The 64,736-nt window shown below is 48.5% G+C and overlaps 1 protein-coding gene across 1 annotated transcript; it reads right to left on the reverse strand.

Moving 5' to 3' along the window:
* Window positions 1–15,989: 15,989 nt before the first annotated feature.
* Window positions 15,990–53,346, reverse strand: Cd6 (CD6 molecule). The gene is given in 11 exon segments (XM_032891634.1): window positions 15,990–16,118; window positions 16,121–16,402; window positions 16,613–16,684; window positions 19,517–19,612; window positions 19,920–20,060; window positions 21,720–21,782; window positions 23,063–23,365; window positions 23,643–23,954; window positions 24,507–24,854; window positions 25,701–25,769; window positions 53,181–53,346. Coding segments are annotated over 11 exon segments (1,791 nt in total). The 5' UTR covers window positions 53,230–53,346; the 3' UTR covers window positions 15,990–16,062.
* Window positions 53,347–64,736: the final 11,390 nt, after the last annotated feature.

Consider the following 64,736-nt stretch of genomic DNA (forward strand, 5'->3'; position numbering starts at 1 on the left):
AGACACACTCACACAGACACACACACAGACAGACACAGAGAGAGAGAGGCAGACAGACAGACAGATGACTGACTGACTGACAGACTATGGATATGATAAATGTTGAGAAATGTGAGTTTTAAAACCTCCAGTCACTCCAGTAAAGACTCAGAGACCAGAGAGGAGGTGCGGGGTGAATGAAGATACCCAGAGAGCTTGTAGCACTGATGGTGCATTTGACTATTCTTAAAGTTAACCAAAGGCTATATGGCAAACTTAACCAACATTGTTCTTTTCTTGAGTTGGTATTCCTATGTAACCGAAGACAGCCTTAAACCCAGCACCCTGAGTCTTGGAATTACAGACATGCATCCCCCTGAACGGCTCTAAGATACTCTTAAACAACAGGAGTGCTGGAAAGGAATTTCCACTCCAGGCTACAGGGCTGGGGCTGAGGTGCAGGCAGTGGCTGGGAGCTTGTCTGGCACGCATGAGGCTCTGGACTCCATCGTCAGGACTGTGGTAGTCTAGGAGATGTTTGATTTAAGGATAAATCGCGAGGCAAGCTCCAAAGGAGAAATAGAACTAGATCTGTCAATTCTGTAAGCCACAAAGCAGTGTGAGCAGAAGCGTAAGGTGTCTGATAAGAAAGATCAATGGGAAAAGGGCCGGCATCTCGAATTCGCTTTAGTCCTCTTAACCTTTGCTGAGTGGTGATGGGCACCGCTATCCGTGCTGAGGACTCAAAACCATGCAAATACTTAAAAGATGAGAGCTCAGGGGCAGATAAAACATAAGCATTTTTCTAAAAGATTAAAAATAAGGGGTTGGGGATTTAGCTCAGTGGTAGAGCGCTTGCCTAGCAAGTGCAAGGCCCTGGGTTCGGTCCCCAGCTCCGAAAAAAAAGAAAAAAAAATAAGCACACATATCTATGCTTACTGGACATTTTTAATACATATATATATATACACACACACAATAACCAAAAATTTACTCACTGATAAAAATTATTTTTCCCTCTAAAATTACTTCACTTTTTTTTTAGAACGACAAGCAGTGTAGCACATTTTTAAAATTCCTTTAGTTAGTACCTCTAATATTTAATTTAAAGCCCTTGGGAAGCAGAGGCAGGACTCACACTGGAGGGGGGCAGAGAAGCTTCACAAGTCATCATCTGACCTCTCTTAGGTGCACCACGACCCATGCACGCTTACTACATCCATAAAATAAATAGCTAATAAATATAAAAATGACTTTCAATTTTTTCAGGATCGCATGTGTCTAAAGCTCTCGGTGCTCATGTTGTAGCATGCATAATTTTGAAGGGCTGAACACATTTGAGGGATTTTCGAGCAGGTGAGTTGTGGGTTATTGGCTTTGGGGAGGAACCTCTTATTTCTGTCCTTACAAATCTCTAATTTTTTTTTTTTTAGACAAGGTCTCAAGAACGCTGTTCTCAGAGTTGCCACACAACTAAGGATGGCTCACGCTCCACCCTCCTGCCTCCAGCAGCAGGGGGCTGGATTTAACAGGAACATCCCCCAGCATGGTCCATGAGGTGCTGGGAGGGCGCCAGGGCTTCAGGCATGCATGGCAGCATTCTACCTACTGAGCCTTACCCCTGCCCACTTACGTTTGCACTTAATTTTTAAATTTTACCATGACAGGTTCTGCGCCCGAAAATAAGGAGGGTGTTTTAGGAACTGATTGTATCACTTTAAAAAGCGCATTACATCTCATTAAATGCACAGATGCCTGGCAAACGACGCAGGGGAAAGTCGCACCGCGATGATTAAGACCCAGAGCCCTCATTTCATTCTTTTCAGTCTTAATTTTTTTTATGTAACAAGTAATAGTAGCTTGTATGTATGAGAGGTAAAAATTACTGTTATAGCCAGGTGTACTGGCACACGCTTTTAAACAGAGCACTCAGGAGGAAGAGACAAGCAGATCTCTGTGAGTTTGAAGCAAGCCTGGTCTACACAGCAAGTTTCAGGCCAGCCAGGACTACACAGTGAGACTCTGTCTTTAAAGATAAACATAAAACCTATGGAAGGTCATTGTATCCCCGAGGCCTGGTGTATCTTCCTTGAACCTCTACACACTTTCTCAGGTGAAGTGTCTCTAAATTATAAGCAATGATTCAAGTGTTCATTTGGGGGCCGGATTGCAACAAATGGTCACTGTTTAAGCTCTTGTTTCTAGACTTTGGATATTCTGCTGCAAACAAAAATAGAGCAAACAAAGAAACCATGTGGAACAAGTGGCTGACCTTGTAAGGTGGCTCCCACCCTGGGAAAGCTTTGGTAATTTGCTTTCTTTTTTGTACTTTAATCACACAAAATAGTACATATTTAAATATACATTGTAACCGAACAAAATCTGTTTACCTTTGATACAGAGAAATATAGACACAAAACTGAGTTTGTCATGTAATTATTTTTCCTTATGCTTTTTTTGTCTTTTGACTTTTTAAATTGTTTCTAAAAATAGAATATATTTTATTTTGACAACGTCATCTATGCAATACAGCAGGATATCTTGAGCTCATCCGTCCTCAGATCCCCCAGAGCCCCTCAGCATGTCACCCACACCCTCCCCTGTTCACATCCTGTTGGATGCTGCCTCATTTTCCTGGCTCGGTCTTAAGCAGATATCAGTAGCTGCGGGGAGCTCATGCATGCAACGGCCGCATCACGTCCAGAAGACATTGAGTCATAGCACATTGTCGTCTTCCTTCTCCGGCCTTACATCCTTTCCATCCTGGTTTGGCGATGGTCCCTGAATCTCCAGAGAGGGATTTGCTGCATGTCCCGCTTAGGGCTGAACTCCCAATACTGACTTAATCTCCACACTTTGACTCTTAGGAGTCTCTGCCTTGGCCGCTGCCCACTGCAGAGAGAAGTTTCTTGGGCCAGGGTTGAGGGCAGCACTAATCTATGCATGGAAACATTTAAGTGATCAAAAGGCAGGTTGACAGGGTGTCCATTTAGCAAGACAACGGTAGTAGGCTCTCCCTAGGATTGGCAGTTTCTAACAGTGAAGACACATCTACATACAGTTCCAACAAATGAAGGAGTTTGCCCAACAGAAATGAAGTCTCATATCCTACAGGCTAGAAGAGGGGGGTTGGGCCCTTTGAAGCTAGAGCTGCATGTGGCTTGTGAGTCTTCCAGAGTGATGGCTGGGAGTGCCACACAGATCCTCTGGAAGAACAGAAGGTGCTCAGAACCACCGAACAATCTCCCCTGGCCCTAACTGTCACTTAAGGTGGGCGCATTTTATTGCAGGGATTTTGTAATTTTTTTTAAGGTTTTCCCATGTGGGGGCCAACTACGTAATTAAGATGGTTCTAGAGCATGAAATGCAGCCGGGGAGTGGGGAGGGGCGGAGTGAAGCAGTCCACACAGGTTCTGTGCCCATGTTGGCCCGGGTGCTGTGTGTATGTGTGTGTGTGTGTGTGTGTGTGTGTGTGGAGAGAGAGAGAGAGAGAGAGAGAGAGAGAGAGAGAGAGAGAGAGAGAGAGAGCACAGATAGTGTGTGTGTGTGTGTGTGGAGAGAGAGAGAGAGAGAGAGAGAGAGAGAGAGAGAGAGAGAGAGAGAGTGTGTAGGGGGAGAGAGAGAGAGAAGTGAGAGAGAGAGAGAGAGAGAGAGAGAGAGAGAGAAGTGGTGTGTGTGTGTGTAGGGGGGGAGAGAGAGAGAGAGAGAGAGAGAGAGAGAGAGAGATAGATAGATATCGGTGGACACAATGCAATTTTCCTATTCATGCGTAGCCTACCTCAGTTTTAGCTTGACAGTGTGCTGGGTCTTCTCCAAGACATAGAATCTGGCCCCGTCTTTCACTCCTGACAGAACGTTTCATGGAGGCTGTGCCACCCCATTCAACCCATCTCGCCACCAAACTTTAGGATGTTTTCTGTTTTGTACCATTATCAGCACCTCCCCTCCCTAGCACCTGCCTCTCACAAACCTAAAAAGAAAGAAAGATAAAAAGGCTCAGTCAGGAGTGGATTAAGAGTTCCGGGGGACAGGGACTGAGGTGGTGGGACAGGGGCAGGTATCAGAGTTCTGTCCCCCTGCGTTTATTTTAAAAGGATGACGTAAGTTTTCTGTGTATCAGAATTCTATCCCACTGAGTTTATTTTGAGAGAATGATGTAAGTTTTATTTTAACATTTCAGTCTTGGAAATATGACATTGGACACGCGGTATGAGTCACATCCTGCTTCAGCAAGCCTTGGCGAGACCTTGCAGAAAACAGCTTTACAATGTGAGGGCCTGTGTACAACTTGCTGTCAGTCATTGCTGGAGATCAGGGACATGAGGCCCCCAGAAGCACCTCCTACCTTCCACATAGACAGAAAAAGAAAGACTGATGAACAGGTTCCAGTGATTCAAAATTCATTTTTTTAAGAATCCTAGATAAATTGGGTAGGGATAAGTGTTATTGCATGGGACTCGGGTACGGATTTTTATGGTACAACGGCAGAATTGATTTCTACCGGTGTCTGTGTAGCCATCAAATCCCACGGTATTGACTGGTCTTGTTGCCTGACTAATAGCTAAACCGGCAAAAGGGCATTGTTTGGACAACATATCCTCTGGGCTGTGTTTCAGCTCTCAGAACTCTAAGAAAGCAGTTTGTGCTCAGGTGTGCATGACCAGTGTCTCCCAGGAGAAGCCATCTTTTAAAATGACTCTAGAGAAGACAGGCCTCTTACTGAAGAAAGACCAGGGACTAATGGCTCCTCAGCGGGCAGTGGAGTTGGCTGTGGACATTTTGGAAAGGAGCTCTTCCCAGAACCTTCAGTGTGAGTGTTTGTGGCGGACAGATGAAAGTTGGTAGAAGTCCGTCTGCTCACTTACAACCACGATGCAGTGCCCCTGGATGCCTTTCATGGCCCCTTCCCAGGTTACAAACTTCCTGGACCTGTAGCAGCCTCAGGGAAGCCAGACACAGCAAACTAGAAGGGTGCTTACCCATGCCAGCACCACCCTGGTACAAGGACTGGCACATATATCTGTCACCCACTCCATGGTCAACTCAGGCAACTTAGTGAACGTCTGTCTCCAAAAACATAAAATTTAAAAACTTGAGGAAAGGCTGAACTTAGAGCTCAGTGACGGGGCATGTGTGGGGGCATGGGTTCACTCTCAGCATTGCAAGACAAATGGTCATCTATAGATTCATTGGCCTCTGGATTGCCAGTTTGAGGCCTTACAGAGGGAAAAGGCTATACTGTGGACTCATGTCTCAGCTATGGCCTGTGAGACTCTCTCAGCATCGGTGACTTTGTCTCCAAGGTTTGGCAAAGTCCTGGAATTGGCCAGCAACCCTTGGGCCTCAGCCACTCCTCTAGAGAGAGAGGAGAGGGTTATGTGTCCTTAGGTCAGTCCTTAGGACACTGCGTCTCTCCTGGTTGGGCATCTTGGTAATGGTTTCTGTTGATGCTGGGATCAAGTTGGGTCTAGTAGATCTGAAGCCCCTATGGCAGCTCCATCCCTCAGTCACTCCTGGAAGTGAGGGCTGGGCCACTGGGGTTGTGTACCAATGAGCACTCTCCTCATGAGTGCTTAAGATGTTCTCAAAGGTCCCTGTGTAGGTCCCCATCCCCCAAGGAAGCCTCTCAGACCTGAGTTACACTGCACCTACATACAGATCCAGATCCTGGGGAGGGGGGAGGTTGCTGAGATGGTGACGATAAAATTGTTGCAGACACATAAAGCTTTGCTCTTTGGTTTTTGCGTGGGTGCTGTCCTGGTGGAGGAACATCAGATGTCCTTGAATGGGTGTATTAGAGGGGTCCATTGTCTTGCCCCACCCTGGCGCCTGAGCGGGAAGAGAGGCTGACAGTAGTAAGAGAGGAAGTCTTAGACTCAGTCTGGGCTGGGTTTGAGTCTTCCTGGGGCTAAAAACTATGACTGCCACTGAGGGTTGTTCCATGAGCACATGAGGGATTGGAAGAATGGGGAGCCCTTGAACATGTGCAGGTGACATATTTGCAAAACTGTGAAGAATGTGGCAGCAGGGGCTGGAGAGATGGCTCAGCGGTTAAGAGCTCCGACTGTTCTGCCAGAGGTCCTGAGTTCAATTCCCAGCACCCACATGGTGGCTCACAACCATCTGTAATGAGATCTGGTGTGTCTGAAGACAGCTACAGTGCACTCCTATACATTAAATAAATAAATAAATCTTTAAAAAAAAAAAAAGAATGTGGCAGCAGAGGAGTGGCTCTCGTTCTGTATGAATGTGGTACAAAAACCATTTCTCAGTTGGCCATTTTCTCACTTTGTAGGCTGAGACAGGAAGGCCATGCGTTAGAGTTAGCCTGGCCCACATAGTGAGCGCTATCCTCCCCCACCTCCCCGTCTCTCTCTGCCTTTGCGACAGTAGCTTATGAGTCTCACTCTGCTCCTTTGAAGCCTCACTTCTAATTACTTTTAATTAGTTCATCTTGCTTGATTAAAAACGATGAACTTGGGGACCTTCCCGTTCAGATGTATTACTCACAGCTCTGGTGGGCCTGAGTGCCTATAGCCTGGAGAAGGACACCCAGGGGTGATGTCAGGGAACTTCAAATTAAGAAGGAGGCAGGAGGGGGACGGGGCGGGGGAGATGGTGACACTGGGTTCTTGTTTTAAATTGGGGCAGGAATGAAGGAAGGCAGTGACACTCATCTGTGACATTTGAAAAAGCTTTGTGGGACACAGATGTTCAGGTAGAAGGGTAGCCTATTTATAGAAACCCATGTCAAAGGAAGAAACAAGCCTGCTTCTTAAACAAAGAGAGACAATTAACCTAAGACCTTCCCTGGCTGCGCATACAGTGGGAGAGATACCTTGGAGGTCACTCGGGCCAGATGATGCTGGGCAGCCCCACGTGGAGGCTAGTCTAGTTCTCTCTCCCATCCCTTCCTTGTGGGTGATGAGGGTGCCTCGGGGCTGTGCGTGGACATTTTTCTGAGCAGTCCGTGGAGTAAGCTGGCTATTGGCTCACGCTCAGCTGTCACTGAGTTTGGTCATCAGTGTGCTTCTCTGCTCCGACGACCAGAATTAGCACCTTTGTGTCTCTGTTGGTCCTTGAAGAGCAGTGTCCTTACAGTGCAGTTAGGAAGGTGGTTGGCAGGCTGAAGGCCTTTCACCTGCACATGTGGGTGATCGGGCACAGCTACTGTGGAGCAGACCCTCAGCCTGCCTCACCTTCCCAGAGATTCTGCTGTGATGGGGGGAAATCTCCTAAGTCCAGACCGTGCACTAGTGATTCATAAAGATCTCTTTTCTTTCATTGATTAGTTAATTTATTTACTTTACCTACTGACCAAAGCTTACCTTCCCCTCTCATTTCCCAGTCCAACCCTCCACTCCCACCCATCCAAAAAAAGAAAACAATACGCCTTCGCAAAGCCACTCAGGGTGTTCAGACTGAGCAGAGACTGTCCCCACTACTGCTGCAAAGAGGCTTTGTTTGTTTGTGTTTGTGTTTGTTTTTGTTTTTAAAGATCTCTTGGTCTTGGGGGCAGCTGAGGACTTAGCACCCCATCTCATCTATCCAAAATAAGCAGAAAAAAAGAGACATAGTAGACATTCATAGAGCAATAGATTATTTTGTAAAAGACATTCCAACAGATGCTGGGGACAGGAACAGAAAGAAAACAAAGCCACCACGAAAACTCAGGCACTGCTTCTCGAAAGTCTATTGATCTTTTCTTCTTTTGAGACAGGGTCTCACAATGTAGCTCAGGCAGGCCTCCAACTCATGGTCTTCCTGCCTCAGCCTCCTGAGGGCTGGGGTTGTAGGTATGCACCACCACCACGCCCAGCAACAAGTCAGAACCAGAATGAAGAAAGTATCAAAATGTAATACATAGGATGGAAGGATTGGGTGAATGGAGGGCAGAGGGCAGGAGTCAGGCTTCTCACTCTTGGCATGAGGGAGGGATACAAACAGAAGGCCAGAATGACACATACCCACACTGTGCTGGATTATCATGGGGCATCAGTGCGCACCGATGATTGCCTTTATGGAGATACAGATGGAGACATGTGGGAGTGTTCGTGGATTTGTGCACACACCTAGCTGGTGGATGCACATGGATGTATATCAGTTGACATGGCTTAGGCAACTCCACCCCAGGAACTGTGGTGCCCCCAGCACCCAGACCTTGTTTTCTGTTCTTTGCTAGCAAAAGAAATCAGGCCTCCCTGGAGAAATGGTCAGTTCTAAAGCTGGAACATCTTTCGGTTGTTCTGTCATAGTAAAATACATGTAACATAAAACTTGCCATCCAATAGACAGGGCTTCATGCTGCAGCCCAGGCCTGCTGGGAGCACGGTATGAAGGTGTTTGCACCCATCGATCTCCAGAGAAACCAGGAATGTCAAGCACACAGGAAAGACCTGCTCTTCATTCAGAAAGCTGGGAATTGGAAGTGATCAATAGCCTGGTGACCTTTGCTATCTGTTGGGCCAGGCCATATCAAGCTTTCCCAACCAGGACCAGAGGTGGCTAATATCTCACAGGACCCCTACCCTGTCTGCATGGCTGAGACCAGGCCAGACCCTTAGGCTCCTAAGCTAGCACAGACAGGCTATCTCTAGGACCCATCTTCTTGGAAGAAATGGCGTTACCCTGAGTCGAGTTTCAGTGAAATTAGGCTTTCTTGTATCACACCAGGAAACATTTTTTCCAAATTATACTGGGCTTAAATATACTGGGAATAGATGCCTGATACCAGGCTATTTAGAAGTCTTGACCGAGGATGATGAGGTCAACCTGACTGAGTTTTCATTCTCAGCTCTTCAAGGTCTGCATCTCTGCCTGACATCTGTAGAGACCACTCACAGGCTGGCCTCAGACTTCTGTTTATCCTCCTGCCTCAGCTTCCCAAGTGCTGGCAGTACAACCAAATACAACAAGCCTGGTCAAAATTTAGCTTCTTAAAATATAAACTTTTTAAACACTTACTTATTTTGTGTTGGGGGCAGGCTTGTGTTGTGGTGCGTGTGTGGAGGTCAGAGAAAGTTAGAGCCACCATGAAGGCTCTGAAGATCCAATTCAGGTGGTCAGGCTTGGCAGCAAGCCCCTTTGCTCTCTGAGCCATCTTACCACCCAAGTGGTAAACCTTGCTAAGTGTGTCGCTCAGTGATACTAAATTTGCTGGCAATCACCTGCCGCCATCACCACCACTCATTTTCACAACTGCAGAACTGAAACCATAGTGTTAATCAGCTTCCCCCACCCATAGCTGCCCCTGGACCCTCTCTCTCTCTCTCTCTCTGTTGGTTATCTTAAGGTTCCCTAAGGCACTTACTCTTCCCTGTCTCATCCATTTCTCCTACAATGATGTCTTCCAGGTTCACGTAATTGTAGTATGTATTTGAATCCCCTTCCCTTTGAAAGCCAGAAGCATTTTGTAGGGCCTGAGCATCAAGCATTCACAAAACTGTCTGGAACACGTGTCGGGAATAACCCGAGTCTTTGTGCAGAAGCTCTGCTCGTGGAATAGAATCTCCACTGTGGGCTGTGAACAACAGCTGCTTCCTTCCAGAATATTTCAAGCAAGCAGGACTGGTAACCTTCAGCTTCACCGTGGAGAAAGCTGACAGAGCAGCTTCGGACAGGCACACAAGGTCAACAACTGTCATGGTGACTGACTGTGTGTGTCAGTCTAGGTTTTGGACCCAGACTCTTGGTGAAGGGGTTGGAGAAGAGATCAGACTGATTGCTATTGGCTTCTCCATTCTCAAGTGCTGGGTTACAGGCTTGTTCTGCCGTGCCTGGCTGCTACTCTTTTAACTGTGATAAATTCATGTTGCTTGTTGTAAGTAGTTCATAACAGGAAAGCGAGCCCAGGGTGTAGGGAAATTTTCCGTGCCATCTATGAACGTCTTAAAATAATTTTTTAAAAAAAGTTGTTTTAAAAGGAGATATGGCCTGAGGCAGATGGAGAGAAGGCTGCGCTGGCGGGCAGAAGGGAGCAGAGCTAGCTGGAGCCAGGACTCAGGGCAAACTTTGGAAGCTCCGTTTTCTTGGTTATGGTGTGTGTGGGAGGAAGATGGGGGCTGCCCCTTGTCTCCTGGAGCTGATGATTTTCCCCGCTTCCTCCCAGCTCCGCATCTAGTCCTGGGATATGTGCTAGCCCTGAGATGCACACCCTGAACTTCCAGGACCCCAGGAATGTGGGACTCAGAGGCCAGTTCTGCTGGAGTCAGGGCCACACCAAGGATGCTTAGAGGATGACTTTCCCAAGGACACCATTGCTGTCGTCTAGGTGCCTGGACTTCACATGGAACTGGTGCTAACAGCACATGCTGAGTGCTCCTGGGTTCTAGAACCCACAGCCATTGGACAGGACTCTAGTGGCAAAGCAATGCCCTCCGTGTTTGCTTGTCTATTTTCGAGGCAGGGTTTTCTGCCAACCAGGCTGGCCTTGAGCTCATTATATAGTTAAGTATGACCCTGAACCTGTCATCCTCCTGCCTCAGCCTCCTGAGTGTTGGGATAACTGGTGTGTTTCCTAAAAGCTAGAATATTTCTTTACAGACTCCAGCATGGATTCAGGGCGTAAAACTTGGCCCTGCTTGCATCCTGTTACTTGACCTGTAGAGATCACCTTTTTGTGCCTGTCTATGTCTTCCTAGCAAAGGAAACCACTAGTTGCATGGCTGCCTCTCTCAGGCTCCTCCGATAGGAAGCTGCCTTTCAGTCTTCGTATTTTGTCTTTCAAGAAACACATGTCATATGCTTTGTAAAACGTCAAAGATCCCATTGAAAATAAATTTATTTTTATGTTATTTTCTACAAAATGAGTTTAAGGAAAATCTAGTAAGAGGGCCAGAGGAACAAGCAGTTCACAGATAAAATCTTGAAGACGCTTGGGGAAAATGGGCCAAGGAAGTTCTTTGAATCAATGGTGTTCTGCCTTGTGTCCTTACCTCACTAGAGTGGTTGACAAAGGAACAAAGAGCTGACACTAAGAATGTCCTATACTGTGAGCAGGGAGGCCATCTCCGGGAGGGAAGCCGGGTGTGAGGCTCTCTCCCAGTTGCCCTAGGTGGCAGGGATGTGCTCTGAGGGGGGTGTGAGGCTAAACATGAACTTCAACTGTGGGTGTTAAAGGAGCCAGCTGTAACATCAGGCTTGGGGTCAGACAAGCAGAGAACGCTGAGCAGGGACAGGCAGTTCTCAGAAGCCCCCAGCAAAGTCACCCAGGGTCTTCACAGGGCAGGGCCTGGAGCCAGTGTCACTGCTATTATCCTTCCCAGAGAGTGCCCTCCTGCCAGAGCCTTTGCAGTTCCCACTAACAGGGCAACCTGGCTGCTATGGCTCTGCACTGACTGTAACCATGGTGGGTGCGTGTGGGTGCCCATGCAGGTGTGCCTGTGTGTGTGTGTGTGTGTGTGTGTGTGTGTGTGTGTGTGTGTGTACGTGTGTCTATGGCTGGCCCTAGGCCACAAGAAAGTTGGCTTGCTCTTGATCTTCATGCAGGGGACAGGCCTCTTTGTTGGAGGTCTATGTGTCTATAACTGATCCCTCCCTCCTACTGCTTCAAGCTGCAGAGAGCTGAGGAGGAATGAGGAACAAAGCAGGGAGCATAGCTTAGGAGTCAGGATTCTAGCCAGAGGTGGAACCACAGCTATGGGAGAGCAAAAGGTCATGTCCCAAAGGGGGTCATTGTGTTGTGACCAAGGATTAAGGATTAAGGGGCACTATGGTATGGGTATTTTAGGGTCTTGTTCTCAGAGGCACAGTGGGTATCATACTTGGAGGGCAGAGGAAGACCAAGGGGAAGGATGAAAACCAGGTGAGGGGGTAGAGGTCAGGGAGGGAGGGACAGAGGTCGGGGAAAGAATAGAGGTCAGGGGAGAGATGGAGGTCAGGAGAGGGATGGATCAGAGGAGGTTGGAGGTCACAGGAAGGGTGGAGCTCAGGAGAGGGATAGAGGCTGGGAAGGATGGAGGTCAGAGGAGGGATGGAGGTTGGGCAGAGATGGAATTGAGGGGAATGATTGCTGCACCCAGTCAGGGAGACAGCAGGGCTGGGCTGGACTTAGCTGGAGCTCCTTGACCTGAAGCCCAGCTATCTGGAGGTGCCTGCATGGCCGTGGAGGAACATGGTTCACGGGGCTCACTTTCCCACCTCTACTGTATGACACAGCACATGGAGAGCTGAGGGTGTGAGGGTGGACGCTGTGGAGACCGTCAGAGACGCAGGAGGTGTGCTCAGAAGCTGGTGACCTCTGGGAGGCAAACAAGATTAGGCAGAACCCTCTCCATCCTTGGACTTGGGGTGGCTGGGGTCGAGTGAGCCTGGATTGGGTGGGGGACATCCACCTGCATCCAGGATGACTTGGTTCTTCTGCGTCATCCATAAGTTTTACCCAAGAAGACCTACTCCTAAGCGCTCCTGGGACTCCAACCCACTTGGCCCCTCCAGCCACTCTTCCCACACATCTTTTATGCCATGGGCAATAGCTTACAGGCTGAATCAGGCCCCACAGTCCCACCTAGGTGATCTTGATCTACTTGGAAGGCTTTTCTGGGCTCCATAGTTCTCATGGAAGAAGTGAAAACCCTGAAGCCCAGGGCCAGGACTTGCCACGGCTGCGGGATGCACCTTGCCCCTGACATTCTTTCTCTTACTCTGTCCCCCTCCCCTAGCTGTTATTTTGGTCCTTCCTCCACAATGGTGCGGGGTGAGCCTCTTTTCATGTCAGGATGCCAGGCCCCCGCCACCCCGTAAACAGCTGAAGGATGTGGTAGGAGACAAACTTTCCACTGAGGTGACTTTGAACTGGTCCCTTCACACAGGGGCTCCCCTGCTCCTCCCTGCCGAGAAGACCCTACCCCATCTTGCCGGGCCAGAGGTCAATTCTCCAGGGGTTCCTGAGGACCAGCCACATCCCAGTGTCCCTGCCCACCTTGAGGACCCTCATGGGGGGTTGTCTTCATGAATCTGCAGAAGTTCCAACGCCACGGATGGAGAATGGAGTCGGTCAGGTGCACCCTGAAGGTTAGCTCTCTGGCCTGACAACCGGCCTACTAGAGAAGGAGCCTCCCAGCCATGTCTATTTGGGTTCTGGCTGGATAATCCTTCAGATTCCTCCTGGCCTGTCCCCCTCATCTCTACTCACGCCCCCTGCTCTCTCCCCCTCCATCCCCTGGAGACATCTCAAGGAACTCAGATTTGCATAAAGCCACGTGGGTCTAGCCTGGCACACACCAGCAGACACAGACGTCCTTTAGTGTAGACCTCACCACGCTCGGGAAGCCACTCCGAGTGTCAGCCAGGGCCCGCCCACACCACGTCAAGAGAATAGACCTGAGAGAAAGACCAGTTCCCAACCTCAGCTTCTTCTATTGATCAGTAGGACTGGCGCCCAGCAGTCAAGCTTCTGCTAGCAAAGGACCAGAGAGGGTGAGCGCTGGCCTGAGGCTGCACAGGGATTTACAGAACAGCACAGGGAGTAGAATCCAGGCTGTGGAGCAAAACACCTTCCCGGTGGCCCAGCATAGAAGGCTGCCCTGCCCTCTGCAGCTGCAACTCCTCCCCTAGGAATCCCCCCAGCAGTGGTGGGGAGTCTTGCCTGGGAGGTACCGCATCACAGACAACCACATCCTGGGACAGTTGCCCCAGGAGAGACTGTGGCTGATACAGCAGGGACCGAGGGGAAAGCGGGTCTGTAAACCAGGACCCCAGCTCTCAGAGGAAGGCTGGATTCTGCAAGTGGAGTCCGGCGATGGCTGGAGCAAGGCTTAAAGTCGACTGGGTATGGACACAATCCCGGTCAGGCATCGTGGCAACAGCATCTACTTCGGTCCTGTCTGGGGACGCCCTTGGGTAGCCAAGGGGCATATGCGGGTAGCCAGCTCCTGTGGCAGAGCCAGTCTGGCCCACAGGCCTGGGGTCAGCTGGGTGGCTTCTATTTGCAGCCCATCCTTTGGGAGGGCCTGGTTCCCCTTTCCCTGCCTTGGCCGGAGGGTTAGACCACAGTGGATGGCAGCCCTGACAGTTCTGCCCCCAGCTAGCATGGATCCCTGGCATAGTGCATGCAACTGGGCTCTTACCAGCAGTGTCCAGGGAAGGTGGTTGCTCTCAGGCCACTTGAGAGTATTTTATGGGGGTACTGGAGCACTGGGGTCATCTCCTAAGGCAGGTGGTGGGGTTGATGAAGCACGCCCAGTCCCCAGACCACCTCAGGATGCCATTTCTTATCTTTTGGGGAACAACTTTAAGGTGTATGTGTCCAGATGTCCCTCAGGACTGAACATGGGTGGCCAGAATGTAGATGTATTTGTGCATGGTGTCACATTCCTTATTCATATTGGAGCCTCCAGAACATTCCATGATGAGGACTTGGGCTCCTCTATACCTGAGGAAGTGTATGTTGTCACATGAGCACACACACACACACACACACAGAGAGAGAGAGAGAGAGAGAGAGAGAGAGAGAGAGAGAGAGAGAGAGAGAGAGAGAGAGAGAGAGAGAGAGAAAACTGAGTTTAAGGAACTGTCAAGATACACCTAGTTTTCACTCAGTAATCGTTTAATCTCTGGAACTCAGGACAGCTCTCTGTAGCCTGGCTGGGACCCTCCAGTTCTCTGAGGCTGTGGGGAGGACCCGTTTAAGGTCTTGCCGGCAATAACCACACTCACTTGGGTGAGTGTTCCTGTCAACCCAAGGGGATCTGTGGGGACTCGAAGCTGTCTGTGCCCTCTAGCCCTCCAGGACAGATCCCTGCATTCTTGTCCCAACTGGGCCGCCCATCTCCTGACTCAGGCAGGGCAGGGACCCTCTATAAAGCCCAAGGAATTAGAATACTGCTTAGTTATCCAGGGATAGAGAGAGGAGTCCAGCCGGTGCCTGTGGTGGACTCAGAGACCTCTGGTTGGCAGGACTGGCCTTGGCCTGACTCTGGAAGGAAGCATGTGTTTGTCTTGGTTACTCTTAGCTGACAGTGCCCAGGGAGGCCATGCCCATGCAAAGCCCCGGGTTGTATTGTGGCTGAGTGATATTGGCAGCCTCTGGCCTCAGGCCTGTATTTCAGCAGCGGGTGAGCTGCTCAGTCCCTCAGCAGCTTCCTGAGACTTGGGATCAAAGCACATGACATGGAGTGAGATATGGCCTCAGGGTTACCCAGCATGGCCCTCTACCACCACCAAGAAGTGGCCAGACTCTGTTCGTTCAACCCGGCACTCACACCATTGGCCCTGCTTTCTGTTCCAGGCTCCTGCAGGTTAATCAATGGGTGGAGGATGAGGGGCTGGGAGAATGCCCACCCTTCCATCTCTGCCAGGGGCCTCAGCCTCTGAGAAGTTTATGGGTGGTAGCAGGAGAGCAGAGGGAGGGGTCACCCAGGAGCCTTGGGGAACCAGGCTAGGCTGCTCCGATGTCATCGTAGTCTTCCTCCTCATCATCAGTGGAGTCTGCTTGGAGGTCAGGCGGTCCTGTGGGGGACAAGAGAATCAGTAGGGGGCACAGTGGCTACCCCTGCCACCATGCCAGGAGACAGAGTGAGAGTGAGCAGACCTGTGTCCATCTCCGACCCCAGCTCCTGAGGCACCGTCTGAAACCGTCCTTTCCTTCTGTTTACTGCTGCCTCCAGCCAGAGCCTGGTCTAGTACAGAGCTGAGGGTCCCAGGCTGGTGCGCAGTGGATGAGTGCATGCTGGCAGCCTGACCACTACTGATACCTCCCCTATGTGGCCAGCGAGCAGCCTCTGCTTGAATGCCTCCATTGACGGTAAGCTCACTTCCTCTTACAGAAACTTCCGAATATTTCTCCATCCTACCCACATCCTCTATGTCCCCCACCTCACCACCCGGCTACCTGGACATTCAAACTGTTCCACTGGAGGATGCTGGGGTGGCGGCTGGAAGTTCTGGTACCACTCTCCGGACGAGGTACTGGAGCTGTCATCGACCGAGGCCCCTGCTGAAGACACGAGCTAGTTACTCTCTGCCAGGAGCCAGGCTGTGTGCAAACTACCAGATCCAGAAGCCTGGAAGACTCAGGAGAGCCAAGCCTGAAACTGGACGAATGAGGAAATGAAGGCCCAGAGAGGGGAGGAGACTTGTCCGAGGTCACATAGCCAGCAGCTCAGGGTTTGAATCTGTGCCTCTTCTGGGTAGGTTGGACCAGGGTTGGGAGCATGGAAGGACACACAGTTACCTGAAAACACTGCCTGAGAGCCAGCCAGTTCCAAGTTGGGGGGCTGCTCTGTGAGGGGACTCTTCTCGGAAAACACCTGGGAGTTCCATGGAGGTGGCTTGCTGCTGGGATCATTGCAGTAACCCTCCCCAGAGGATGTGCTGGAGTCACTGTTGTTCCTCGTGTGGTACTGAGAGCCCAGAGAGGTGGCATTCGCCACACAGGGTCTGGGGTCAGCAGCTGGGATGTTAGAAACGTGCAACTCTTCAAGTCCTGGGTCAGGAAAAGGGAAGAAAAGCAAGGAGGCAAAAGAGCTTTAACTAGGCTCCCAACGGAACTTACTACGTGTGGGAGTGTTTAGGCCGAGACACTAGTTGAGGGAAGTTGCTGCTAATGCATCCTAAGGTGAGCTTAGCCACTGAGCCTGGAGGCAAGGTTGACACCCTGCTTCCCTTCTCCATGACCTCCCCCCCCTGGACTCACCTTCCTCCAAGGGTGGCATCCGGAACCTGTTCTGTTGGGCTTCTTCCTCTGTGACCCGGTGCCTCTGGGAATCTGTAGGAAGCAGGGTGGGGTGGAGGGATACAGGCTCCGTCTCCTGTACCAGGAGCCTGGAGGAGGGACACCCCTGACTTGGACAGGGGTCACCTTTCATCTAGATTCTAGGGTATCTCAGGTCTACCAGGAACCAGTGTGGAGACAGGTGATTTCTGGCTAGAAGCCGGCTGTCCTGTACCCCAACTCCTGCCGTGTCTCAGATGCTCCCCATAAGAGTGTTACCTACTCTGCCTTTATGTCCTGGTTGCTGCAGAAATGGACTGTTATTTACCCTGGGATGCACTTCTTAGGATTAAGGAGAAGCCACAAGGCCTGGAATATTGGATCCTGTGTCGTTTTAAGGCTCAGGCTCAGGCTTACATTGAGTCTTAAGAATGTGGGGTCAGCTCTTTGAATCCTGACAGTGATTTTTGAGTTCCAATGTCATTACATTTGGGACACAATATTGCCCCTTTTACACCTGGGCTCAGATGTCCCACAGTATCTGAGTCACCAAACACCCACCCATAGGCCAGGGGAGGTGGAGCCTCCATATCCCAGAGTGCCCGCGTCAGCCGGGGTGGAGATATAGGCCACTGCCTAGCCCTCAGCCTCCTGGGTGGAGTCTCCCTGTCCCGGCCCTCTTACAGCCAGCAAGCTTGTGCTCTGCGTGGAGGGATGGAAGTGAAGGCTGTCCTTGCTCTGCTGTGTGGATGCGGCAAGGACTCGTTCTGCATCATGCAGATAAAGGCAAGATCCTAGGAGTTCACGGTGGCATCAAAGGAATTTGGGGTCCCCACAACTTTCAGGACTCTGGTATTTGGAGGGTCCTGACACACATGATAGAGCTCTGCTCCTAACTTGATGGTACAGTAGGTGTACGTGGGTTTAAGACATGCTCCAAGTAGATCCACAGAGGTGCAGGGCTCTGGCCTAGTTTGACCTCCCAGCATTGCCAGGCCCCTGATGCAAGTGCCATCTTCCCTGGCCCTGTTCCCAGAAGGCAAAACTAGACAAACTGACTAGGAGGTGTGAGCCTGCAGGGCCATGGAGGGAGCTGTGCAGGCCAGAGTGAGACATGGCTCGGTGATGATGAATGTGTAAGGATTTGCCTGAATTGTGTCTCACCTGGACCTTGGCATTTGCACAGTCTCAGGCATCTAGGCCTGGTGATGTTTCTGAGGCCTTACCCAGCCAAAGACAGCACAGGAGACACTCCTGTGAATAGACATGCCTCCAGGGTCAAAGGGTACATGGAAAGTTTTGCTTTAGGACCATTCAGAGGAGCATCAAGGAAGTCATGTAAAAGCCCTGTGGGCACCAGCAGATGCCCTCCTGCAGGTCCCAAACCTCTGAGGCCAGCCCAGCACTCACTGTAGAAGGTGGTCAGGGCCACAGGCGGCTGGGAGCTGAAGTCATAATGCTCATAGTCGGATTCAGAACTGGTGTCCGAGTCCTCGGGGACCCGGGGCTTGATGAACAACATAGGAGCTGGGGAGAGAACAGAGGGTTGAGAGACAGAGCACAACCCAGAGATGGGCAGAAGGCTAAGGGGAAGGGCCAAGAGCCAGTAGCAGGGACAGGGAGCAGAGTAGCAAATGACCAATTTTGTTTCAAAAAATGCAATGAGATTGAACTCAAACTCTTTGGAGGCAAATTATGTATCCTAAAGAGGAGTCCCCCCCCCCGTGTGTGTGTGTGTGTGTGTGTGTGTGTGTGTGTGTGTGTGTGTGTGTGTGTTGTGTGTGTGTTTTAGATAAGGGCCTCACTGTGTATCCTTGGCTGGCTAGACCTTTCTATGCCAATAGAATTGGTCTTGAATGCATAGAGATCTGCCTGCCTCTGCCTCTGCCTCCTGCCTCTGCCTCTGCCTCTGCCTCTGCCTCTGCCTCTGCCTCTGCCTCTGCCTCTGCCTCCTGCCCCTGCCTCTGCCTCTGCCCCTGCCTCTGCCTCCTGCCTCCTGCCTCCTGCCTCCTGCCTCTGCCTCTGCCTCTGCCTCTGCCTCTGCCTCTGGCACCCAGGATTAAAGCCATGTGCTATGGTCACCATGCCCTGCATCACGTTTCCACAGGTTCTCTTACTGGGACCTAGAGCTTGCTGAACAGACTGGACTGCCTCGCCAGGAGCTGCAAGCATCTGTTCATCTCAGCCTCTCCTGCACTAGGATTATAGCTTCGTGCTACCATGCTCGACTTTTGCATGGATACTGGGGATTGAATTCAGCTCCTCATGTTTGCAAGGCTAGCACTTTAACCAACTGAACTATCTCTCCAGCCCTAATTCTTTTATTCAGAGAAAATGAAAAAATTAAAAGTTTTTTTTTTTTTAAAATAGGGTCTCATGTAGTTCATATTAGCCTCGAACTCAAGATAACCCTGAACTCTACCTCCAAAGTTCTGGCATTACAGGAGTGCCACGTCATGTCTGGGTTACGTGGTGTTGGACATTGGACCCCAAGGCCTGTATGTATTAAGTACTCTACCAACATAGCCACACCCCCAGCCCTTGTTCTGGGAAGGATCTGTTGGGCATCTGGTTGGCAAGCATCGTGAAAAGTGACATCACAAATCTACTAGCCAGTGAGCAAAGCCAACCTTTCCTCTGAGAACCAACATCTCGAACTCTCGGATTGCATTTGCCCAGAACTCAAGAGCCCAGAGGTGGCACAAAACTGAGCAGAAGGTCACTTGTGTGCTAAGCCAAAGGCTGAGAATTGCTCAAGGCAACACAGTCTGTCACAGTCTGGCCTGGGCTCCCCTTTCTTGCTGTCATTTCAGCCTCAGCAGTGGTGACCTTCCAGAGTATACCCTCCCTGTTCTCCCCCTGCCTTCCCCGTGAGTGACCTCCTACCTTCTTTGGCAATGGTGATAGGGACAGGATGGTAGTTGTTGATCCCTGCTGGATTGGCAGTGGACAGTTGCTGGTGGTTCACTGAAGTAGGGAGGGCTGAGGGAGGGAGGCAGAGAGCCTGTGTACCATTTTTACTGTTTCTGTCTCCCAGCCTTTCAAGTTCCAGGTTCGAGGACACATTTGCTTTACCCACACCCAACACAAACACAGAGTTTGTTTCTCCCAAGAAGCCTCCACTACTGGGCATGCTGGGAAAATCCTTCCCACCACCAGGAGGTTTTCCTAAGCCTGAGCTGGGTGGTCCTTGCAGGACCACGTCTCTTCCACACCTCACGTACTGGGGCATGCCGATGCTTCGCAACTGCCATTTTCTGTCCAGAAGCTCTGGGACCGTTATACCTACCATATTGTCCTTTGGCTTTCAAGAGAAGAAAAACTATGAAGATGAGGGAGACAAGAAGGAGAATTCCCAGGACAATGCAGGGAATGAGAAGTGTCAAACTTTGAGAGTCCTTATCCTTCACGCTCACAGGCACAGAAGATTCTGGAAACAGGAAGTTCAATTCAGGCAGGAAAAGAAGCAGATGTGGGCTCCCTTCCCACCTTTCCTTGGCTTTTTAACCCATGAACGGATCCACGTTCCTTCCCACGATTGTCCTCCTCCCTTCTTTTATTCAAATCTTTCCATCTTGGCTTTTAAGAGCCTCATATATGGTAAGTGCTCCGTAATTGTATATTAAATGAGCAATTGACCAAAAGCATTTACTGCCAGAAATTTTCCTTTGCCTACTAGCACACAGCTTGCTCTCCTCCCCAACAGCCCCCCCACCCCTACCTCTCCACTCCCGCCTTCAGCACTAGCTTTTGTTCGGTAGACAGTTATTTAGTACCCCTGTGTGTCAGGCATTATATCCTAGGGTCACAACATTATCTCAGGCCTGAAGGGTCTGCCAAGAGGGAAGATCAACAAATTGGGCCACCTGCTTTGGCTGTCTGTGTCTGCTTCCCCAGGGGGAAATACAGCACTCAGCCCTCATTTCCTTCCCTTTTCTTCCTGGCTGCTGACAGGGTGGTTTGGGCTAGGAAGGGAAGGTAGATTTGGTAGCCAGAGCAGTGTGAGTGGTTGTTGAGAGTGGGGGCTTTGGGGTGTAGACGTCAGGAACCCCTGGGACTAAGTGAAGTGTTAACAATGGGCCCACACATGGTGCTCTAGAGGCTGCATCTTTCTTTGCAGTTTGGAGTAGGTGCAACTCTTCACCCTGACTCCAAAAGGGGACGTGGGAGCTGCAGGTTCTGCTAGCCTCATTCCACAGCCTGGACAGCTCCCGGTGTCTTATCCCTGCCGATGCTCTTTATCTATAGCCAGGGTCTCTGGCAGGACTCTGGCCCTTCAGTCTCTCTGCCAAGCCCTGTCCTGGCCATATTGAGGGTCTGAGGCTGGATACGAGTGATCCAGGCAGTGGGGATGGGAACCCAGCCAGTGCTTGGCTTCCAAATGGCTCTTAAAGTGCAGACACATTCTAGGCGTTAGAAAACTCCTTGATGAAATGACCCCATAGCAGTATTCTCAGAAAGATGTCGTGATCACCATCCCCCAGACTCTGAGGCTCAGAGATGTGATGACACACAGCCAGCACACACAGCCCCAGGAGTCAGCCCTGCTGTTGGCATAGCTACACAGATCTGGCAGACAGACCTGACCCAGGTCTGGAAATAGAGTTAAAGTTGGTAGCGCTGGACCACAGGGTGGCTTTCACTCTAACCTCTGAACTCCAGCTTGCTCCTCCTCAGTATTAGGTTGCAGAGAGGCTCTGCTCAGTTGATTCAGGAGGCAGAAAAGATTTGGAAATAATGCATGAGGGCAGTAGACCCCAGGCTCTAAACCTTGCTCACACTGACTGGTGGTCTTGGTACCATCCACTTGGTGGCCATCCAAGTGGTTCCAAAGCATTTGGGACCTTTCTGGCTCAAGGAAGTGTGTGTGTGTGTGTGTGTGTGTGTGTGTGTGTGTGTGTGTGTGTGTGTGTTGCTCTCATAGGTCCTATATGGCTGTGGTCCTCTATGGAAGGATGTCCCTTGAGGGGCTAGTTCATTCATAGGATTGGGGGTCCTAGAAAAAAGCCATCAGTCTGTTCCCAGGAAGACAGCCATGTCTGTATGAACCCACATGCACACCTGCACTGCTGGGAAAAGCTACACTCACCTATGGTGACCGGAACTCTGGAAGGCACTTCAGAAGTCGACAGATTGGGATGTCTCTGGGAGCCTGTTGGAAGGTATCACACATTCACTTAGTGAGTTTACTGAGTACCTACTATGCACCTAGAAACTGAACAAGACAGACAAGTGCCCTAGAACCATGGGATATTCCCATTAGGGACATAAGGGTACAGAAACAGCCCAGGTTGCCAGCCATGGGAGGGTCCCCTGGAAAACTGGCCGGGCAATACTTCAGTTAAAATGGGGATGGTAGAACCATTTCTTCTGCCTATGTAGGCTGCTGCAGACCCTCTGTCCCTTCTCTACTCAACTTTCAGTTTGTTGTTTGGGACCTCGGGACCTGGGGAGCTTTGTCCTCATTAGCATAATCCACATCCCCTTCTAACCGCTTCCAAGGGTATGCAGCTTACATAGCCCATTAGCTCTAGCCTCCATTAGCTGTAGTCTCCAGCTACCTGGAGAAGCATCCTCTATTCTGAGGCCACAGAAGTTGAGGAACTGTCCCAGTCCTGGCTGGTAAACAGCAGGGTTGGAGCTCAGAGTCAGGGGTCTGAACTCCACAGGGAGGTCAACACTGTGTTCCCACTGGGCGGAACCTCAATTTCACACTATCAGCTTCTGCAATTGGAATAATGGCCTCACTGTGTATGACAACATGTCAAGAGTTTGAACAATAATTTATTTTTAGTTTCTTTCACCACGCCAAACATATCAGAATTTTAGATGTTCCTTTCTTTCCTCTCGCCTTCCCTTCTTTCCTTCCTCGAGGTGTTGAGGTTTGAACCCAGTGGTCTTCCACTGAGCTACACTTCCAGACTGCATTTATTTGTCATTGTGGTCTGTAAGACACCAATGCTGTGACTTGCCAGTGTGGTCTGAGAATTGGTGAAGGGGAGTAGAAGCCACCTCCGACAGTGGGTCTAAGGCTAAAGTGAAACAAGCTACCGAGAGCTCGGCAGTGCTCGGCATGTGATTTATAGCTCCAGCTGCTGGCTCATGCGTTATTAATATCCGTGTTTCCCAATCTGGCTTTCCCCCGAAATCATCACATTTGGGATAACAAGTTGACTTCACCTACTGAACCAATTGCAACAGATAGGGAACACCAATTACTTAGCACATAATAATGACTTCCTTGATAAATACTGAACCCACAAATTTGGGTCTGAACTGACCATATCTCAGAAAAAAAAATCCCGATCCATTAGTTAGTGTCTTGCACAGGCAAGTGCAGTGGTCCTTCTTGGATCAGTATACGGCAGCTGTAGGCAGACGGAATTTGTGGACTAAATCTAGTGGTGGAGGGGCTGGGGAAGGAAGGAATACCTGAGCAGACAACCCTTGCGGCCAGCGACTGACTGCACAAGTTGGAATTGTTGAACCGCCAGGAGCAGGTGCTGAGGGTGAGCTCCTCCCCTTTACAGGAGTAGTACATTCTGCCTGCCAGGGAGTGTGGCAGCCCCTTGGGCCGGTCCACTTCTGATCCACAACCCAAGGACTGACAGAGCACTTTGGCCTCGGATGGGTACCATTCGCTGTCACACACGGTGCTCCAGACACCCCGGAAGTACACTTCCACTTGCCCTTCGCAGGAGTCAACACCTCCAGTCAGGCGCCAGGACTGGTGCTCTGTGGGCAGGTGATGGATGTCAGGGCAGAGAAGAACCCACACGGTCCTGCGTGTTTTCTCTCCTGCATCTGTGACCCCTTTGTATACCCCACAGACTCTGGCCCACTCTAGATCCCGGCTGCTCGAAACCAAGGCTGTGCACAGGCAGAAGCAGCTGCATCTGGAGGGATGTTAGGATCACTTTACTAACACCCGCCGTTGTTGTGGATCTACACAAGAAGCGCAGGCCAAACAGAACCCCGTGGTAAACATATTCTGTCCTCCAGGCTCACTGACCTGAGCACACCACTCCTGCATCCTCCTTGTGACCGCAGTACTGGTCTCCTGGCCGCCCCGGGCAGTCCCACAGGTAGGCCTCGGTCCCAGAGCAGTTCACTTGGTCACGGTGGATGGGTCCTTGGCCTGGGGTGAAGTGCAAGCCGGCCAGTGCCTTCACTGCCCAGCCACACTTCAGTTGCTTACACACTACGTTTGCATCATCCAGGTCCCACGTGTCATCGCACACTGTTCCCCATTCACCATGCTGCAGCATCTCCACGCGGCCAGCGCAGCGACTGCCACCATCCACTAACCGCACAGCCTGGTTCTCTGGGGGGTGGGAAGGTTTTAGATGGTTAGGGGTGGGGGCAGGAAGAGTGGGGCATTGGACTCTGAGGGAGTGGCTGTAACCTGGAGGGTTTTGGAGTCCCTTCTAAACTGAGAACCCAATCAGTGGGCGTGGTTTTAAGATAATGTGGGAGGAACTTGAAATGCAGGAGGAAGGACTGAAGACCGTGTAGGTGTGGCCTTGGCTACCAAGCCTTAGCCAAAGGCAGCCTCAGAAATGTGGCGAATTACCTACTTGGAGGGAAGGCTGGACACGTCCCATTAAGGAAGGAGGCAGAGAATACACAACAACTAGGTTAGGATAGAGGACCAAAGGGAACTAAGTGGATGCTCAGGAGACCTAGCAGGGGAGGAGTCTGCAGACCACATTCGGAAGCGACACTCCGATCTGGGAATGACCTAATTTGATGAGGGCACGGACGTGGGACACTTGAGTTTGCATGACTTGGGAAGCTGGCGGGGTGGACGTCTGGAAGTTTGGCTGCAATGTTTAAAACCTAAAGTGTAGGGTAGGTAGGGGGCAGGCACTTGTACCTGCACAGGTGACCCACACCAGCCGCCTGTCGCTGCTGCACTCGTGGTCCTCCACCTTGCAGAGCTGCCAATTGGCTCCGCGGCATCTCACAGTTGGTGCCCCCGCCCATGTCGTATTCCTGGAGCTGCTAGTGTTCCGGGAAGTGGCTCCTGGTGGACGCTCAGAGGTGGGTGGCGCCAGGTGGGTAAAGTTTCCCAAATCGCCACAGCCCAGCGCGTTGCACGCAGCCCCTGTAGCAGCCTGGTTCCAGTGCCCTGCACACACAGGCTCCCAGGACTCTAGTAGAACCTGCACAAATCCACTGCAGCGACTGCTCCCGTTCACCAGGCGAATCCCCAGCTGCTCCTCTGGAAGGGTCAAAAGCGAGTTGAAACTTCATCAGATTTTTGTTCCCACACCAGGGTCGGATGACACCCCTATACCATGTTTCATGACCTTGGCCAAGACCCCTCCCTGCTCTGGGCCTCAGGCCTTCCTGCTGCTAGGTTACCTCATGGAAGGACCAGGGAACTTCAAGACCTAACCCTAGCATTCAATTGAGGGAAAAGATGAGGCTCAAAAATGGCTCCAGAGTGTAGTGAGGCTTAGACCAGAGGTTGGGTCCCACAATCCCCTCTCTGGTGCCACTGTCTCCATCAGAACCTTTTGTAACAGAAAGGCAAGGTTTTGGCTCAGGGGGCCTGTTGGACCAAAAATCCCTTTCTTGGTTCCTCAGCTACACTAAAGGGCACGACATGAGGAGACCTGCAGTTGCAGTGGTAGTGGATGACCTTCCTATAGGAACCTCTCTTAGGTCCCAGTTACCTTTCTATAGGAATGACCTGTCCATTTCTACTCCCCAGAATGCACCCCACTGCTGCCTCACAGCTGTGCACAGAGTAGGGCCTCAATATGCTCATGGAGAGGAAATGAAAGACTGGGCTGGCAGTGCTCATCCCCCACCACAAACTCTAGCTTCCTCTGCACAAATCCCTTTAGTATCTTGTGCGTAAAGGAGACTCTCAAATACAGGAGTTCTCACGCCTCAAGGAGAGCCTACTGGTGAAACCCACATTCCTGGACAAAGAGGAAGAAGTGATCTTGAGAGTCAGAGGACTTCTTTAGCACCTGAAAACCCACTGTCCTTGTTACCCCAGACCCAGTCTACTTGGTCCCAGAGAGTTGACTGTAGTGCCTGAACATGGCTTGCTTACCTGGGTCCGAGGACATATTTGGGATGCTGCCATTTCTGTGCTGGTCAGAGGGGGCTGGAGTTGGGAGACCTGAAATGAACCAACCAGGGTGGATAAGGATGCTCCAGCATGAGGGCCAAAGAAATGCTCTAATGACAGGGGCCTGCTGAGGCTTGTGGGAAAACATGGTCCTCAGCCTTGGTTCCTTTGCTCCCCTCAGGGTAGAGAAGATTCTCAAACCATATGGGAACCGCTGAGCTACAGAGTGCTTTCAGACAGCGAGGAACTTACTTTCTCTTAGGACCTGTTCCAGGTCTTTGCACACTGCAATCCATTTACTCTCAGCAGCACAGCATGGCGTATTGTTAGCCATCATCATACAGATCAGAAAGGGAGACCCAAGTGATGCAAATCCATTGCTGGTGCCACACAGGGAGCATCTGTCCCTTCAGAGTCATATCTGCCCACTCTGTCCCAGGAGGTTGACCTCAACATCGGCCTAGGGCTTGGGCTTTCTGGGACTTCCAGACTATAGAAGCCACAACAGAGCTGACAGAGAGGAAGGAGACGAGAAGCATGTCCCCCTGGCTTCCTCCCTATGTGGTCCCTTGAGCAGACTGTTCCTTATCTGAAAACCATAGCTTCTTTCATAGAAAAGCCTCTTCTCGACTGTCTCCCTCTGGGTCTCCCTGATCATTCTCCTGTCTAGGGTCCAGAGAAGTCCCAGGGCATTGCCCTTGTAGACACAGCCCTTCCTCTCTAGGCCTCTCCATGACCCTGACAGGAAGTAATCGGGCCTTTAATTGCAAGTCTTCACCAACTCATCCTTTTTTGCTGCCCAGCTTGACCTAGATGGGGCAATGACTCAGAATTCAAAGCACAAACTCCGCAGTGGCTGTAACACTCAGAGCAAGAATTCAGATGTGCACGAGTGAGGATTGCATAATTTGGCAGAATTCTGGTTCCCACAGCAACGAGCCCAGTGCCCCGGTGTGGCTTTCAATATTTCTGCATATGCAGGGAGAAGGAGCAGAAGGGAGGGTTGGGTTCGTGGCTGGGATGGGGAGCTGTGTCTGCATGTTAGCTGTTAGCATGTGGTTGAGACTGTATCCATCTCTGTGTGTGTGTGTGTGTGTGTGTGTGTGTGTGTGTGTGTGTGTGTGTGTGTAAAACCATGTTAGGGATTGGGGGGCTCAGCTCACTTTGGTCTCATCTCATTCTCTTGGTACGGACAACCACTTCCTTGCGTGTAGAGGTGCATATTATTTCCCCTAGACCAGAAAGTCCTAGAGGGCAGATCCCAGGTGGGTCTTCCAGGGTGCTCAGCCCAGTGTTTGTTGATTGGCTGATGGAACAGAAGCACAGAGTGGAAACTGCCAGCTCCACGCCCCCCTCCCCGCACCCACCACAAAATCACCAGTTTATTGAAATTAGCTGCACTCGAGAACCGTGAGCTTTGTTTTACAGCCATTGTCACATCATCGGATGCAAAAAAGAACCTGGTTTTTGTGATCTTGATTTTCTGTGTTACCTCGAGCTCTCCTTCCACCATGATCTCTGTTCACACAAGCCCCACGATGGGGCAAGTGCTACCTTTGTGTCACCAACATGTTGCCCAGTCAAACAGTTCACATTTCAAATTGGGTTACTTTTTTTCTTCAATAGAGTGTATTTTGAAAAACAAACCAACCAACCAACCAACCAACCAACCAACCAACCAACAAACATTTGCCTTTCCTATGAGTCTGCCATTAAGATGCCGGGACCATTTTGTACCATTCAAGAGAAAGCAATGGCAGGTGGAGGAGACGGCTCAGCAGGTAGAGACACTCGCTGCCACGTCTGAAGACCTGAGCTCAGGACCCAGGACTCGCAGGGAGGAAGGAGAGAACCAACCTCAAGGGGTTGTCCTCTGACCTCACGCGCACCGTCATGGCACAAACACGTGCAAACAAATACATGCAGTTTCTAAAAAGAAAACAATGTTCAATGCATTTTTATAGAACAGCACAAAACTAACCAGAGTCAACATGTCTGCCCATGGGAAAACTGCTTAGGAAATCTGGTGTGCTCATAGCATGGCATTGGGTGCAGAAGCAGCCCAGAAGAGAAAGAGGCAAATAAAGGCACCCTGGAGGCAGAGGCTGGTGGATTTCTTCGAGTTCAAGGCCAACCTGATCAGTGCAGCACGTTCTGGGGGTGGGGAAGGAGAAGAGAAAGGAAGGAACAAGAAACAGAGCCCTGATGGCCCAAGGGATGCCCATGTGTATTAAGTAGGAAAGGCAAGACACAGAGCAGAAAACAGTGACGGGAGGGCTTGGTCACAGGGTTGTACTTTAGTATACGCGTGTGTGTAAAAGATGCCTACGAGAACAGAGAGAGCACACTGAAACGCAAAGCACCTTCAGATTGCTTGTGTGAAATGGACAACAGTGTTCCAATCTGCATATTATGATTAAGGAAAGTCCCAGGGCTGGGGATGTGGCTCAGTAGAGTGAGCTCCTAACATGTCCTGGGTTCCATCCCCAATGGGACAGGCAGAGACACCGAGGAGAAGGTTCCAGAGGAAGGTGCCACCAAAGGGACTCTGAACACAGGAAGGACAAAGCACAAAGGAAGCCAGGAGCAGTGTTAGCCCATGGGCCCAGCACCCAAGAGGCTGAGAGGGGAAAATAGAAAATTTCAAGTCAGTCCATGCTACACAGCAGGACCCTTTCTCAGAAAGTAAAATAAAATCTAAACGAACTTGCAGAAGAACCCAGATGGGGTGGTGCACATCTGTAATTCCAGCACTTCAGAGGTAGAGGCAGGAGGATTACAAGTTCAGGATCATTCTTAGCTACATAGTGAGACCCAGTTTCAAAACAACAGCAAAGCCCACAGAAGAGTCTGAGGAACTAGGACTCTGGTTTATCTTGTGTCACTGAGGCCCATGGGTTCCTGTAAGCATCTCAGGGGGGGATGTTAGAGAGGCACAGGGAGGAGTCTATGAAAGAGAAGCGGAGATCCCACTGGCCATCCCAACATTGGAGCGAATTGAGTAACTGGACTCTTGGGTCTCCTCCCTTGAGTAAGCTGTTGTATATGTCAGTTAGGTGCCAGCTACAGTCCAAGGCACCTACGGCCACTGGCGCAACCTGAGATGCTGAGAAAATCATGGGTGTGGAATAAAGTGGAAGGTTTCATGCTGGGGAGGAGGCAGGGTAAGAGTTGGAACGGGGGCTGTGATATGAGATTGGATTTACAGAAAGAACCTGTGGGAAGTGTGCCATGTGTCACTGCTGGAACCATGGTTAGAAACACTGGGAAGTGTTTGTAAGCACCCACGACAGCAGCAAGCCAAGCCAGCAGCTACTGCACTTCTGCTTCTGGGCACTTAACCTGCAGAAGTAGCCTTGAGGGCTCAAGTGGGAGCACAGAGCCAGAGCCTGCCTGAGTTGTGCAAGGCCTTTTGTTGGGTTGAAGGGAGTGGGGCTAGAGGACAAAAGAAAGGGCGGGGGGACTTCTGGATGCAATTCGCCATGGAAATCGGAGTCTGTAATTGGGACTAGTGGTTGGAGTGTCCTTTCAGCTACTGGGGCAGGTCACCGACCCCCTCTGAGACTCAGGTGACCCCTTTACAAGCTTACCTTAGTCTCACTATGTTATAGGCTTGTGGTAAAGATGAATCAATATGGCATTTAGTCACCCAGGGCCTGTAATGGGGACAGAGTGCTCCCATATGTGTTGTCATTACAGATAAAAACAGGCTGTTTTTCATCACGCTAAAACCAAAGCACACCAAAATACACACACACACACACACACACACACACACACACACACACACACACACACACACTGAAGACAGCTAAATTCTCTGAAAGCCACTGGGGGACTGGCTAGAAACACACAGCACATTAAAAATACGTGTCATAAACTATTTATAAAGGGTTTTTAATGATAGGGTGGGGGTTGCAATAGAACAGCAAGTGGTTGAAGGCCGGTTCACAGATTTCCGTTCTTCCCCAGACCTTGCTAGCCCCTGGCCCAGTTCTAGCCTGTGGAGATCTTCCAGAGACCCTGAAGGGTTCAGGATCAATCTTCTGTCATGCTCACTAATGGCAGCTGGAGCTTTTCTTTGTGGACAGAGCCGAGAGAATGACATAGTTATTTTGGTCGTGAGCTGATAATGGCATCAGTCCTTCCTGTGAAGGTTAATGTTGACCAGATAGAGAAGCATCTAGAAAGTTAGGAAATCAGATAAAGGTGCTGGCTTCCAAGGCTTTCAGCCTGAGTTTGGTACCTGGGGTCCATATGACAGGAGAGAACAGATGCCTGCAAGTCGTCCTCTGACCATCCCAACCACACCCACACAAAATAAATAAAAAAGATATTAAAGATGGCGATTTTTTTAGGTATGTCTGAGGACATTTCCCAAGAGGATTCACTAAGGGAAGGGACCTCTCCTGAATGTGGGTGGCCTCATCCCATCGGCTGGGCACCTGAGATCCTGCATAGAATAGAATGGGAAAGAAGAACAAGCCAGTGAGAGCAACTATGTGCTCTCTCTCTCTCTCTCTCTCTCTCTCTCTCTCTCTCTCTCTCTCTCTCTCTCTCTCTCTCTTCCCTGACCACCATGTAGCGAATGGCTCCACCCTTCCAAGTGCTCCCTGACATGAAGGATTGACACCCCCGAAACTGTAAGCCCAGACCAATCTCTGCTCCCTTAATTCATCTTCGAATGTGTGTGCCACGGCCACAGAAAGCCCGGCCGGCACAGCCCTGCTCTGTAAGCTACACACGGGCAGCATCCTGATCCTTTTTGCTGGCCGAGTGCACTGGGCAGAGCCTCACCCAAAAGGGATGCTGAGAGGATAGGAAAAGATGGAGCTCAGTCTTTGCCAGTGAGGAAAGACCCTCAGAAAAAGAAAACACATTCTCCCTGGTGAGTTTCTCTCTCTCTGCTTGCTTTGTGTTCTTCTAAAATGTCCAGGTACTCTACATCAAAATAAAAACGAATTCACCCACTCACTCACTCATCCTCAGATAAGTGCACCGGGTGTGCTCACAGCTCTGGTAAAATGAGTTTGTGTGCTGGCTATCCAGGCATTCTGCTCACGTGACCCTGTAAATAAAGCTAGAGCAAACCATATGGCCAGGTGAACCAAAGCCAACTCCCTCCTGGGAAGAAACAGCTCCTACAATTGCAAGATCTGGGCGTTTTCCCTGGAAATGTCAGTATTCTCTAGCGGAAGGCACTGTGGGGATCATCAGGCTAAGCATTGGCAGGTTGGGGATCTCGGTTGGTTCTCGTTATTACCTTGCTGTGTGGCCCCTGTTTTCTCACTGGTATAATGAGTCGATGACCATTTCAATCCTCTCCACCCCTTACATTCTTTGATAGTTAGATTAAAATCTAAAACAAGAGAGATCAACTACTGAGCTCTCACTTCGATTCTTATAGACGTAGCTGTCCTTCCTCTGTTTCGCATGGAAGATGGACTGGAGACCTCCCAAGAGCTCTCCTGAATGAGCCCCTTATCAGAACTGTGTCACTATCAAGTACACAGACACAGTAAGTTTCGGCAAATGGTCTAGGGACCTTGTTACAGCTGGGCAGTAATGAGGGCAAGATTTGAACCTGAGAAATCCAGCTCTTGAAGCTCCTGGCTGAACCCAAGTACAGGCAGGACAGCTCTTTACACACTTGGCATCCCATTGCAAGGCTAGGCCACTGTCACTGCGTGTGGAGTGTTCACAGCCTGAAGGCCACCAAGTACATAGATCTGAGAAGACTGTTTTAGTCCTTCATTTGGACCTACCTTTAGAAGATTGTCCTGTCCCACCGATTCACTTCTCCAGCCCAGGAACACAGTTTTGAAAAGCACTGTGATCACCATATTCCACAGCAGAAGATGTTCACTGGCTTGGCATCGTTCATGCTTCCCTGAAGTCTAAGGGTCCCCTTCCCTTTCTGCCAATGAGGCCAGGGAGATGAAAAGGGCAGTTCAGAACCTCTACTGTGGGATCCTCACAGTCCAACAGGCTTTGGGTATCCCCTGCCCCAACGGAAGACAGGGAGAATAAGTGAGCCAGGTCTCCTCAGTGCTGAGAAACAAGCCTGTTCCTGCTCGCCAATGTGGACAGCAAGCCCATTAACATCCACTGACCTCAGCTTCATGCTGGGAGCTGGGGCGGTGTGAAGGAGATAAGCAGAAATGGAGCGATATAGAAGCAGCATGACGTTTCCAGAGCAGCAATTCATCCATGTCTCTTCTGCTCTCAGGACATTCTCTCTCTCTCTCTCTCTCTCTCTCTCTCTCTCTCTCTCTCTCTCTCTCTCTCTCTCTCCATGATTTAGAAAAGGGACACTTGGGGAGAGACAAACAGTGATTTAAACCATCACTGACAATTACCACAATTACCAGCTACATGACCTGGCAAAGTCACTAAGCCTGGCTGGCTATAACCTGGCACTGGGCACACACACGGTGCCTTGGATTTGCTTTGGAGGGTGATGTATGGGAAATATTGAGGGCTTGGGACATGGCCACCACTGTTATTACTCTTCACTCCGAGGCTCCGATCTCACTTCTCTAGTGCAACCCCAAGTGGATTTGAGAGTGCAGAGGACGATTAATTATATATTCCGTCCTTGACATCATGTGATTTTGAAGCCTCTCAGCCTTTGTCTCTGCACAAGAACAATCCCACTCTCCCAAGGCCACATGCTCTCCTCCCCACCTCCCCACCTCCCCACCTCTCCTCTTAATCATCTCAGAGCTGCCTGTCTTGCACAACTTAGCTGCTGGTTTCCCTGACTCTGCAAACATGGCATCCGCTGTTCCTGAAGAGGAGATGTGGGCTCCAGTTGCCATGGTAACGGGAGTTTCTTTATATGAAAAGACTCCCTTTTTGGCCTCCAAACCTGCTCAGCTTGCACCTACTTTGCAGCTACCAGACTGTAAGATGAGAGCTACTTCACAGAGAATAAAGAACACTTGAAATAAAATTCCCAAGGAGCAGGAGGGAGGCTTTGCCTCCACGCGAGCTCAGCAGCCAGCATTCCTGGCTGTTCCTTTGTCTCGCACCTTTGCTCTTCACTAAGGATCCAGCCTACAGAGGTTAGAGAAAAGTCCAGGTCTCCTCCTAGCATCTCACTCACTGGGAGATCTTAGACGAGTCTTGGTATCTGGTTGGGGGAAAACCATCTGTCCTAGCAGATGTTGCAAAGCAGAAGGAATATCAGATTGGAATTAAATATGAGAGGATTCGAAACAAGCCTTGGGGCTAGAGCTGTATCTGTGCAAAGCGAGGACATGACCACTCCAAGGTATGACTGAGGGAAGGTTCTTGCTGTCGATATGAGGCAGAGGATTCGGGAAAGTATTAGACTAAGCATGGCCAGTAGACTCTACCAGACCATGAGAGGAGGGGCAGGAGAGAGTGAGAGAGGAAGAGAAGAGCAAAAGGAGGGCCGAGACAGAGGGCCAGGAGCCGAGAGAGCCAGGGGAGCACATGGCCACTGTAGCAGGGTTAATAGGAATGAGAAGTCCGTGACTGGGAGAGGCAGGGGGCAGGGTGAGGAGAGCTGAGAGGAGGCAGGTTGCCAGCAAGGACTCCATAATGGGTACTTGCAGTGCTGGGAGAGCCTGGAGGTCACGGCATTCTGGTATGCTAATAGTACCTGAGTTAGCCATTTGTCCCCAGTTTCTTTCAGACCTGACAGTAGCTCAGTTGGGAGAGTCCTTGCCTGGTATTCATAGGACCCGGGGAGGTTCCATCCCCACCATCGCACAAACAGATGTGGTGGTGCACACCGGTACACTTAGCACTCAGCGGGTTGGGGGAAGAGGATGACAAACTCAAGGTCATATTTAGCTACTTCCTGAGTTAGAGACCAGCTTAGGTTACATGAGGCCCTGTCTCAAAACAGCATTTATTTTAATATGCTCAGTTTTCCCTTCCGGTGGAGTGACCTCAGGCAAGTCTCTTCACGTGCTGTTCCTCATGGGTATAAAAAACGTCACAGGACTGATGCATGATCACAAGAAGAACCCATTCAAGGTACTGACTCTGAGCGCCTGATGTGATAGATACATATGCGCAGATATGTCTGGTGGGTGGGGAAGGCAGATTGTACCCTAAATATACAGGATGTCCCTATATTTATCATAGAAAGAGCACAGAAAAGGGCTGGTGATGAGTCCTTGCAAAAACTCAAGATGTTGGAAATCATATCTTCGAGTGTGTGTGTGTGTGTGTGTGTGTGTGTGTGTGTGTGTGTCCCTATGGTATGGGGTGTTTCCATGCTGATGCATGCAAGGGATGCTCACTGTGAACACAAGAAAGGGAGAAGCAATATGACAGCCTCCCTGTTGTGTGTAGTCGTAGTGTGTTGTATGCAGACTAGATTGAAGTAGTCCACTGGCACATCTTCAGAACACAGGGTGAGTGTTTAGAACAGCATGTCCCATAACACATCATACATACTGTCTATACCACGTGCACTCTTTTTTTTTTTTAAATAAATGTGAACCTGTTACTCAGCCTCTTGTTTTTGTTTCTTAAGGCTTATTTATTTTATGTTATCCTCAGACACACCAGAAGACGGCATGAAATCCCATTACAGATGGTTCTGAGCCACCATGTGGTTGCTGGGAATTGAAGTCAGGACCTCTGGAAGAGCAGTCAGTGCTCTTCACTACCGAGCCATCTAGTCTTGGTATCTTTGAAAAACACAGAACTATTATAAGAATATAGGTGTGGGATATGGGGCCGCGTCGAACTGTCGGCAATTTGCTTCGTGCTCTAGCAGAGGCAGGAGTTTGCCAGCTGCAGATAGTTTCTGCGATTGTGCGACGTTTGGGATTTTAGGGACTTTTCAGAGGTTAAATAAGAGAGGCAGGGTGGATTTTGGTTGGTTGGTTGGTTGTTGGTTTTTCTGGTTGGTTGTGGTTTGTTAAGTAGTCATGTGCACAGAAGAAACAACAGAAGAAATTAGATATCCTGACAGCAAAGATCAAACTTGCCCCCAAGGAACTCAGTACCCCTTATCAGCAGGAAGTAGTCTAACGATAGCATCACCTTCTTTCCAACCCTTGGCTTTATTCAGGGATCTCATTCCTTTCCTCTCAATCCTTTTTCTCTCCTATATAGTGTTACAGGGTTGAAAGGGTGGAAGAAAAAAAAGGGTGGAGAAGGATGGAAGAAAGAAGAACCCACAAAGTAGCCAAGACAGTTACATACCTATGACCTTGTCTGATCTCACAAGCTAAGCAGGGTGGGGCCTGCCTAGTATTAGATAGGAGTACACCATCTATATACAGTTCAGCGCATGTGCCAATACCGCCCTCTGTGCAGCGGTGAATTTTTGTGTAATAAAAATAGAAAAGGATGGAAGAAAAGATGTGTATATATATATATACCATGCGGGTTCTGGAGGGCAGATCCCTGGGTGTCAGAAGACTTTTGATAATAACTGTTGTTTTCATTCTAATTAGTAATTTTCTTATAAGATCTGAGCAAGTATGGCAAAATGAAAACATTGCTTAAATTTGAAGGGTAAGGATGACTTTGGCTTGTTAAAAACATTTATAGGGGGTTGGGGGCTTAGCTCAGTGGTAGAGCACTTGCCTAGCAAGCGCAAGGCCCTGGGTTCGGTCCTCAGCTCAGAAACAACCAACCACTTAGAGTATACTGCTATGTGTTTATGATATTTATCACATTTTTGAAGATCTTGTAATAGGGTAATAACAAGATGCGTCTTTGAGGCTCATCAAGATGGTAAGTTTGATGACCTCAGTTCTAACTTCAGAACCCACATGATGGAAAGAGGGAACGGACTCTCAAAAATTGTCCTCTTACTTCCACACAGAAGCTGTGGCATGCATATTAAATAATTAAACAGGAACTACCTTTGAAGGTAACATTGTTGGCATGGTTCTGTGCTTCCCACATTCTGAAACATTTACTATATTCAATTTTAATAATAAATATAAACGGAATTAATGAACGCATTGTGTGTGGCCTACGAAAATCACCTGAGTCACAGTGATGTGCCCTGCCAAACGTCTTCTTGTCCTTTTTTGGTTGAAAAACTATGGGCCTCAGTCTCTGTAACAGTGTTCAGAGGTAAATTTACTGGTAAAGAGATAGGATTGGAGAGGTGAAGGAACTTTCTGGATCAATAGAGCTCCTGAGATGCAGAGCGAGGGTCTGAGCCCAGATGGAGACTATTCTGGACTCTATCATAGATTCAGTCACCTCAGGGTCACTCACAGCTTTGTGATGGATGGGCTAGTGTTTCCTGAACCGTACCCAGGCCAGCTGCTCTTCTGTAAGGAAGTGCAGGTATGGGAGCGTGCCATACCTTCTCGCCACCACCCAGCTTGAAGGCCCAAATGTCAGGAGTCCTATCCATAGGACATAGATGGGGACAGAGAAGTGAACAAACCTCAGAAACTCGAGAGGGTGACGACTGCTCCCCTGAGGCAGGGAAGTCGGCCAATCCAGGAAGATCTTGGTTTTATTTTCTCAGTACTAAGAGTTACAGCCAGGGTCTAGCATAGGCTAGGTATGTAAGTGTTCTGTCTGGACCCACATCCTCAGCCCATGGTTCTTTTGGTGTTTTGTTTTAAATAGACTGGCCTTAAACTTTGCTGTGTGGCTCAGGTAGGCCTTGCCCTTATGATCCTCCCGCCTCAGCCTTCTTAGCTAGGGTTACAAGTGTACATCCATGCTTGTCTGAGTTAAGGAAGTTACCGAATCAGTGGTTATAGAGGCCGGCGACCTTCAGGTTAATGACCCTTCAGGAAGGAGCTTTCTTGATGGTCTGGTGAAGCATATCCAAATGTACCAAGAACTTCCTCCATGCCTCGTGGTTGAAATTCATAACATCGTATGAGGGAATGTTGTGAAAGCCATCCTAGGGGCTAGCGAGATGGCTGCTGAGAAGAGCTGACTGATTCTCCAAAGGACCCCAGTTCGATCCCAGCACCCTCATGACAGCTAACAACCACCTGTAACTCTAGCTCCAGGGCCTCTGAGACCCTCTTTCGCCCTCCATGGGCACTGCACACACATAGTACGCAGACATACACGCAGGCAAAACACCCATACACATACATAAAACTCAAAGGAGAAAAAAAAGCTCACCCATTTTAATGACTAAGACTCAGAGAAATTAGGTTTTCAGCCCAAGGTCACATGGCTTGGAGATAACCAAGAGAGGATTGGGTCCAAGTTTGTCCTCCAGATCCATTCTTTACAATATCCGCAGGTGGCTTCCATACATGAGAGGAGGCCGGAACTTCAGGAGATGCCATGGTCAAAGGCTGGGAGGTGGGATGGGCTTTCTCAAGAGTTGGACTAGACTCAAGAGTTGAAAGTCAAGACAGAAACTATTTACAACTTGGCTGACTGTGTGAAGACTGGAAGGCACAGAGGTTGAAACTACGGGGCTGAGTATCACCTCCTGGGGCCTGTCCCCACCCACTGGCTGGTGTGGGGGTCTGGCTGCAGTGAGGCCTTCCCGGGATGCTGGGGCAGCAGTTTCTAGGCAAACAAAGCCTGAGTGTGAGTAAGGGATGAACAGTCCCCCTGCCGTGGGGTGGAGTTTGGGGCCTGAGGATGATGACAAGACCTTTCTCAGGCAGCTGAAATCTCCTAAGAGAAGGGGACCTCAATGTTGGGTGCCAGAAGCCACAAGAGGTCATGCTCATCCCACCTCAGCAGGAAACACAAACCTCTCCAGGCTGGGCCAGAGCCCAGGGTTCCCTAGGCCCCAGGAATAAGCCCTAACTCAGCAGCCAGGTTTACAAGCATCACCCCTGTGTCCACAGACCCCATAATCCAGCGGTCCTCCTCCTATCCATCACTTTTAAATGAAGTCAGGAATAATGACAGATTCAAAGGAGCTAGGGTAGGACTGAGGGTGCACAATCCGATGCTCCATGACCACCACGTGTCAGTAGCAGTTAGGGTCTGGAAGTCACCAATGGCCACGTATATTGCTGGTTCAGGGTTCAGCTAGGCCTAGGGAATAGAGGTAGCATCTGAATGCCCACCACAAACCCCTGTTTGTGTGTGTGTGTGTGTGTGTGTGTGTGTGTGTGTGTGTGTGTGTCTGTGTGTGTCTGTGTGTATGTGTGTGTGTATGTGTGTATGTGTCTGTGTGTGTGTGTGTCTGTGTGTGTGTGTGTGTATGTGTGTGTGTGTATATGTGTCTGTGTGTGTGTGTGTGTGTGTGTGTGTGTGTGTCTGTGTGCGTGTGTGTGTGTCTGTGTGTGTGTCTGTGTGTGTGTCTGTGTGTGTCTGTGTGTGTGTGTGTGGTGTGTGTGTGTGTGTGTGTCTGTGTGTGTGTGTGTGTGTCTGTATGTGTGTCATGTGTGTGTGACCGTGTGTGTGTGTCTGTGTGTGTGTATGTGTCTGTGTGTGTGTGTCTGTGTGTCTGTGTCTGTGTGTGTGTGTGTATTGCATGTGCTCATTCATCTCTGCTAGGGACCCATGAGATCTAAGGTTCCAAATGAGAGAGTCGAGGCTCAGCAGCATGTAATGACCTCTCCAAAGTAACAGTTACTAAGCAACACATCCAGAATTAGATAGCAGGAGGCTCTGCATCTAAAGCCATACTCTGAGCTACCTGGCCATGTGGTTATCCTATATAACATTCTGTAAGTCACACTGTGGATGCCTCTGTGACAGCTCCAAGCCTTTCTAGGTCTTATGTCTTTAAACTCTGTGTCTGGGAGGTGCTGGTTATTTATTCTTCTATGGATTCCTTTTTCTTAGCCAGTTCTGTGCCGGCCTGTAGAGATCACAGCCTGTAGAGATCACAGATGACCGCGATCAGATGAAAGCACTCGGCCGGGTTTGAAACCAAGTACTTTGAGAGAAGTAACGATGAGAAAGAACGATGTCTTAAAGACAAGTAGGCCCTCTCAAGGATAGGGAAGTACTAGAGGAAACAGAGATTCTATTCAAAGACTCACTTCTTTGCCTGACAACCTAAGCTAGCTAGCATGTACTTCTCAGAGGGTGAGCGGTTAAGATATGGCTGTGTAGAACAGTAACCTGCCACTCCTGCTGCCTCCATTCCATCTACTCCTTTCTTCACCAATGAGATGGTACAGCAGGGAGCCCATATGCTTCTTGGCAAAAACATTCAAACCTTTAATGCCTGGAGTGCACTGTTGCTTTCTTAGGCTCTGAAGATCATTGGTCAAAACCTCTCCTTCATACAGAGTCCATAAGTCTTTCACACGAGGCTGGAAGTGACTTGGTGGGACATTTGTCAAGGCCAAGATGTAAGGACTGCTTGTAAACTTGTCAAGAGGGATGAGGTGGCCACCCAGGCTCTGGCAATCAGTCCCCACTGTTATGGGTGATGGCGTGCCTCGTGTGGACGGCTACCCGCCCACTCACCCCGGCCTCTTCTTCTGGTTTAGGATTTCATTTGTTTGTTTGTTTTGTGGTTGTTTTGGTTTGGATTTTGTTTATTTGGTTGTTTTGGTTTGGTTTGCTTTCTTGAGTTTTTGTTTTTGAAGATAAGGTTTCTCTATGTAGCTCTGGCTGCCCTGGATCTTGCCCTGTCGCCTATGCTAACCTCTAACTCAGAGATCAGCCTGCTTCTGCCTCTTGAAGGTATGCACCACCACACCCTGCTATGACTTAATGTTTAAATTCTGGCATCTTTAGGAGAGGGGAGTCAGCTCCACAGCTTGGGAAATGTGTGGGCTTTGGAGCCAGGCCAAGGTGGGTTCAAATCCCTTGCTTCCTAATTTTGAGTCTCAGTAGGTTTTGTGACCCTAACCTCTGCCTGAGGCATGTTAGGCAGAGAAAGAAAGTATAAACACCTAGGGCTTGCCTTAGTAACCGCTCCGAGGACACTCATATAGCCACACCGAGGCCCTAGAAGATGTTTTTTTATAACTCTGTTGGGGGTGAGACCTGACCTAAAACGCCATTTGTAATCTTTATCTATCCGCTGAGGTGTGAAGAGTCCTACATGCTGCTGCTGAGGTGTGAATATACGTGGTTCCAGTGGCTTCCCTTCCTCCTTCTGAGACACTGTGTCGTGGACAGCGTCTGCATCCTGACAACTTTTAAAAATCCAAGCCACATGTGGAAAGTGACACTTATTCACTGCTGATACGGGATGCAAACTAGCATAGCCACTATAAAAATCTGTAGGGAGATTCCTCAAAAAAATTATAAGTGGAGCTACCACACTCCTGGGTACAAGCCCAAGGGACTCTGTCCCACTACACAGACACTTGTACATTCTTCTCAGGAAATGGAACTGGCCTAAATGCCTCTCAACAGACAAGGGGATAACGGAAATGCCCTGTATGGACACAGTGGAACTGTTACTCAGCTGCTAAGAAAAATGAAGCTACTAAATTTTCAGGAAAACAGGGAGAACTAGAAAAGACTGTATTTAGTGAGATGACCCAGACTCAGAGAGAAATCACAGATGTTCTCTCTCATACACAGAGCCTTCCCTTTAGTGTGTGTGTGTGTGTGTGTGTGTGTGTGTGTGTGTGTGTGTGTGTGTGAACTTGTGATAAGGGTAAAGACTCTATGAGACTAGATAGGAGACCACTAGAAGGGAAAGAATGGTTGAGAAGTGTGAGGTTGAGGTCACGTGACAGATAAATGGAAAGACAGCTATTGGTGGAAGGCAGGGGGATGGCTGATGGGAGAAACCAGGAGAAAAATAACAACAAACGATTTTTCAAGTGGCATATTGATGGCTCTGTGGTTAAGAGAACTTGCTGCTCTTGAGGATAACTTGGGTTTGGTTCCCAGCATCCTCATGAACAGCTCAGAATCATCAATAACTCGAGTTCCAGGAGACCCAGTATCCTTTTCTGGCCTCAGAGAGCACCACACATGCACATACATATATATTCAGGCAAACATTCATACACATAAAATAAAAATAAGTAAAAATTTTCAAATGCTGTAAGAAAAATTAGTTATTTTGAGGCTAACAAAAATGTAGGTATTATTCTAACATACAGAAATGCCATAATTATCCATTCATGTTCCTTTAAATTTTGGTATATGCATGTGTGCGATATTTTTACCATTGCAATTAAATGTTAGAATTTAAACTCCAGCTACCCCCGAATGTGGCTTTATTTAAAAATAAAGTGTTTGTAGAATTCATCAAGCTAAAATGAGGCCTATGGGGGCAGGTCTTAATCCAATAGTACTGGTGCCTTCACAAAACAACACAGATGCAGGCCTAGGGGAAAGGCTAGGCTAAGGTGAAGGCAGAGACTGGAGTGGTAGAATACCACTATTTGTTTCCTGAGACAAGGTCTCACGAAGCTGAAGCTGATCTTGAACTCAGTGGAATTGAGATTGGCCTTGGACTCTTAATCCTCCAGCTTCTCCACTTCCTGAATGCTAGGGTGACAGTGTACACCACCATGCCTAGTTTTCACAGTGCTAGGGATCAAGTCTCAGACTTATCACACACTAGGAAAGCAGTCTACCAAACGGGCTCCAGCCCCAGCCCTGGAGTATGTTTCTACAAGCCAAAGGAGCACTCAAGATGGACACAAACCTGTAGAAGCTAGGATGGGAACAGGCCCTCACAGGCCCCTCAGGCCTCTGTAAGAACCCCAGCCCCTGACATCTTGACCCTCTGGACCTTAACCTTCAACCTCCAGGACTCTGTAAAATAAATATCTCTTACTGATAACACCTAGTCTTTAGGACTCTGTCACTTAGCCCTAGGACACTAAATCACCCACCTCTACAGCCATTTCTGCAACAGAAATCCAACAGCAGATCAGAGGGAGAAGGCTAGAACACTAGAGAATTCTAGAAGAGAGGACAGGAACTAGAAAGATGGAGGGGTGTGTCTTCCTTTACTTCTGGATGTTTGTAGGGTCTATAAGCAAGCAAGTCCTTCAAAGCCTGAATCGTGTGACTATGTTGATATGGCTAGAGCTTAAACAGCCTCACAGATGTTGGTGACTAAATATTATCGATAGAAGCCTGAAGAGAGCCACAGGGGTCTGCCACAGCCCCAGAGCTGAGGGGCTGATCTACTGGCTACACTCATTTTACCTGAGAGAGGGTGGAGATTTTCTCAAGTTCACAGTGGAAGGAATAAAGCTTAGTGTTGTTGTAGACCCCGGGGGACCATGTGCTCTCAGCCACTCCACGGAAGCTGCTCAGAACCTGCCTGTGCCTGCTTATTAGCACTCCCACCTGTGTGCTGACAGGCCAAAATGGCCTCTGTGCTTCTGAGAACTAACAACTGCCTTCTCCAAGGACAAAAGGTGAGCTTCGTGAAGGTGCAGGGCGAGCTTCTGGTCTCTTCCTATTCTTTTTTTTTTTTTTTTTTTTTTTTGGTTCTTTTTTTTCGGAGCTGGGGACCGAACCCAGGGCCTTGCGCTTCCTAGGCAAGCGCTCTACCACTGAGCCAAATCCCCAACCCCTTTTAATGTGGTTGTTACAGCTTTTTTTTTTTTTTAACAATAAGGATGACTAATGTTTACATTGCTTCTGAATTTTCACTAGAAATGGGTGGGAGTGGGGAGAGCTGGTAGAACAGGCCAGCTACTGCGGTTCATTAAGTCCCGATCCTTTCAACAGCTTCAGTTTCTCTCTTGTGAGAGGGGAGGTTGGACCAGCTGGGGGCTGGCTGAAGGACCTAGAGGATACTCCCTGGCTACCAGCACGGACTGAAAACTGTCCTCCTGTCCCTCACAGCACATCCCCCTCCCCACCATCCCTCTTGCCTCCATCCACGACCGCTCCCACTAATTAGTGAAACTTTCCCACAGCGGTCTTGGTTCCGAAGATAAAACAGCACTGAGTTGCATAGTAAACAAAAGACACTCTTTCTCCTTTTCCAGTCCTTCAAGAAAAATCTGAAGCGGCCCAGGAGGCTCAGCTGGCAAAAGTACTCACTGCCAAGCCCGACGACCTGAGTTTAATCCTTTAATGTCCAGAACTCACGTGGTGGAGGGGGAGAACTGTCTCCTGCAAGTTGTTCTCTAATTCCATACATCACACACACACACACACACACACACACACACACACACACACACACACACACACACACACACCTCGCAACAGCTATTCCCTTTGCCTGGAATAACATCTTCCCTGACGTCGGCATCCACCCATGTGGGTGTTACCCAGGATTCTGCTCAGACGCCCTTGGAGCTCTCGCATGCATCTCTAATCCAGGCTACTTTAGCACTTTTCCCATGGGTATCACTTTCTGAAATAATACCATTTAAAAATGTTAAACACATTAGCTTTTCCCCCATAACTTCTGGAGCTTAAAAAGGCATCCAACTCATAATGCTAGAGTCCCAAATGGAAGCAAAATGCACCCCAGTGGCAGGGTTGCTAAGGCAGGGCAAGATGGCAGCCATCAGAGGCCCCCAGAGGGCAGATTCTACTTGGTTTCATTCCCACTAGCCTTCCACGCACCATGCCTACGAGATCTCACCCACTGAGGCAGCTAAGAAAACCAAATGAGTAATGATACATGAGGAAGGAATTTCTGAGATCACAGACTGGCAGCCATAATTATCGTAACTGATTTGGGCAAGGGTTTTCCATGTTAGGATAAGTAGGCAAAGGTTTGCAGGAACCAGAATACTTACATAGTTATGTGGCAGCTCTCAAAAAAAACCCAAAACAAAACAAAAAAACAAAAAACAAAAACAAAAACAAAAACAAAAAAAAACCTACCTAGAAAATGCGCGTTAATCACAGAGAGGGAAGAGAAAGTTCTAATAGACCAGCCCAGCAGAAAGTGTTCAGTTAGGCCAACGGCGACAGGACAATCCATCCCATGTGCTTCCTGGAAAGAGGCTCTGAGATGGATATGCATCAACCTATGACATCCCTGCCCAGCGAGGCATGACTCAAATCAGTGAGGAGCAATTGTCAGACAGGGTTAAAGGACGTTTCACAGAACAACTGTTCGAGATCGGCACCATGAAAGAGAAAGAAAAAGCTGGTAAGGGCTGGAGAGATCCCGCCGCCATTAAAGGCTAGGCTCACAGCTGAAAAACGCTGGTAGGCCATTGTAGGTGAAAGAGAACAGACATGAGAACCGTGCACAGAATGTTGAGCAGAATTTTCTTCTAGATATTACTGGACTTATCCACAGAATCTTCTGGGTTAATTTCCTGATTTTGTAAAATGCATTGCCATTATTTAAGAGACGATCATTTTTTCTTTTCAAAACTAAAACATCTAACCCTAAGTGGGACATCTTCAGACATCTTCAGGGGACATCTCAGAAGGGGAAGCAGAAGGAAGTGGCAGAGATAGAGGATGAGGAAGAGCGCTGTGAAGTGCTGTTTTAAAACCTGACATGGCTACTGTACACACGAGCTCACAACAGCTGTAGTCATAGGCTCAGGGTGAAGCCAGCAGAAGTCCCTACATAGACGGGAGAGGTGCCCTCCAGCCCTTGCTGAGAACTGTTGGCAGTTGATGGCTTCTACTAGAGAGAGAACCATTCTTCTAGGATGTGGTCACTGTAGGTTTCCTACTGTGGATGACCCGCACCCGTGCACTTATGACAATCACAAACTGGAGTTATCGGGTTATAAAGGGGGGGCAGGAAGTTAGGAGGGGAGGTATTACAGGGGGAAGGGGGGGTCTATATGACCAGATTTCATTGTATGCATGTATGAAAGTCTCACAAAGGGAAAAACCTAATGATGGGGCTGCTGATATGTGAATACAGTTAGTTCTAGGTACTTGGGAAACTAAGGCTGAAGGATTACTTGGGCCCAGCCTGGGCTACATAGTTAGATTCAGAGGCTCTGCCTCCAAAACGAAACAAAACAGGAGCAATGCAATCCAAGAGACAGAACTAAAACATATTGGGGCGCTTAGAGGGGAAGAGACAGTATTCCACAACCTAAACTCCACTTCGAGAGAAAACGACAACACAAATGTGGTGACATAATGGTTGGGAGTCTGGGCCGAGTCTTTCCTCCTCTGACAAATGGCAGCAGTTGGCTGGCCACTCTGGAGTTCCCTCCAACTTGGATGCTGTCGTATGTCCAGTGTCTTGTCTGGAAAGAAGACATTTCTCCAAGGAACTTAATTCTTGGGTCCAGAAAGAAAAAAAAAAAAAAAGAAGGGTAGGGTTTTTGGCAGCCCAATGATGAACTGTCACCTCAGCCCTGACCCCAGTCTGTCCCCCAGGTACCCCTCCAGGAAGAGGTAAACACCCTAGCTAAAAGCATATTGTCGTGCAGATAAAACCCTTGCTCCTAACCTCATTGAGGAAGAGGCAAAGAGCTAGGTAGTGTGTGGTGGTGATAAGGAGGGGCGCGCAGTGGGTGGGATGCTGGTTAGTGGGTCTATCATAAACTGATGGCTCTTAATCTTCCCCTTGCTCTGCTGTAAATGGGGCAGATCCATGCTAGCCTTGCTCCCACCTAAGACACTTCTCTAGTGTCCTTCCTGACCCAGACAGTGACAGATGACTTCCTAACTGGGGATGGGGTACTCAAGAGAGACCCCAACTCTGAGGCTTCTCCTCTTCCAACTTGCCTCCACTTCCCAATAGTCGATGCCTTCAGTCCTACACACACCCTTTGGGCATCTGTTGGCACTGTCTGGTGACATCAGCCAGGCTAGGAGTGGCCTAGAAACATGAGCTGGCTCCAATATTCTCCCATCATGAACATTTGTGGAGACCCAGGAGCTCTGTCAACCAAGAGGTTGCTTCCCCTTGGCAAAAACCCTATCCCCAAGCTCTCCGGTATACCAGGCCCAGCTCTCCCAAGTTTATTGTCGATCTGTGTCAGGTGCCATTTTCAGGCAGGAGGCTGTCAGGCCGCCAAACCTACAAAATGGTGGGCGGAAATCTGGGCCATACTGAACCTACAAAATGGTGGGCGGAAACCTGGGCCATAGTTTGTTCCTCCTCTTCTGCCCCACGCCTCAGCTATATCACCCCTTGCTGAAGCAACTATGGGGGCCCCCAGCATCCCAAGACACCTAATATTTTTCTTAGTGTGTCACAGCTAACGTTTCATGGAGGTAGGATCTCTCATTGGCCAGAATTGGACTCTGCTAGCTGGGCTAGTTGGCTAGCGAACCCCAGAGATCCACACATATCATTGCCTCCCCTGACTGGAATTACAATCTCATACCAGACCTTTGTTTTCTTACATGGGTCCTGAAGTCCAAAGGCAAATCCTCATGCTTACAAGGCTAGCACCTTACCCACTGAGCCATATCCCCAGTTCCAGACATGACTTTTTTTTTTTAACTTAGCATGAGCCACCACTGAGACAAATTATATAATCTTCAGAGCCTCTATTTCCCTACCTTTAAAATGGGAATGATTGCCTTAGACTTGTGAGGATAGGATAGAATAGGATAGGATAGGATACACATCTAATCTGAGACTCAGAAAATGGAAGTCCCTAATGATGGGCAGGGTTATAGTTCACTAGCTTGTATCTGTGGCCATGCTAGGCCAGGTTGACACTACTTTGTTTACCTGCCTTCTTCACAATGACACTACTTTTGTGTCTTGTATCTTAATGCCAGCACAGAGCTCGGGGCAGAACAAAATATGCCCAGATGGACCCTCCCACCATGCAAGCTTCTGTAGACGCCTGGTGCCTCTTGAATGTCACTTTCCTGCCTGTTGATCCTAACTGCCAAGCAAGGCGGCCACACTGTCATCTGTGTTGCTAAAGGCCTTCTGGAACCGCAGAACCCCAGATCCTCCCCAGGCAGATCCTAGACTCAGTGGTGAACGAGCAAAAGAGGGGATGCCACTTGGGGAAGAAACTTTGGAAGTGGCCAAGCAGGCGGGCCACTTCCTCATGGAGGAAATGACTCTGGGATGCTCAGGTTCCTGACCTCATTAGCTGTGGATTTTGCTACGACTCGGAAGTAGGCTCTACTTGTGCATCTATAAAAGAGAGTTGCCTTATGGGTAAATGAGTTCACTGTGCAAATGGTGCCAGTTTAATGGCTGAATCTCGTGCATTCGCACAAGGTTAGTTACCTTTTGCTTCATGTGACATGTTTCTAATAAACGGTTTGAATGCCACAGTCTGCTCAGGAACTTCGGGTGTAAGATCTGAGTTGACCTGACCACCAGGCAAGCCAGGGATTGCTATCTGTAGCTTGCAGGTCACACAGAGCTGGGATTGGAAACAAGCCTGTCTGGCCGCAAGTTTTGGTTAGGGTTGTGACACACCGTGTCCATCCTGAGGCTGGGTTTCTACTGGATCTCTGCTCTTTCAGCCTGTGGTTTCCAGGGACGTATTTAGAGGGCATGGGGTTTTGAGATCCAACCTTAGGGTTCAATATGTTCGTTTTCCAGGGAGGAAACTCGCATCAGAGAAGAGAGGGGACTTGTCTGAGATTATCCTGCAGAGTTAGTCAAGGTCAGAGCTGGTCCCCAAACCCATTCTGACTTTATTCCTACAAAGACTCCCCGCCTTCCCCGGGTCCTGGAGAATCCATTTTCCAGAGTTGACAGGGATGCAGGAGGTGACAGGGATGCAGGAAGTGACAGCTCAGTCTGCAAAGTGACAGTTTTGAAATCATGGGACCTGATTTCAGTCCCCAGGTCTCACAAAATAAGCTGAGCCTGGCAGCATGTGTTCGTAGTCCTAGCACTGGGGAGAGGGAGTGGGGGAGAGACAGGGGCAGATCTCTGGAACTAGCTCTGGCTGGCCAGTTACACTAATCTAATTTGTAAGTTCCAGGCCAACCAAAGAAGCTTTCTCAACAAGGGGGAAGGCTGCTGAGGAGCAATGCCTGTGGTTGAAGTCTGACCTCCGTATAAATACAAACCAGAGCTGGATCACGGGGCACGAGCTTGGGTGTCATGACAATTTCAAGGCTCACCAGAGAGATTTAATGGTTTCTCCAAGTGCCTTGGGCTGCCTGATATGGGGCCTTTATATCCAAGAGTGTTCCAGGCAGCTGAGATTAAGGGCATAGACCTCTGCCCTTTCTTTGATCCAAGTGTTTCCAAGGAGCAAGTACACACTCAAAAGTTTGTATGATGGCTTTGGGACTGCCACCTCAACACTATCACCATGGAGCTGTTTCCCTTGCAGCCTGTTATGGAGAAGAGGCTTCCTGTGGGCCTCGTTGCAAATGCCTCTCTGACACACACAACCCTCCTTTTAGAGTGATGGTTCTCAGCCTTCCCAATGCTGCAACCTTTTTTTTTTTTTTTTTTTTTTTTTCCAGAGCTGGGGACCGAACCCAGGGCCTTGCGTGTGCTAGGCAAGCGCTCTACCGCTGAGCTAAATCCCCAACCCAATGCTGCAACCTTTTAATATGGTTTCTCATATTGTGGTGACCCTCAACCATAACATTATCTTCATTGCTACTTTATAACTGTAATTTTGCTGCCATTATGAATCATAAGGAAAATATCTATGTTTTACGATTGTCTTAAGGGACCCCTGTGAAAGGGTCCTTTGATCCCCCCGCCCCCCAGGTTGAGAACCACTGCTTTGGAGGACAGAAAGAACAGCAAAGCATGTGGCTGGTGTCTAATGTCTAGTGACATTTCTTTGTTTCCGTGGCATTTATTTTTGCTGATAGCACATCTGGGTGTTTTCCAACAGATTTCCCTGTGAGCCGTGAGGATTCCTTTCTACAAATAAACACGAGACCACTTTAAACCATCATTTAAGAAAGTTTAAAGGGTGGTAAGACACTGGTGGCCTGGAATGCTAGCCCACAGGGACTTCTCAGCACTAGTCTAAGGCCAGGCACAAGTCATTGAAATTGATGGCTTCAGTCTGTGATCCAGGCATAGGGAAGGTGAGCTGGTTCTTAGATGGGTTTTTCTATCAGATCCTCCAGCCCTGCCCTGATCAGTCAAAGTCACTCACTAACTCACTGACACCCTCTCCCTCCTTTGTTTCTTTTCTCTCTCTCTGTGTGTGTGTGTGTGTGTGTGTATCTTTTTTTGATTCTTCATTTCTTTCTTTCTTTCCTATGTATGATTGTGCTACAGTACATACATGGAGGTCAGAGAACAAGTGAATCTCTTCTCTCCTTCCACCATGTGGGTCCCAGGGATCTAATTCAGGTCACCAGGTTTGGCTGAGCCATTTTTTCAGAACGCCCCCTCTCCCAATCCCCGTCTTCTGCTTATTCTTCCTTGTCTTAGGGGAGAGCTTGGGGTGTTTAGCTTTGGAATCTAACAGCCAAAGCCTGCCTACATCATGAGCATTCTCGTAAGAAAGTGAGGCTGATGTGGGCAGCACAGAAGGCCTTGACAAACACAGAACAAACTCCGGGAGCTGTTGGCAATGTATCTCAGTCCTCACAGATCATTCTGAAACCATCTGCATCTGCCTAAATGTGTGCCGGTTTGATCGAGTGGGATGGCCACCAGTGTACCAGCCATGCTAATTGTCTCCTATCGGTTGTTATCTGTAGCCAGACTGCACAAGAAGCCAGGTGATGTCTAAGCGTGTCCTGTGTCACTGATGCATCTGGGAGCTGCATTAAAGGTAGGAAGAATGGGACACAGAATGGAACAGGGAAAAAAGGACACACGCTAGATTGTAATCCCCCAGGTGATGACACAGACATAGAAAATTAGTTTTTTTTGTCCTTTGTACCCAGAAACTGCTGGTCAAAGGACTGCCCAGTTGGAGGACAAAAAGGCACAGCATGGTTATTGACAGCGCAGAAGAATTACATCTTTTATTTTGATAAAACGACAAAGCCAACCTCAACCGAGTCCACTGAGATGACAAATTCTCTCTGATCGAGAAAGCCCCAACCTCTCGCACATCTCTACAGGGTGGCTAGGCTTTACGAAGTGATGTGATTAAATAAACAGAACCTTCTAGTATTTCTGGAGATGCATGGAGTGAAAGTTGGGTCAAATTCTGTGCATTAGTATGTTAGAATCCTGTGTGTGTGGTACTTGGAGACATGTGGCCCTCAGAGCTTCTCGTGCATATGATGGAGTAACTGCTTTCAGTTCGAGGTTTAATTTAAAAATTCAAAGCGGGCTGGAGAGATGGCCCAGTGGTTAAAATCATGGACTGCTCTTCCAGAAGACCTGAGTTCAATTCCCAGCATCCACATGGCAGCTCACAACTGTTTACAACTCCAGTTCCAGAGGACCTGGCACCTTTGCCCAGACATGCAGGCAGAACACCAGTGCACATAGAAATAAATCTCAAAACAAACAAACAAACAAAAAATAATAGTAATGCAAGAAGATTTGCTAATGTCTGCCAAAATCATAATTTAGGAGAATTTCATGGTCATTTATGTCAAGTCTTAGGCCTGAGAACTACCTTCTTAGGACGGCTCTGCTTTCTGCAGGGAAAGGAAAGAGATTCGTGGATCTGAGGGTTCGGCTCACAACACAGCCTTTGCCTAGCACCTGTAAGGACCTGAGTTCATCAAGGGTGTGTGTGTGCAGATTTCAGTCTTTTGATTCCTAAATTAAGTTTAGAATATCAAAGATGGGCTGGCAAGATGGTTCAGCGAGCAAAGGTGCTTACAACCTGAGTTCCATCCCTAAGATCCACATGTTGGAAGGAGAAAAACAATTTCTAAAAGTTGTCCTCGGACCTCCACATGTGCTGTGGGATACATTAATGTACACACACACACACACACACACACACACACACTATATGAACATATATATACATACATATATATATATATAATTTATCTTAACTCATTTTCAGAACTTGTTTTGTGCTTTGCATGGACACATCTCAATAACACACAATAACACAGTTACTTCTATGCTGCCATTTTGGACAGCATAGAGCTGAGGGAATTAATTAGCTAGAATTAATTAGTAAGGGGCATTTATTATTTTTAAAAATTGTTCTCTCCCACCTGGTTGTCTCAAAGGCCCCTTGAAATTATCAAGTTTATAAAGAAAAGCAAATGTTATATTTGCTATTAAGGAAAACAGATTTGTTTTTAAAAATTAAAATTTAAAATCTCTCTATGTGCGGGTGCTGGGTGTCAGGCTGGCCTCTCGCACACGCTAGACAAGTGCTCAGCCTCTGAGCAGCGTCTCCAGCCGGAAGTACATGATTTTAAAATAATTACAAACTGCCTTTTCAGGACACAAAAGACTTCACCCAGTAACTGGGAAAATGAGGACCAGGGAAGGATGAGAGCTCAGGCAATTGGCGAATTAGAAACACTGGGTGGAAACTGTAGTTCCCATCCTCCCTGCAGTTAGGGCTTCTAGTTCACAACTCAGTCTCTTTCCCACATTGGATGATCAGGACACTGAGGCCCGAATGGGGCCCAGTGGATCTGTCTCCTGATGTCCTGGTCACCCAGTAACACACAGGCCTTGCCAGGTACCAGCCCTAGGCAGAGGAGAGTTCTGTAGCTCCCAGGAGAGCTGGCATCCACTAACCCCTGGCATTCGCCAGCCCCTGACTCCCAGAATAGAACCAAGCAAGTTTGGACACCATTCCCAGACAGAAAGCTCCAGAACTCTCTTCTGGGCTTCACTTTCCTGCTCCATTTCTCCTTATTGCTCATTACTTTTTCTACCTTTTCTTTCTCTTTTCTCTTAACATCCTTTCCTAAGCACATGTGGTCCAACACAGATCTGCCATCGCATATGCAGTTCCAAAGACCTGTGCCCAGCCAATAGAGTCTGCCAAATCAGGCAGGAAGGAAGGAACATTCAGGCCCCGGGCCCAGAGACTCAGTCTCCTAGACATCACCGTGAGGGAGAGAGACATAGTGTCACTTTAGGGTGCAGTTTTCTCACACCTCCAAACCTGCCCTCTCAAGACATCCCTCCATGGGACATAGACCATCAGTCACCGATCAGAGAGTACTGACCAACAAGGGGCCTGTTCCCTGCTCAGAGTGACCGACAAATTCTGAAGAAAATAACGATTCAGAACCAGGATGTCCTTACCCCCTCCCTCATTACCCCTCTGACTGGGAGAGAGGAATGGCGCAGGCCTCAGGGCCTTGGTGGCACCCTGTCAATTGCCTCCGATTTGGTTTTGCCACCATTTATTTTCATGCTTTCCTTACCCCTTTAATTTCTGGCGAATGATAAGGCTTTTCCACTTACAACATAACCAAGTTTTCTTTCAAAACTAAACTCCTATCAGTAACTAAAAGCAGGTCAACTGACATCAACAAAGGGACAGGAAGGAGCTGAGGGTACTGATATTGTGCATGGGGCCAGGTGCAAACCATACCAAAGGGTAGACTCTGGAGCCCGCCTGCTGCTGAGGTCTTGCCTTCCCATAGACATCACCCTGGAACCATCATCTCAGACCAAGGAAGGACCAGCCACCTGTCAGCTTCAGCACAAAGGCTCGGTATTCCGCTCAGCCCCAGCCCTCATCCCTACTGGGAGGCAGCAGAAAGAGAAGGAGCTGGCTTATTTGAGACTCCAGTCTTAGCAGTCAGCAGTCTTTTCCTTATAGGTATTAATTCTGAGCCTGCTCTGGGCTGCTTAGGAAAGGCAGGGGCGGGCGGTGACACTGATGGACATGCAAGAGGTCTTGCAGTCGGCCTGGGTAGAAGGATGCTGAGCTCCGAGAGCTGCTTTGGAGACAGCTGGTCAAGAAAGTACAGCAAAAGCCCAGGCCTCTACTGTGCAAAACACAAGTCAGGGGACTCGGATGATCCAAGACAGGATCATCAAGGATCCAGACAGAAAGAAGGCACTCCTTTAGAAGTCCCCTAGTGCTCATAACCTCTGACGAGCTTCATATCCCCGTCCATCTGCCTGGGCTTCCCTTCTGTAGGGCAGACCTAACTCATTAGACCATAAGTCTGTTTCTCTACCATCTTCCTACCCCGAAATGTGAAAGCCCACCATGTACAGGGATTCCTGAGTCTCTGCTATTGCCTGTTTCTGCTAGCTTGGCCCTCAGCACTCTATGGCACCTCACGAGTGTCTGGTGACTTTGGGCATTTGCTCCAGAACCCCAGTTCAGGCTTCAAGACTACTCAGCACTTGGAGGCAGCTCAGGAACTCAAGAGCTTTCTCGATAATTTGTGTCTCAAATTAGTCCAAAAGGTTGAACCCAAAGTCACTACGAATGATGGTCTAGAGGTCCCCTGGGTCTCCCTGAATTCTGTCTCTGCTCCTGGTGAACTCCACTCTGGGGCTTAACATGGAAAATACTGTTGCTGGCTGGTCCACCTTCTCAGAGGAGTGGTTCCTTCCTTCCTGTGACATGGTGGGAGTAGGGGTGCTTCCTGAGCCCAAAGGTGAGTAGGGTTCTTCCCTCCTCAGACCTAGGACCCAAGTCAGGCACAAAGCTCATTCATCTCACTCCCACGAGGCCTTTTAAAGACGAGAGCATCATCCAACCCTTTAAAGGGTTCCTGTGTCATCTCAAGCCCCCAGCTGTTGTCACGCCAGGATGGTCTTAGTTAAAAGACTCTACAAAGGTGGCCACAAGGGAACAACTATCAAGAGGCCAAGCAGACAGGACCCGGGTCCTCTAGCACAAGCTTTAAGAGGTGACAGAAGAGATCTACCTGAGAGAACTGCTGTCAGCAATCCAGCGATCCCAAGGAAGAGCCACATGTCTGTTGCCGGCTCCAACTGCTACCCACGCCTGCCTGTAGGAAGTGCCATCCTGGTTCGGTGAGGCAGTTGTGCCACCGACGGCTTGTCTCACCGTGTGCCCTTTCTGTTCTTGTTCTCAGCGCCCTCTGTGCTACACACTCTCTCTCCTACACACAGGCCCAGCCTGTGAGTATCTCACGCCTCTACCTTCTGCTTGTGGTTTTGGTCTCCAGGAAGCCGGGCTGTTGTTACAGGGGTGCTGTTACAGGGGTGTTGAGCGGGGGAGCCCAAGCTGCCTTTCATAAGCCCACCAACCAAAGTGAACCCTGAGACTCACAGAGGCCCATGTCCAATGAGCACATCCCTGGGGGTCTTCCAAAAAAGACAACGAGGCTGTGCCTTCTTCCTTTGAGACGAAGAGACAGTTCACTCCCAGAGATGCTCTAGTGTCTGGTGCTAGAAGAGTGAATGAATGCTTCCCTGCTGCCCCTCCCACAGAATCCAGCTCCCATGGGATTTGGTTCCAAGGTTTGTGTTCTCTTTGGGAATGTGGAGACTAAGAGGCAGGAGGATAGGGTCTTGATGGACTTTCCTTTGCTTGTGTGTGTTGAGGGGTATGCCATGTGTGCAGTGTGTGTACACGTGTGTGTGCATGTGTGCGTGAGCGTGTGTGCATGTTTGTGTGTGAGAAAGTATGCCCATGTGTGTATGGTATGTGTGTGGTGCCTGTATGCATGTGTGTGGTATGTATGTATGTGTGTGTGTGTGTGTGTGTGCACGCACGTGCGTGTAAGCTTGAAGCTGATGTCAGGAGTGGTCTTTTTTTTTTTTTTTTTTTTTTTTTTTGGGGCTGGGGACCGAACCCAGGACCTTGCGCTTCCTAGGCAAGCACTCTACCACTGAGCTAAATCCCCAACCCCCAGGAGTGGTCTTTAATTCAATTGTTCTCTGTTTATTTATTGAGGTTGGGTCTTCACTGAATCAAGAGCTCCCGATTCCACTAGTTTAGCTTACCCTGGGCCCCGTCTCTGCCTCCCAAGTGCTAGGATTACAGGAGGCTGCCATACCCGCCAGGCTTTAATAAAGGTTCTGAAAGTCTGAGCTCTGCTTTTCATGCTTCTGTGGCAAACTACTGAGCCATCCTGGGGAGCACATAGAAAGGGTCTAAGCTTTTCCAAAAGAAACCCTAGAGAATAGGGGATCTAAGAGCAGGATTCCCCCACCTCCATGCGTCCCAACCCAGGTGGAAGTTGCCCAGAGGTGCCAAAGAATCTGGGTCCCACCGTTGAGGACTGTTGGCTGGTTATGTTATAAGGACTGGGCCCCACCGTTGAGGACTGTTGGCTGGTTATGTTATAAGGATCTGGACCCCACCGTTGAGGACTGTTGGCTGGTTATGTTATAAGGACTGGGCAGGAGGGCAGCAGGTTCTCAGCAGATGGCCGCGCAGGGAGGCTGCTGGGGAAGGAAAAGATTCAGGGAGGAAAGGGCTAGAGTGGGAAGGGCCAGGCTACCTGGAAGTGCTGAGTAGTGCTAGGAAGTAGACTGTGTGCAGTTAGCTCACCAATGAGCTCCCCTTGGAGCACATAGTAGGTGTTAGACAAGTTTTGTTGAGAGAATGCGGGAATGGATAATTTGGCTCTCTAAGCAGAACTCTATATATAGAGTCTAGGAAGAGACCGGTTCCCCATTCCAGCCGTGCCTCATAGACACGACATTTTCTGGTTCTCAACTTCCTCCATTCTAGCTTGTTTTCATTTCTTCACTTGTGTAATGGAGAGGATTTCTCCCACTGGTAGGAGGGTCCCACCAGCTGAGGGGATATTTGATGTGGCAAGTTGGGAAGCCATGGTGAATCAGGCCCCTCCCACAGTGAGACCCCGCCCAGCTCAGAGGGAGCAAGGGGCAGGAATGAGTTCTGGCACCGGCTGAGGGCGCCCTCTAGTGAAGAGTGTCTGGAAGCACAAAGGGCCCCGGGGCATATGCAGTATTGTCTGGCTTCCAGAGTCCACTCCACTCATCGCCGGAGGCTTGGAAGTGTGCAATCTTGGAGTCACTCCATCGGAAGAAAAGAGATGGAACAACTTCCCCGCTTTCAAGAGGCATAGAACTTACAAGAGTGAGATGACTCCGTGGGTAAAGGCGCTTGCTGCCAAGCCTGATGGACTGAGTTCCATCCCTGGACCCACGGACCCGCACCACATGATAGAAGGAGAAAACTAACTTCTGGAAGTCTCCCTCTGACGACTGACTGACCCCCACGCATTCACCCACACAGACACGCAAATTCTAAAAAAAAATTAGTGGATCCAAAACTAGAATGGAAAAGAATTCTTCTCTAAATCCAAATGAAAAGAGTAAAGACAAAGTGGGTGTTCCTGGGAGGGAACTAGGTACCTCAAGGCAGGACAGCAGAAGATGAGTGTTATTGTGGCTAGAAGGACATGATATACTCCAAGCCACTCATGTTTCGTGGGCGTGAAGCTTAGAGCAGGAAGCTAGAAGATGTGTCCAGTTGGATGCTCAAATCAGTGAAGTCATATTTATTTTTAACTCTTAGAATCAAGACCTTTGGCTCTCAATTTGCAAAGGACACCAGTGACTCTCTGGGCTTGTGGAATGCAGGCATTTTCACTATCTCCCCACTGATCTTGGCCCAGCAAAATGAGGAAGGGATGGGTTTCTAAGCAGAAGGAAGAGAAACCCCACAGAAGTAGCCCAACTCCAGGCATTTGTCACGGCATGTGCACACCCCACTCCATACACACACACACACACACACACACACACACACACACACACACACACAAGGCAGGGTTGGTGAAGTGAATCGTAATGTGAAATTTAACATCATCATGGCTTCACAGAGACTAACGCTGAAACCCAGTCATCCATCCTGTGCTTTAAATGTGTCTTTCCCACTTATGATTTTGTACTAACATGCATGGGTCATCTGGAACAGTCTGGTTCATGGTTCCTTGAATTAAGAATTCTTTACCTCTTTCATGTATCAATGCACTTTATTGCACAATATCAGGAAGTCAAAATCCCTATATCTCTGACCCCATCCAGGAGCTTCGGTTGCTGGGAATCTGTCTATATCATGGTGGCCAGAGTTTTCTAAAACTCAGAGTTCTCACTTAAAAGCTACAGTTTCCTCAGTAGCAACAACTACTGCGAGTTGTTTCCCTTGTTATGACAGACTCGCTTTCTTCCCTTCCAAAACACTGCCTGACAGTTTCTTCAGTCTGAACAACTATGGGTCTAAGAAAATTTAGCATTCCTTTCTTGGAGATTTATTTTATTAGTGTGTGTGTGTGTGTGTGTGAGAGAGAGAGAGAGAGAGAGAGAGAGAGAGAGAGAGAGAGAGAGAGAGAGAGAGAGAGCGCACATGGGTGCGGTGCCCTTGAAGGCCTGAAGAAGACTTTGGATGCCCTGAAGCTAGCTAGAGCTACAGGAAGTTATGGGACACCTGCATGGGTGCTGGGAACTGGATTCCAGTCCTTTGCAAGAGCAACAACCACTCCTAACCCTCTTCATGTCTCCGGTCCCCAAACATGGCATTCTTTAAAAAAGAAAAACGAATTTAGCCAGTTCAGCGGAAAAGTTCCAGAACAGAGAGTCGGGAGCGTGCTTAGATGCAGCCACTGTGCACAGCACTCTGAAGTGCTTAGTGCCTCTGTGCTCACTACTTCTGTGTCAACTCAACAGAAGCTACAGTCATCTGAGGGGAGAGAGCCTCAGCTGATAAACTGCCTCCATAAGATTGGACTGTAGCCAAGCTCCTAGGCCATTTTCTTAATTAGTGAAGTAGGGAAACCTAGACAATTATGGGTGGTGCCACTCCCTGAGCCGATGGTGCTGGGTCCTATAAGAAAGCAGGCTGAGCAAGCCACGAGGAGCAAGCATTCTTTTATGGCCTCTGCACCGGCTCCTGATGCCAGGTACCTACCTGTCAAGTTCCTGCTTGACTTCCCTCAATGAACTGTGATTCAGAATACATGCACCAAATAAGCCATTTCCTCCCCAAGTTGATTTTGGTCACAGTGTTTCATCACAGAAGTAGTAACCTTAACTACAACAATCTTCTTCCTATTTTGTTACACATAATGTATGTAAAGATGTGTGCCCGTGGCCTGTAATTACTTTGTGTGTATGATGTATACGTGTGTATAGTTGAATATGCTTGCCCTCTCTCTCTTTCTCTCTGTCTCCCCCTCTGTCCCCCCCCCCCGTATGTGTGTGTAAGAAGTGGAGGTCAATATCAGGTGTCTTGCTCAGTTTCTCTACACCTGACTTTTCTAGACGAAAAAAGGTCTCTCACTAAACCCAGAGCTCACCAATTCTGCTAGTCTGGCTGGCCAGCAAGCCCTGAGGATCCTGTCTCCACTTCCCCAGCTCTGGGAATAAGGCAGCATGGTCCCATACACACTTTTTATGTAGTTTCTGAGGTCTCCAACTTGGCTTCTCATGTTTGCATTGCAAGAGTTTCACCCACTGAGGCCTCTTTCCAGGCCCTGGGGTGGTGGCTTTCTGATATAAACAGTGCTACTATTTCTCTGAGGACATCAAGTAAACCCAGCTGTCACCCCTATTTTCTCACTCCGTGTAGGAGTGTTTAATCCAATGGCTACAGGGATTTTTTTGAGATTGCCACATATTTGACTCTGTGATAATCAAAACCTCACAGCCACAACACAATGAGCTCTGGGAAATTAGGGGCAATGTCACCCACCAATGTACTTAGAAAATGCTTTGATTTATGACTTTTTTTTTTTTTGTCCTGTAACTGTGAAAATTTCCATGTTGAAACTGTTTCCATGTTGAAACTTGTTATTTGGGGTGACTTGAATCCATATTTCCTACCATGGTCACTAAAAGTCAGCTTAAGAATGAACTATCTCGGCCAGGCACTGGTGGTGGCACGCACCTTTAATCCCAGCACTGGGAGGCAGAGGCAGGCAGGTCTCAGAGTTTGAAGCCAGCCTGGTCTACGGAAGACTGAGTTCCAGAACAACCGGGGATATACAAAGAAACCCTGTCTCAAAAAACAGATGGGGCAGGGAGAGGGAGAGGGAGAGGAGAGGGGGAGGAGAGGGAGGGGGAGGGGAGGGAGGGGGAGGGAGAGGGGAGGGAGAGGGAGGGAGAGGAGAGGAATACTGTGTTTTACAAGTATGAGCATCTCAGTTTGGGTCCCCAGAACTCACTGTAAATGTCAGGTGGTGGTGGCAGCCTGCTTGTAATTTCAGCTTTAGTGGACAGACTCATAAGATCTCAGAGTAAGCTGGCTATTAAGAGGAGCCATATTGGTGAGCTCTGGGATTGATTGAGAGACCCTGCCTCAGTGAGTGAGAACCATGCAGAATGAGTCCCAGCATCAACCTTAAACCTCTACATGCAAGAGCACTATCCCCTAATATGCCCCCCATTCATGCCTACAAACACACATAATGCACACACTCACAGAAGAAGAAAATAGTAAATTACCTCTTATCCCAGTTGAGGGCACAGCTGTGTTTTGCACTAACAGTCTACACGTGGTGTCATCATTGCCCACATCCACGTCAATGGCTCCCTGTAACTTCCCGTCTGGGCATTTGAACCTTAGATCACAAGTCCAATGGTGAGGCCACACACAGTGATACCCTAACCCTTCTGCTGCCATTCCCTGGGTCAGTGGTTCTCACCCTGTGGGTCACACAGAGGCTGAATGACCCTTTTACAGGGGTCTTCTCCTTAGACCATCGGAAAACACAGATATTTGCATTACAATTTATAACAGTAGCAAAATTACAGTTGTGAATTAGCAACAAAAATAATTTTATGGTCGAGAGTCACCGTGACATGAAGAGCTGCATTAAAGGTGCGGCATTAGGAAGGCCGAGAACCAATGGCCTAGGTTTCCATAACGTATGACCACAGACCTGATGATTTCAACAGCAGAGACTTAGCGGCATCAACCAGCAGATATTTATCTACTCCATCCGCTTATCTACAGGAGAATGACTTTCGCCTCTCGGAATGTTGTACCTGGAGGCATTTTCAATGGTCACAACAAACATCTGTGCTGTTTAATGTCCTCCCAGGATCCACCCAGCTCCTGGAGCTGTTGAAAGGGAGTGTAAACTTTAATAGGTGGAGCTTGCAGCCTACAGAGATTGTCACTGTCATCTGTTAGCATTTAGAATCACTTAGGAAACATACCTCTGGCATGGCTAGGAGGGTGTTTCCAGAAAGGTTTAACTGAGCAGGAAAGACCGACTTTGAATGGGCATCACTATTCCTTAGGCTAATGTCTGGACCTGAATTAAAAGCACAAAAGGGACTGAGTACCAACATTCATCCCTTCTGCTTCTTGACTGCAGACAGAGAGTAACCAGCAGTAACCAGCTGTCCCTTTCCTGCCACCTTGCCTTCTTGTCATAGTAGAGTGTAGACAGTACCCGAAAACTACAAACCAAAACAACCCCCTCCTTAAGTTGCTTTGGTTGGGTGTTTTGTCAACAGCAATAATAAAAGAAGCTCATACAAAGGTCTTCTGGTCATAAGGAGTGCCCTGTGACAGGGGACTATCCTGGCTTAGCTTAGCTAAAGTCCCTGAGAAGGGATTCTTCAACTGACACATCGTCCAAATCAGTTGTGCTCTCCATGTCTGTAGGAGACTGTCTTGAGTGTGAATTGACGGAGAAGGGCCCAGCCCACTGTGGGTGGCACCATTCCCTGGGAAGGTGGTCCTGGCTGTATGAGAAAAATATTTTTTTATCCTCTTCCATGACTTCTTTGTCTTTTTGCCTATATCCTGCCTTTCTTTGTCATCTAATGTTACCATTTCTTGATCTCTGCTCTGTTATTCTATATATACACTTAACAGCTATTACATATATACATATATGAATTATAGGCTAAGATCCACATACGAGGGAGAACATGTGGTTTTTTTCTTCTTGAGAAAGTGACCTCATTTAATATTATACTTTCTAAGTCCACCCATTTTCCTGAAAATTTCCTGACTCCATTTGTTTTGGAACTGAATAACTTTCCATTTTTCATTATCCATTCACATGTTGATAGACACCTAGGTTGGTTCTATTTTCTTGCCATCAGAAACAGAGCATCAATAAACATGGGTAAGCCGATATCTCTAATAGGTTACGGAGATCTCTGTGTGCGTGCCGCAGGAGGGCAATAACTGGGTTATTTGGCACTTCTTTTCATTTTCTGTCCAAACTCATTCCCACAGTGGCTACATTAGTTTGCATTCTCACCAGCAGTACGTCAGGTTTCTCCCCTCTCCCACATCCTCTCCAACAATCTATTGACAGATTTCTTGTTGGCGGCCATTCTGACTGGGGTGAGTGGTATTTCAAGGTGGTTTAATTTGTGTTTATCGGATGACTGGGAGTGTAGAACACTTCCCAAAACAGTTCTTGGCTTTCCACGATCCTTCCTTTGAAAAACGTTCATTTCACTAGCTCGCCTCGTATTTCACTAGTTTCACTTAGTGTCTTGATTTCTGCGGTTCTTTGTAAATTCTAAGTATCGTCCCTGAAATGCAGTTCATAATACTTTCTCCCATTCCTTGGGCTGTCTGTTTGCTCTGCTGATGGCTTCCTTTGCTGTGCGGAGAGACTTTTTAACTTGCCATGCTGCTGTCTGATGATACTTCAGACTCGCTGCTGTGCTACTGGTGTTCTGCTCAGAAAGTTCTTGCCTACCCCAATGCCACAAAAATGCTTCCTATGTTTTCACCTAGAAGTGTGAGCATTTGGAGATTTAGATCAATATCTTTGATCCATTGCTGACTGGGGTTTTTTTTTTATGTAAGATGAAAATTTTGAATATAATTTCATTATTCTGTAGGTGAATATCAACTGTCATATTAATTTTTGTTGATATTGCCATAAAAATGTAACTGATAGACAAACTGTAAAACCCTAAGAGAAGTTCCATAACCTCAATAGTCATTCTAGCTTTATAGAAGTTAATGGAGATGTATATAGTTCAAGATGAACTGTTCTAGTTTAATTTCTTGAACTGTGACAAAATACCACCCCCCCCAGAGTAGCTTAGGGGACAAAATCAGTTTTGGGGGCTCACAATTCCCTGTTACAGTTTATCATAGCGGAGAGATCATAGTGGCGGAAGCTCAGAGCAGATATTCATACCATATCCACAATCAAGAGCAGAGAAAAGCAAACGAATTGAAGCTTGCTTGCTTGTTTGCTTAATTGATTGTGTTTAGCTTGGTTTCTCTATTCTTATGGAGTTCCAGACACCCTGCGTAGGGAATGGCACCACCCACAATGAACTAGAACTTCCCACATTGTTTTACTTACAAGATAATCCCCACAGAAAAGCCCGCAGGCCAACCCTTTGTAGACACTCCCTCTTGGAGACTCTCTCCCCAAGCGATTCAAGTCTTGTCAAGTTGACATAGGTAACCGTCACACTAATTAAGGTATAGACATGTATTGGCCCTCTAATACATGCCAGCCGCAGGACTAAGTTATCTCATTTTAATGCTTACAAAGAATTCTAATGTAAGTATGGTTCTCCTGTAGTTTTCAGATAATAAACTTAAAGGATTGACTGTAAAGGCTTCTGACTGTGCCTGTTTTCAAGTTGGTCAACTCCAGAGTTTGTTCTCTTGGAGCAGATGGGCATGTCTCTAGGTGCTGAAGCACAGAAAAGAAAATGTAACCCCTGCTCCCCAAAGTATCTAATCCCCTTAAGAAATAGATGAGCAGACAGCATGAGTCATTGTGGGCGTTCTGAGGGGTAACCCAACCTCCCTGGAGAAATTAGGGAGACTTTTAAGGAAAGGAAACTACGGAGTCAAGTAGTGGGGGACCATAGTAATGATTCATGGAAGGTTCTAGGCTTTCCATGGGTCAAGATGCAGATGAATTGGAGCTGGAAGCTGGGTAGACAGTGGAGTGATCCAGGAAGTGTAGAAAGAGGAGAGAGAGAGAGAGGTAAAGCTCTGGGTGGGCACAGGAGGTTTCACCAAGGTTGAACAATGGAGTTCTAACTAGTCCAAACACCAGAGAGGAACCTGAGGCTTGACTATCAGCTCTTGTTCCATTCACTAGAGGCATCCAGTCCTCCTAGTGGTGGTGGGAAGGGAGTAAAGCCAAGTCTCTAAAGCCTGTCCTGTGGCAACAAAGAGCTGCATTCTGTTACTTGCACCCCCAAGAATGGGCGTGTTCATTCCCTTCCCTTCCCTTTTACCCCCAGGAACTCAGAATCCTCATGCTCCAGGCTGGTAGGAACTGGAGTCACAGGATACACCATCATGCCCAGTGCCATGGTTTTCTTTGTTTGCTGCTTTTGATTTCTCTAAGCACAAGAGAAAGTGTTCTCTTCCTGGATCCCTGAAGATGACTGGCAACAAGTGAGTGTTACACTTTGTCTGTGGCTTCTGGATCGGCATTTGTCACCTCTGCCTACCTCCATGGCTGATGAAGGAAGGAGTTGGGTCTTATGTGACTTGAGCTTCATTGACACATCTTGGTGTCAGAGGATCCTGAAATGTCCTCCAAGAGAAGAAGGGGTGAGCTGTTGGGAATGGCCTCTTCTGTCCCTGTCTCTGCCTCTGCCTCTTTCTTTCTCTCTCTGTCCCCCTCCTCTTTCTATGTAGGCCAAGTTGGGTCTGAACATAGAGATCCACCTGCCTCTGCCTCCTGAATTCTGGGGTTAAAAGTATGTGCCTCCATTCCCGGCCTAGCCTTTGTCTATCTTAGTCAAACTATATTACCCCTCTCTACAGTGAATCATATGTGTCCATGGATTCTTCTTCTCTGTCACAGCTGGGCTTCTGCCCTGATATAAAGTGCTAAAAACTGGGATGAAAGGCTGGAGAGACGGCTCAGACATTTAGAGCCTGGCTGCTTTGCCAGAGAAAAGGTTTGGTTTGTTTCCCAGTGCCCACATGATAGCTCACAACTGTCTTTCACTCTAGCTCCAATGAATGTGATACCCTCTTCAGACCTCTGAGAGGACCAGGCTCTCATGTGGTAAACATACATACATACACACATACACACATACACACATACATACATACATACATACATACATACATACATACATGCAAAACATTCACACACATAAAATAAAAAATAAATACATCTTTAAAAATAAATGAATGAGGGGCTGGAGAGATGGCTCAGTGATTAAGAGCACTGGCTGCTCTTCCTAGAGGTCCTGAGTTCAATTCCCAGCAACCACATGGTGGCTCACAACCATCTGTAATGGGATCTGATACCCTCTTCTGGTGTGCATGAAGACAGTGACAGTATACTCACATAAAATAAATAAAATCTTTTTAAAAAATGAATGAATAAAACCCAGGCTTGGGCTGTAGTTCAATTTGTAGAGTGGTAACCCAGCATGCCCAAGGTCCAGAGTTTAATTACCAGCACCACATATACTGGGCATGAGGACAGACACCTACAGTCCCAGTACTCTAGAGGTGGAGGTGGGAAGATCAGAAATTCAAGGCCATCCTTGGATACACAGTCTGAGTTACAGACCAACCTGGCCTACATTGAGACCTTGTCTCAAAAACCAAGCAAAAGGGGAGTTGAGAGTTAAAGAGCACTGACTGCTCTTCCAAAGGACCCAGCACCCGAATGGCAGTTCACAACTGTCTGTGACTCTAACTCCAGGGGCTCTGCAACCCTCACACAGACATATACACAGGCAAAACACTAATGCACATAACATAAAAATCAATACATATGCAAACAAAATAATAAAACAAAGTTGCACACACAAGTTTAAAGCCCAGGTGTTTGATGGTGACTCTGGTTTTTAGCAAAGGTGTTTATTTTAGCTTCTAGCTTTCTGATGTTGTCCTTTCTGCTGTTTAAGTCACCCTCATTCTTTTATTCTCTTATTCAGCCAATACTTAATGAATGGCTGCCATTGCTAAGCACTGGGAAGTACTAGGAAGGGTTGACGAATGGTTCTCAAATGTCTCTGCCCCACTAGTGTGAGTCCTTTCCCGCCAGGGGCAGAGCATAGAACAGTAACTGAACCACGGAGATTGAATGAGACAGTGTGGCCTGCTGCATGTGATGGTGAAAATCCTGTTGGGAAGCTTCTAACCTCAGACGGCCTGGGAAGGCCCCGGGAATGATCTTTACACCGACACCTAAATAAAGAGAAAGTACCCTCATGAAGGGCTTGAGGAAGAGTCTATCTTGACAAGAGACAGCAAAGCAAGGCGCCGAGCCAGCCGAAGGGCTTAGCCTGGGAGGTAAGCAGAGAGATCAGCAGACCATACTCAGTGGGTTGAGATCCAGTCAGAGGTAAGGGTCAGAGCCCTTTGAACATTTAGGTTAAGAAGTGACTGGCTCATCTTTATTTTCCGGTAAGGCACCAGAGGGATCTGAGTAAGGGGTCACTGTGATTTAGTCTGAGGTCAGGGCCCCTGTCAATCTTGTGGCTCCCATATGGCGCCACTTCCTTCCCCTCCGTTGCTTTTGCAATGCAAAGTGCATGCCAGTATTTCCCTTGAA

Source organism: Rattus rattus, chromosome 2, assembly GCF_011064425.1.
Source record: "Rattus rattus isolate New Zealand chromosome 2, Rrattus_CSIRO_v1, whole genome shotgun sequence".
Taxonomy (NCBI): Eukaryota; Metazoa; Chordata; class Mammalia; order Rodentia; family Muridae; genus Rattus; species Rattus rattus.